The sequence below is a fragment of the Toxorhynchites rutilus genome, chromosome 3 (genome assembly GCF_029784135.1).
Source record: "Toxorhynchites rutilus septentrionalis strain SRP chromosome 3, ASM2978413v1, whole genome shotgun sequence".
Classification (NCBI taxonomy): domain Eukaryota; kingdom Metazoa; phylum Arthropoda; class Insecta; order Diptera; family Culicidae; genus Toxorhynchites; species Toxorhynchites rutilus.
Genome location: NC_073746.1, coordinates 251,068,914 through 251,141,002, shown reverse-complemented (window position 1 = coordinate 251,141,002; position 72,089 = coordinate 251,068,914). Strand labels below are relative to the sequence as shown.

Below are 72,089 nucleotides of genomic sequence, written 5' to 3'. Positions count from 1 at the left end.
ACACAAATTTCCGCATTACTCGAGAATTAATCAAGCAAATGAAACCCGATTTGGCATATGGAGGTTTTAAGATGGGATAAATGTTTCTATGGTGGTTAGACACTCATAGCTCTCTCTAAATGAACAAATGAAAGACAAATCCGAAAAATGGAACCAAATTTGCCATATGGAGGTTTTTGAGGTATGATGGTTTGACACAACTTTCCCCTCTCTGAAGAGGCGAGGTTGCTGAACAATTCGAGAACTAATCACACAAACGGAATCAAACTTAGCATATAGAGGTTTTAGGGATCGATAAACGTTTCTATGGTAGTTCGACACTCCTCCCCCCTTTTCTTTCATACACATTTTTTTTCCAAAATATATATTTTTATAAAGGCTCATATGGTGTTAGCCTCACGGGGCCGGGAGTTCAATACAATTTTTCTTATTATCTATGTTAGTAATATGTAACCGATTACTCGCGGTTGGCTCGAGGTTAGTATTACAAGTGTTTTCGTAATTGGGATGTTGCTGTCTCCAATGCTCTGTACGTGTGCCCGACACGGGATACTTCCTATTGGGATGCAGCTGACCATTAATCAGCAACGCCCCCCTAGTCTGTACCTCATATCTAGCGTGGTGCGTCTTTCTCGACTCGAGGAATCCAGGATAGAATGGTCACTAGCCGGCGCAATCATCAGTTCGTGTAGAGTTGTCATGAGCGGTTCAACCTTTGGCTCTTGTTGAATGATCAGTGGACTGCACAACCTTTGGCCCGTGTATCTGTAAAGAGTGTGTGTATGTATTGCCGCGACTAAGTAAAAGTTTATCGATCGGATAGGAGGGATATGAAACGGAGACACAACGAAGGAAACATCATTAAACGTTGACATCGGCGTTTTGTGAGGAACAGGTATAGATGAAGCAGAAGATCAGGATCACGGCTACCTAAGATATCCCGGACGGGGATATCCGATTGTCTGCCTTGTGCTCTTAGTGCTCTAGAGAGCTGAGAGCGAGCAACATGGAACTGGATACACGACCAGACAACATGCTCGATGTCGTGGTAGCCATCGCCACAATCACAAAGATTGTTTGCTGCGAGCCCAATGCGATAGAGATGCGCGTTTAGGTTGTAGTGATTGGACATAAGCCGAGATATCACGCGAATGAAATCACGACCTACATTCAATCCCTTGAACCATGCCCTCGTCGAGACTTTAGGGATAATCGTGTGTAACCAACGACCGAACTCATCTCCACTCCACATGCGCTGCCAACTTACGAGCGTATACTGACGAGGAATGTGGAAAAATTCATTATAAGCAATTTGCCTTTCAAAAAGAGTGCCTTCTAAAGCGCCCACCTTAGCTAGCGAGTCCGCTTTCTCATTCCCCGGAATCGAGCAATGAGAGGGAACCCATGCTAAGGTAATCTTGAATTATTTTTCGACCAAAACACTCAATAGTTGTCTTATTCTTGTTAGGAAATAAGAGGAGCGTTTATCAACCTTCATTGAACGGATTGCCTCTAATGAGCTGAGACTGTCTGAAAAAATAAAATAGTGGTCGATGGGCAATGTTTCAATGATCCCTAATGCGTAATATATCGCACCCAGTTCAGCGACATACACGGAACAAGGATATTTGAGTTTGAAAGAGGCACTGGAATTTTCATTGAAGATGCCGAAGCCAGTGGACCCGTTTATGAATGAACCGTCAGTAAAGAACATTTTCTCAGATCTAACTTTCCCATATTCTGCCGAAAATATCGGCGGAATAGAATCTGAGTGTAGATGATCTGGGATTCCATGGATTTTTTGTCGCATGGACAGATCAAAAATGACAGAGGAATTGCAAAAGTATGGGAAGCAAACTTGGTTGGAGATGCCTGGTGAAGGGTGCACGTCGTGGGTAAGGTACTCATGGTATAAAGACATAAAACTTGACTGAGGAATCAGTTGGAGTAGATTTTCGAAGTTATCAATCACCAATGGATTCATGATCTTGCAACGGATGAGAAATCTGTAGGATAATTCTGTGAATCGAAGAGTAAGCGGGGGTACTCCTGCCAAAACTTCGAGACTCATCGTATGTGTCGAATGCAAACACCCCATGGCTATACGCAAGCAACGATATTGTATTCTCTCCAGCTTGAGAATATGAATCCTGGCAGCTGATCGGAAGCAAAAACTGCCATATTCTAACACTGATAATATCGTTGTTTTGTACAACTGAATGAGGTCTCCTGGATGGGCGCCCCACCATGTTCCGGTTATTGTTTGGAGGAAATTGATTCTTTGCTGGCATTTCTGTTTCAAATACGTAATGTGTCTCCCCCAGGTACACTTAGAATCAAAATATACACCCAGGTATTTGAAAAACATAGAGTGTTGGATCGTTTTGCCGGATAGGTGAAGCTGGAATTGGGCGGGTTCGTGCTTCCTAGAAAAAACGACCATTTCAGTTTTCTCCGTAGAGAATTCGATACCCAGCTTTAGGGTCCACGTGATCAGATTGTTCAGGGTATCTTGCAACGACTTTTGCAGAACGACGGGATTAGTACCCGTGATGGAAATAACTCCATCGTCTGCAAGTTGTCTCAGCGTGCAGTCTCTAGTTAGACAATCATCTATATCATTGACGTAAAAACTGTACAAGAGGGGGCTTAGGCAGGAGCCTTGTGGTAGGCCCATAAAACTGTATCGAGAAGATTTCAAGCTGCCATGATTGAAAAACATGTGCTTTTCTGAGAGTAAATTGTACAGGAAATTATTCAGAATTGGCGATAGTCCACGATTATGAAGTTTCTCTGAGAGAATTTCCATGGAAACTGAATCAAATGCCCCTTTGATATCGAGAAAAACGGAAGCCATTTGTTCTTTACGAGCAAATGCGATTTGGATTTCAGAAGATAGCAGCGCGAGACAATCGTTCGTCCTTTACCTCGGCGGAAGCCAAACTGCGTATTTGACAGCAAATTGTTCGCTTCAACCCACTTGTCCAAACGAAGTAGAATCATTTTCTCTAACAATTTACGAATACAGGATAACATTGCAATCGGCCTATACGAGTTGTGATCGCAAGCCGGCTTGTTGGGTTTCCGTATGGCTATCACTCTCACTTGTCTCCAGTCATGCGGGACAATATTCAGCTCCAGAAACTTGTTGAACAAGTTCAGCAAACGCTGTTTGGCAAGTCGGGAAGATTCTTCAACAAGTTGAATTTAATCTTGTCCGACCCCGGAGTTGAATTGTTACATGAGAGGAGGGCAATTGAGAATTCCACCATCGAAAAATTCTCATAGTCGCATTGGAGCGGAATGTCGCGTACGACGCTTTGTGCAGGAACGGAATCGGGACAAACCTTTCTTGCAAATTTGAAAATCCAACGGTCAGAGTATTCCTCACTTTCATTTGTATGGTTCTAGCCACGCATTCTCCTAGCCGTATTCCAAAGAGTGCTCATAGCGGTCTCCCTTGACAAACCATTGACGAACTTTCGCCAATATCCACGCTTTTTTGCTTTAATCAGACCTTTTAGTTTGGCTTCTAGAGCTTGGTGCTTTCGAAACCATTCCACTAGTCCAGTTTTCCGGAATTTTTTGAAAGCGGATGATTTTTCAAGGTAGACCTTTGAACACTCCTTGTCCCACCAAAGTGATGGAGGACGACGTCGTAAAGTGGTAGCAGGAACACGTTTCTTTTGAGCTTGAAGTGCGCTTTCGTAAATCAAACTCGATATAAAATTATACTCTTCAATTGGAGGAAGTTCATGCATTGAAACAAGTGCTTCAGATATTATTTCTGCAAATTTTCTCCAGTCAATATTTTTCGTGAGGTCACGCAATATCGACTGACTCACGAGAACCTGATTCATTGGAGATCGATAAAATTATTGGCAGGTGGTCACTACCGTGGGGATCTTGGATTACCTTCCACGTGCAATCCAGGGATAACGAAGAAGAGCAAAGTGATATGTCTAGCATGCTTGCCCGTGCAGGAGGGTTGGCTATTCTAGTTGCTTCCCCAGTATTCAAAACTGTCAATTTGAAGTTGTCACACAGATCATAAATCAAAGTGGCACGGTTGTCATCGTAGAGTGAACCCCATGCTGTTCCATGGGAGTTGAGGTCACCTAAGATTAGCCGCGGCTCCGGCAGTGCCTCGATGATATCAAAAAACTGATGGCGGCCAACCATAGTTCTTGGAGGAATATATATCGAGGCAATGCAGAGGTCTTTGCCATTGATTTGTGTCTGGCAAGCGACAACTTCAATGCCTGTCATCGATGGGAGAGTGACTCTATAGAAGGAGTGGCATTTTTTGATCCCCAATAGTACGCCACCAAACGAGTCATTTCTATGAATTAAAAATTTAAATTGATCTAGTTTAGGGATGATGCTTCTGCAATTCCACTGTATTACAGTGGTCAAAACCTTGACCTCTTGCACTGAATCAGGCATCGAGGGAAATGAACGCTGCTAAAAAACCACATTTTTCTTTCAAAAATGTTCTCACAATCGGAAGCAAACATAATACTATGCTTTTAAGAGGGTCATTTATATTTAAAGCATTTAAAATATTGTCCACCAGGTCAGAAAGCGCAAGCAAGCCAGATTGTGGCTGTTGTCTCGACCGCGAAAAAGGAACAGACGTGTTGGGCTCTGCTCCGGGAAGTGCTGAGGACCCCTGGTGCGTAGAAGAACCGCTTAAACCAGGAGGTACTTGCTTCGGTCTATTCTCAGCACGTTCGATACGAGGTTTCATTCCAACTTGGGAAGTTTCGATCTTCTTTCTGGGGAGTGATGGAAAAGAAGTAATTTTTCTTTTCCTAATGGCACCCTGCGATGTACCGGAACTTCCTGCATTGGGAGCGTCTGCAACAGGCTCGTCGTTCTGCAGAATGGAGTAGGGATTGTTCTGAGTCGTTGAGACGGAACTCTTAAGCATTTCTGCATAAGTCCGCTTGGAACGTTCCTTTAAGGAACGCTTGAGTTTTTCCCCTCGTTGTATGTACACCGGGCATTGAGAAAGATCATGGGGGGCCCCGTCGCAATGAAGACACTTGCGCTCTTTTGCGCAAGAAGTCCCATCATGACTCTCTCCACAATCTACAATAGGCGGCCGTGTGACCGAGCTGCATACATTTGTTGCATTTCATTACACGGGGTACAAACAACCGAACAGGTAAACGAAGAGCACCTATTGCAACGTAGTTTGGAAGAGCGGAATCCTCAAAAGTCACTCGAAAAGAGTTTGTCCGATTGAGAACTCGTTTGTCATTTTTAAGTGACACAGACTTCAGTCGATCGCATTCAAGAATCTTCACACTTTTGAGTGAGGAATTCTTGAAGCGACCGACACCATCGAGTATCTCTTTTCGAGTCAAACCCTTTTCGTTTATTACACCATCTATTTCAACGTTGCAACAGGGTACGTATACGCGATACTCAATCGCAAAGAGATCACAGCGCGTTATTGCATTCGCTTGGGTCCTGCAAGAGACGACAACTCGTAATTTGTCTGGCCCCATCCGAGTAATTTCAGTAACTTTGGAAAATTTCTGCGTTAGTTCTTTTGAGATGCGAATGACATTAAGAGGTTTTGATTTTCGTCTAAAGTATACAATGAATGGACCTTTGAATCCCTCCGGGTATTCCTTTAGACGAAAATCATGTTTTTCATCAATTTCCTCATCTTCAGAACTTTCTACTTCATACACAGAATTTTCCTCCTCAACGTCTGCTTCATCCTCCTGCTCTTCAGGAGGTGGGTCAGCATCAGAAACATTCAATGACGTGGATGGGGGATCCTCCCCACCTTCAGCCATAATAATGAATTAGTCACCTGTTCGATGTGAACAGTGTAGAATAATAATAAAAAATAGAAAAAAATAAATGAGTAAATAAATTATATTTGTATTCAAGGTATATATAAATTATATTTATTGACGTAGGACTACGTCTAACCGGAAGATATAGGGGGTGAAATGGAAATCTAGGCACTGAACAAGTAGGAAAAAATGCAAGATTTGGAACGCTTATAACTCGAGCATTTCTCAATAGATCGCAAAGGTTTTTGCATCAATTGATAGGAAATATATTTACGCATCTATCATAATGAATAACATTTCATTTTTCTTGAGATAAATAATTGAATAATTGTGAAATATCAAGCATTGTCCAAATGCACTATGTGCCCATTTTTGATTGGTCCATTTTGTGCTCCTCAAATCGAACCGACCAAAACGGGCAACCAGAGCAGCAGCGAAATAGATTGAAGCACGATTGGAAAGGAACAAGAAAAAATATGAACGAAAAATTGGTCGCAGTCTCACACATGCGTAATTCTCGAGCCAGCCAGTCAGCTTAAAAATCCCCGCTCCGCTGCCGTAACGATCACTCTTTGTGTGGACACCGACTGGACAACATCGTTGCTGGACGGGCTGGACGGCGAGGGATCGAGTGCGTTTCTCAAGGCAAGAGGGCGGAGGTAGTAGCGCTGGAGTAGAATAGAGTAGAGTTTTCAAAGGGCCTTTCTCAAGGCTAGAGACGAATGAACTGCAAAAGTTTAAAGTCTCTATAATACAATACCTACCTTCCTTCCTTCCGTAACGATCATTCTCATTCAAACCGTACACCACATCAGTTCGCATCACAACACATCAACAAACCAACCCAAGCAGCCATGTCTGGACATGGCAAAGGAGGAAAAGTGAAGGGAAAGGCAAAATCCCGCTCGAACCGTGTTGGTCTGGAGTTTCCCGCAAGGGTAGCTAGGCCGAGCGCGGCATCGAGGGCGTTCGAAATGGGTTTTTTCAAGATCACGAGTACTAAGTTTTCTAAATTGGAACCATTCCATAAAACAAGGCGCTTTTCAGGGCCATTAAACCTTCCAAAAAAGAGTTTAGGAAATACAGTTCAATGCTTTCTAAAACATTATCCAAAATAATAATAAAACACAAATTGATGTTTTCATTATTTGTTTGCCAGGATCTGATGAGTTTGTGAATTTGGCAGTTGTTCTGAGCTTATTGATAGTTGGGGACTTTCCTGATTATTCAATTTTCACCAATTCTTAAATTGTTTCCAGATTGAAAGTACATTAATTTACAATTAGTTCGACATTTAGCTAATTGGACGGACATGTAATGCGACTTATTTAGTTGGACATTTTTGTAAACATAGAGATCCAAATTATGACCCCACATTGAAAGTCGACATTGTACCACTGTCATCGCAAATGTTCAATTACAGGTTAAAATCGCCTCCAATGCGACACTGAGTGGTGGTAATGCGACGTGCCATTGAATGTAATTTACTGTACAACATGTCACAAAGCTGGATGGGAAGAAATTTTCCAACTGTGAAATCTGTGGCGAGTGGCAAACGCAATCGCTAAACAGAAAGGTTCAGCCGAACAAGATGGGGATATCGAGAGATAACAAAACAATAAACTCTTTAGATTGAAGATAATTTTGTGATCCTGAAAAGGACCCTTTTTAGTCTGCATGTGAATCCAACGACCGAACAAATCGTGAAGAATGTATTTTTTTGCCATCGCTCCCTTTTAACGCTTATTCGTTCGTCTCGTTGGACTCGCCCCTCTGGCTGAGTCTGCCGATTTGTCTCTATCCTGTGAGTGTGTACCGCTAGAGTATAAAACACGCGGACCCCAAAAAAATATCTTATTTTCTTTCAAACCGTAAACCCGTGTGGTTGTACGGCATCGGCATCGTGGACGTAACAAAGGAGGACAAGTTAAGGGAAAGGCAAAGTCCCACTCGAACCGTGCAGGTGTGCAGTTCCTCGTAGGTGTATCCGCCAGTTGCTCAGCAAGGGTAGCTAGGCCGAGCGCGTTAGTACCAGTGCACCAGTCCACCTAGTCGGCGTTATATAGTTTCGGCCGCCGAAGTGATCGAGTTTGCTGGTAAAGCTGCTCGCGACGATAATAAAACCCGCATTCAGAACACAACACATCAAGACAACAACAGGCAGGTGCAGCGAGTGGTGAGTGGCAAACACATTCGCAAAACGGCATCAGGTAGCAGAAGCAAAAAGTTTGTTCTTTATACAAACTGCTTTGGTGGCAAATCCAGAACAAGGCGGCATCGAGGGCGTTCGAAAATGGTTTTTTGACGTGGGACTACGTCTAACCGGAATATATGGAGGGTAAAATGAAAACCTAAACACAGAACATGCAGGAAAAAATGAAAGATTTCGAATGCTTATAGCTCGAACATTTCGTACTGGATAGGAGAGATGTTTGCATCACTTGATAGGGAATATTTCTACGCATCTATCGCAACTAACAAAATGTTGTTTTTCATTAGATAAACAATTGAATAACTGTAAAATATTAGGCGTTATCTAAACGCCCTAACTGCATCGTTTTGATTGGCCCGATTTACAGTTTCCCTAACACAGCCATCAAAACCAAGCAGCCTTGGGGAAATCGGCATTGCAAATACATGAAAGTAGGGGGACTTTTGTTCTCATCGAAAAATGTTCCCTAACACAGACTTTAAAACCAAGCAGCGAAATCGGCATTGCAAACACATGAAAGAGCCTAGAGGCGAGTGAACTGAAAAGTTTAAACCCTCTTAAAGCCAAAAAGAAGAAAAAGAACACACGAAAGTAGGGGGAGCTTTTGTTCCCACCGAAATGTGTTCCCTAATAGAGATTTCTAAACCAAGGTGCCTGGAGAAATCGGTATTTCAAATCCATGCAAGTCGGGGGTATTTTTGTTCCGACTGGAATGTGTTTCCCTAACACAGACTTCAAATCCATGAAGCGTGGGGAAATCGGCATTGCGAATTCATACAAATCGGGGGTATTTTTGTTCCGATTGAAATGTGTTTCCCTAACACAGACTTCAAAACCGAGGTTTCTGGGGAAATCGGCTCTGCAAATAAATGCAAACTGCGAGTACTTTTGTCCTCACTTGCCTTTGTGCAGAGTGGAATATGTCTGTCCTAACATGATCTTCTAAACTTAGGAACCTGGGAAAATCGTGCAGCCACTAGAAGCGAATGAATTTCCCAGTTTCAAGCAAATTCGAGATTCGAGAAGTATGTACACTTTTGGGATGTAAACTTCAGAGGGAAATGTAAAATAAAATAATCGTTTGATAATTTTTTTTTGTCTTTATTGGAAAGATTTTCAGCCTTAGGCTGGTTCATCAAACGTTTGATAATTCTTCCGTACATATATTTTGTTCTAGTCATCATACCAAACGTAAAAGGTCCGTCATTAAATTTACTTGTAACGAAGAACAATCAATCACAATAAATGAATTGACTTTACACGGCATTTGTTCATTTTTTTCACTCACAGAGCAAATATATTGAACTCAATTGAATTTGGAAACTGTTTCATTCAATCAAGAATTTAATCAATACAAACGAATGATTGCTAAGCTAAGGTAGTTCCACGTGAACCTTGCGGTTATATCATAGATATAACCCACTAATTTTTTTTTCAAAACCACGAGTACTAAGTTTTCTAAATTGGAACCATTCCATAAAACAAGGCGCTTTTCAGGGCCATTAAACCTTCCAAAAAAGAGTTTAAGAAATACAGTTCAATGCTTTCTAAAATAAATGGTCGTGATGGACGTACATGGGGATCAAAGACAATGTAAAGATGTATTCCATGTACGGAGCTAGGTGGTGAGCTTTCATAAAAAAACGCAAAAACACAACGCCAAAGGTTCTTTTCAGAACCACCAACATGTTCATAAAGAGTAAACAATAAACTAATCCATTTTTCAGGTAGATAGCACAATATAGATCTGCGTGAAAAAAAAACACCGTTATCGGATCGATTCTCAAACTTGTCCGATCAGCTCGCGAGTTCTCGAACGAATGGGTAACTTGATTTTGTTTTTTGATATACTGATATATTATGAAGAAATGAGCAGACTGCATGGTTGCCGACAAACAGCCATACACATGAAACACAAATTTCTGCATAACTTGATAACTAATTAAGCAAATTTAGCCATATTTGGCATGTGGAGGTTTTAGGGAGCACGAAACGTTTCTATGGTGGTTCGACACACCTACTCCCTCTCTAAGGGCATGGGGGCTGCCATACAAATGAAACACAAACTTCTACATAACTCGAGAACTAATTCAGCAAATGTAGCCAAATTTGGGATGTGAGGGTTTTTGGGTACGAGAAATATTTCTATGACAACCATTCCTCCTCTGGAAAGGAGAGGGGATGATATAAAGAAATCGAGAAAGGAATTATCTTATTTCTTTATATCATCATATTTTCTGTATCAAGCATTCATTCCATGTAACGGAGGGAGAAACATGTTATTTGCAAGTGGATGAAAAATCTTGCACGAGAATTGTGAATTGTGAAAATAATCTGATATTATAATGTCGAGTTTTTGTAGAAGTCCTGAAATTTTATATAAAAAAAAATTAAAGGGTAGATTCGAGATCAACCAATGAACAGTTCTGCGATTGGACCCGTGAACCTGCGCTTAGTAAGTAAACTTGGATGTGATAAAGAAAAATAAATTTCGGGCGGGACGAAGTTTGCCGGGTTAGCTATTCTACCCTATATATAAGACAAGATAACAATAATCAAGACACATTTTTTTTAAGTTTGTTTAATTTCATTTTTATTTTAACCATTCTACCAAATAATACGCTGCGGTTCCGCATAATTGGCCCAATGGAACGTTTTCGTGGCAAAAATGAAGAACGTAGCAACATTAATAATCACATTGATTATAAACTCTAGCACCAGCAATTTCGTCGAGACTCGAACGCTTGTTTGGATCAGTCTCAATACCAGGAACGGCAGTATGAAGTACCGAACTTCAACTAGCTGTTGAAGTGCAACTGAGACGAAAGTGGCCGCAATCCAGAACAAACTCAGAGCGATATTCTGCTGACCGCTGTTACCAAGTAACATCCAACCGAGAATGACGATAACTCCGAAGTAGATTGGAATTGGTAGATAGCGAGCGAACCACCATTTGCCGTAAAATCGATTCCAGATGTAGAATGTGTAATGGCGGTTATCGGCAAGCAAGTATGGGTGGACAATGGTATTTTTCGAAACGATAACAACAAACAGAGCGCAGCACAGCACAGTGATATACCACTTTTTGCGTACGAATCTGAGCATCCGTCGTAGGCAGGAAAAAATGTGAGAGCCACTGAAAATGGCAAAAAATATCGTGAAGTAGAATATCTGGAATGAAACGAAGCATCATTTAGTGACATAAATAGGCAAAAATAGATCCCTTCGAACGTACTTGGGGAACATGGATTGCTGCCACATGCGCCGTTTTGTCTCCAACCACAATCGATCCGTTGTATAGCAAAAATATGACAAATCCGATCATATTTAGAATGTAACCAAGGTACAATGAGCAGCACCGTCTCAGTATAGTAATCACGATGCTCGGCGAGCGAATTATGGTTTCCACCGAAGTTATGAGGCTCTGAAATGTACGACAAGCATTACACCATTCTACTCCAATCAATCTAAAATCCTTTTATATCTAAAATACCTTCATTCCGTATCTTTGAACTTCTTTGCCGGAACTCTTTTTGTTCGCTAGACATATCGTCATAGCACAGTTGAGAATATTACTGCCCAGAACGAACACAACCCATACGATGTTGGTTTGACGCATCAGAATGGCCACAAATGCTGCCAACGCGCCAATGTTATGCATTCCTTTGAAACTAGCGAAAATCATCATCAGTACCGTTGTGACCGAAAGCACGTCCGTATAGTATAAGTGGGAGAAAAAATAGAGCGGCGGAAGGATGGAGAGGGACATACATTCCAGGTGTACTTTGCGTTCACTCCGGATTCCGGTAACCATCCTTCGAATTGAAAAGATGAAGCAAACATTCGCTATTGATGCCACCAGCGAAATTAGTCGAAGCGCATATGTTGAACAGGCGCCGAATGGACCCAAAATGAATGCCGATATCAAGTACAGGCCAGGCAGAGTGGTGATCTTTCCATCCCACTGAAAATATCATTGACGTTCATTGCGGCACACATTAGCGATTGGTTGAGAGTACAATATCAAACTGGCCATGGCAATAGTATTTGCCTTGCTTTAGGTGGAACTCCTCGTCGATTACTTGCTGGGAGGTGTGATACACCTGATGAAATATCCATAGTGTGATACCAGTATAAATTCCGAGGAATAAGAACTGTCCGTAGTATGAACGTAACATGTTATATACCGAAAATTTCCATCAAACTCAGTTAAATGCTATATTTCATTTTTATACAACTGTATATGCAAACGCTGTAATGATTTGTTTACGTTTACATCGAACGTCAACAATTCCACCGCTACAGAAAACTTCAGCTCGAAAACAGTAGGGCTGTGCAAAGTTAAGCGATCTGCATGAATGATACGGGGGGCTCAAATGTTTATGTTTCGATGAAATCGAGTTGATACAGGAATATCATGCAATATTTTAAGCGGAGCTTAGGCAAGGCGCAAATTGAGACGCATATAGCGCGAGTAACTTGGCGCGATATAGCGCCTGTTTTTGTGGCTAATGAAAACAGATAGAACGGCGCAAATTGGCCAGATGACGCGAGATGGTGGAGCGCTCGTGAGACACGACTCGCGCGACGCTGTGGCTGAACCACAGTTTCTCGTGCTGGTCATGCCGGTTGTGGTAGTTGTGTTGGTGAACAATCATATAGCGCCGTGGGTTTGACACTGTATGGCTGTACTGGTCGGGTGATTGTGTTGGTAAATAAATATATCGCGCAACTCAGTCATTGTATGCGAGTGGCATGTTATTTACACCAAACTGCGACTCAATATGCGCTCCACCACGCTACGTTTGTGGCACGTATAAGTCGTGTTGGTAGTCTCGCGTTCGCTTACGAACGCTATACGCTTCTCAATTTGCGCCTAGCCTTACACTATCATGGCTATTGATTGATTGATTGTATTGATTGTGTAAAGCATAAACATTTTTATTGACGCTCGATATCAAAAAAAAAAAGATATTGTTGGAAATTCGGGAATTCTGATTTCATAGCATACCGTATGTATTCACGTGACCAACAAACATTGGTGTCACCTGCAATAGCGGCTAAGATTTTGAACAATCCTATACTCGCGCATTGGTCTGTCAGACCGAGAAATCAATAATTTATAAATTTCTCAGAAAATATCAACACTACGACTTGGCGATTCTCTCTAGCTTCGTTATTCGGCGTTCGTCATCGTTTAGCGTATCGCATGTGTTGGTACAAAGAGGACGTGTGCCACTTTTTCAACACTTTCGGTCTGACACACAGACGCGAGTATAGGAGTAACTTTTTTGGACAAGTGCCTTTTTTCATATTTTAGAATATTGTTGAATGAAATGTATAAATTAATGTTAGTGGCGTGGAATATTTATTGAATATAATGCATAAGATCATTACCGGACTATTCATATTTGATTTCATTCCCTTTTGTAACTGGATTGAACGGATCCATATATTAACCATTCGTCGTTAGATTCATACGTTCAAAAGCAAAATATAATTGTTTGACTTTCGTATAGTTTTTCGCTAAATATAATGGTCATACATATACACACTTGTGAAAGAATTTCACTTGTGGAATAGTTGTAAACAGTAAACTATAAACTAATCAGTGGTTTATTGTAATTTTTAACAGTTACAGTTTCGGGGATATTTAATTTATAATGGACAATATCGACAAGAAAACAAGAAAAAGAAAAGGAAGTTCCTAGAAATCCTTTTATATCATCTTTTTATGCCTTATCTAAAAAAAGTTTACCTAGTTTACCAAGAATACAGATACAAAGAATATTAGAAATATGCAAACTTTATATTCCAGAACCTTTATCATCTGGTAATTGTCTAGAAGGTCGTTATACATTCTTTTCTTTGATAAAAGACCCGAAAAATACACAACAACTGCATGAAATGTAAAAAATATGTTTGTTTCGGGCATGCAGTTAAGCTATGTTCTGATTCTTACTCCAATGAAACTTCCAAGAATTATATTCAGTTGCTTACTTTTAATTAATAACAGTGAAGCATTCGAATTTCGTAATTTGTGTTGGAGTATCTAAAATTACTCTGTTTTGAGGAGGCTGACTATTAAAACATAATAAAGATGAAGGAAACTAATTTTTTGGAGTTTTTTTCATTCAATCATATCCTCTTCATCAAATAAATGCCAATAAAGCCTGAAAAATACACAATGACAACATTACAGAAACGTTCAATTTTCGGTCTGTGACACCGTGCGCGAGAATACGTGTTATGATTTTGCACGCGAGTACAGTAGGGTTAAAAACAAATATGCTCGAAATGACCGGAATAACAAAGGAATCAAAACAACACAAAATTGTACTTCGGTCATTCGGGTGTTCTTATCACTTTGAGCGCAAGTCAAGGAATGTTAACAATAATACACTGCCTTTAGCACGAAGTGCAGGTATTTGGATGTTTGTTCAGTAGTTTCTTTTTTAAGTTCTTATCATGCAAAGTATTTTGTCCAATGTACAAACTCAGTCAAAACAACCATTCAATCAACCAGTACCAGTATCAACTTTAAACTTAAATCATAGAACAACACTTACGATTGGTTTTCCAGAGTTCTTATTGACGATTATTATATATCGATTCCTTTGAAAACAATTCACGGAACAATGTTCCGATCTTCAGATTCGCTTTTCTCTTTTTGAAAGTCACGAAAGATTTCATTGCTTAGACACTGCAATTGCAGATTTTGAAAATTGAAATGGGAAACAGAAATGAAAGTACGAGGGCGATCCGATAAGTACTTAGCCTCATCGCCCGATGGTGTCAGTATCGCAAGAGAGATTACTTTTCGTGTAGTACATTCTCGTAAACGGCTACCATCAAAATTTCAGCCGAATCGGACTCGTAGTTTCATTTTGACTGTGTGTAGAAGTGGACGGATTTCAGGAAAGTGGAAAAAATGGAAATTCCGCCGTCACCTAGGTGGTCGAATTGCATTACGAACTGCTGTCCTATCCATCGTATTCTCCAGATTTGACTCCGTGCGACTTTTTTGACTTGGGACTACGTCTAACCGGAATATATGGGGGGTAAAATGAAAACCTAAACACAGAACATGCAGGAAAAAATGAAAGATTCCGAATGCTTATAACTCGAACATTTCTCACTGGATCGGAAAGTTGTTTGCATCAATTGATAGGGAATATTTCTACGCATTTATCGCATTAATGAAATGTAAATTTTCATTAGATAAATAATTAAATGACTGTAAAATGTTAGGCGTTATCTAAACGCCGTAACTGCCTCGTTTTGATTGGCCAGATTTACGATTTCCCCAACACAGCCATCAAAACCAAGCAGCCTTGGGGAAATCGGCATTGCAAATACATGAAAATAGGGGGACTTTTGTCCTCACCGAAATGCGTTCCCTAACACAGACTTCAAAACCAAGGTGTTTGGGGAAAATCGGCATTGCAAATACATGTAAGTTGGGGGTATTTTTGTTCCAACTGAAATGTGTTTCCCTAACACAGACTTTAAATCCATTGAGCGTGGAGATATTGGCATTGCAAATTCATGCAAGTCGGAGGTATTTTTGTTCCGACTGAAATGTATTTCCCTAACACAGATTTCAAATTCATAAAGGCTGGGGAAAATTGGCATTGTAAATACATGCAAGTCGGGGGCATTTTTGTTCCGACTGAAAAGTGTTCGCCTAACACAGACTGCATGTTTTCCTAACATGGTCTTCTAAACTTAGGAACCTGGGAAAATCGTGTAGACACTGAAGGCGAATGAACTTTCAAGTTTAAAGCCTCTATAGTATTGAAAGTAGAAGTTGAAGTTGTTGATTCTTGCAAGCCGGAGGTACTCCTGCATGTTTTTTGCACTCCGAAAAGTGTTATCCTAACACGGATTACAAAAGCGGGTACGAATACAACGCTTTGGCTCGGTTATTCAAGATTGCATTGAAAGATATGCCTTCGTATCTTCTGCTCACTGATTTTTTACGCATACCATTTGATGATTAGGCAAAATGTTGATAACCATTTGCTGGCATCACACCAAACGTAAAAGGACTATCATTAAAGTTACTGGCATTTCTTCAATCTTTTTACTCACAAAGCAAATATATTGAATTCAATTGAATCCGGAAATTGTTTCATTTAATCAAAAAATTAATCAGTACAAACAAATGATTGCTAAGCTAAGATAGTCCCACGTCAACTTTGCGGTTATATCATAGATATAACCCACCCATTTTTTTTGTTTCCAAACTTGAAAAAGTCACTCACTGGGCGGAAATTTGAGTCGAATGAGTAGGTCTTCGCCGCCACGGAGGCCTTCTTTGTAGACCTCGAGAAAATGTATTTTTCAGATGGATTAAAGAAGTTGGAGCATCGCTGGGTCAAGTGAATCGAGCTAAAAGGAGACTATGTTGAGAAATAAATCGCCACTTTTCCATGTTTTTTGTTTTTTGTGTAGACTTATCGGACTGCCCTCATATTTGGATTAAACACTTGAAATGAAAAATGGTACAATGCACCTTGAGCTCCGCACCGTTGTTGTGGCACTTTCCTATCAGCTCGATATAGGAGGACGAGAGAGCAATTTCATGAAAAGCGCTTGCACAATATCAGTGTCAGTCCCAGCTCCTTTAGATATTCATTGAAATGAAAATGACAGGAATTCGACTAAAACACGTAACCTCTTATGACACATCCGAAAGAAAAGCATATTTCAATTATTTTCTCACTCACTCGGTCCCAGCAACCAACGTTGAGAGTTTATTTGGGAATGCTGTTGCTATGCCTACTCTCGCACCGCTCAGAGAATCACGTTGCATCGAAGCGCTATACATATATAAGAGAAGGGTACTTATATAAGAACATCGTTTGATATTTGCTGAGGAGCGTCGAATCACAATGAAGTGTCTTTTTCAAGGCAGGCGAAGAAGTTCGGAGTAGAGTTTCATTCCACAAGGACTCAAAATTCAGCCACACTTCGGTCAGTATGATGTGTTGACCTTGAGAGTTTATTTGGGAATGTTGTTGCTGTGTCTATTGCTCGCCCCGCTTGCGTTCTGTACTATGAAGGATGCGTTGATTAAATAGAATTATTTGTATACATTGTCCGTTTTGTGGTTTAATAAAGTGAGGAGGTGTAGTCCCACGTCTCTCCGGTTATATTCAAGACATTATCCTCCCGTATTCTATGTTTCCATAAACTGCCTATTATTTCCGTTACAAATTATTAGGTGTACCGGTAAGTTCCTTCGGTTTTACAACAGATGACGTAACTTGATTATTATTACAGTGAATCAAATTTTCAGACATTCGTTGGAAAGCTACTGCGTGTCTTCTTCAGTTTGACGATGTTTGAAGATGAAGAATTGGAGGCTTTACTCGATCAAGATCCGTCACAAACGCAACAAGAACTTGCAGATACACTTGAATTAGCTCAACAAACCATATCCGATCGTTTAAAAGCAATGGGAATGATCCGAAAGATAGGACATTGAGTACCGTATGAATTGAAGCCACGAGACGTCGAACGCCATTTTCTCACATGCGAACGGTAGGGGAAGTGGGGGCATAGTGGTCACCCTAAGGAATATGCCCATTTCCAGCGCCCACATACCGATTTAAATCCCGTTTTTCGAAGAATATTATAGTTCAACTCATTGTTCTTCATGATAGCAAACGGCTTTTACTATAAAAATTAAAAAAAGTACACTTTCATCATTAGAAAAAAAAGGTGAAAAATCGAACTTTTTTTTTGCTTGGAGGTAAAGCGGTCACCTAGTGAGGACAAAGTGGCCACCCACACATATCAAGGCAAATGGGATAGATTTATGCGTTTTTTTCGTCCAAATTTTTTTAAAATCATATTTGTTACAGTAGGAACATGTATGAAATAAGCTTGGCCTATACACCTAGAGTCTCAATTTAAATTTACTCTTGCAAACAAAAACGTAGTAAGAAACACATAACGTTCCGCATAATGAGGCTTGGTTTAGTTGGAGTGGCATATTTATCCAGGTATTATATATCAGCTTTAGTAAACAGAACATTGTAAGTTGTTAGTAACCTATGACCACTTTGCCCCCAAACATGAAAATAATTTCTATGCTAATTAATCGCTGAGATTAAACGAAATATCTGTTCACCTCTTATAGAATATGTGAACAGTCGTCCAAACTGATGATTTGTCCAACATATCAGATTGAATAAACTAAATTTCATGAGAAATTCCTTAGATACCATGCGCACAGAACTACGGCCGAATGGCTATCGAGAGAGTAATTTCTGTTTTTATTTGTATTTTGACATGCGAGAGCTCTACTGAAGTACAGGGTGGCTCAAAAGTCATTAAATTCTTCAAACATAAGGTGACTATCAATACGGCATCTATAGTCAATAGTTATACTACCAAACAAGCAGGTGACCACTTTGCCCCCCATGACCAATTTGCCCCCACTACCCCTACAAAAGAAAGGATTTTTTGCATCGAATCGTTACTGGCGATGAAAAGTGGGTCCATTACGACAATACTAAACCGGTAACGTATCAACGTACCCCGGCCATGCATCAACACCGCGCGGAATATTCACGGCCAGAAGGTTATGCTGTCTATTTGGTGGGACCAGCTGGGTGTGGTGTACAATGAGCTGCTTAAACCGAATGAAACCATTACAGGGGTGCTCTACCAACGACAATTGATGCGTTTTAGTCGTGCACTGAAGGAAAAACAGGCACCATACGAGCAAAGACAAGGTCACACGGTCAAATCGGTCGCATGTCGCGAAACCGGTCAAAACATACTTGGAAACGCTGACATGGGAGGTCCTATTCCACCCGCCCTATTCCCCAGACATTGCTCCGTTCGATTATTATCTTTTTCGATCGATGCAACATGGCCTGGTTGACTAGCACTTCTCCAATTTTGATGAAGTCAGAAATTGGATCGATACGTGGTTAGCCGACAAACCGGCCGAATATTTCCGCAAAGGGATCCGTGAATTGCCAGAAATAGGGGAAAAAGTTGTGACTAGCGATGGGCAATACTTTGAATATTAAATTTGAAACCATTTGTGCAGAATAAAGCATTAATTTCTGATAAAAAACGAAGAAACTTATCGGTACTTTCTTTATACTATGAAATCATCACAATAATTATATTTTGATATAAAATTAGATTCAATTTTCGTTAAAGACTTTTTCACCATTCGCAGAAAATTTGCTACTTATTTATTTTAATTCTCGGTTAATTAGTCAAATAACAAGTATGCTTATTCTGTTCGTACAAATCCAATTGATTGGTGGAAATATTTCTGAAAATATTGATCGTGTAAAGTGTAATGTGATGCCCATGCACGGTCGTAATTCGTGACTCGGTCGAGGTCGAATCCTGCATTCTGCAATTCATTCGATCTAAATTTGATCGACATGTTCAAATGTGGTAACCGTATCTTGAAGCAAAACAAACGTCAAAATAACTCATCTGTGTTTGTAAATCATACCTGATTACTAGGCCCAAATTCAGTTTGAAATTGTCGAAATTTGAATGGATTATTACTCGATGTTATTTGAATTCTTTGAACACGATCTCACCGTTACTTAATTGGTTTCTAGAAATTTTCTAGAATTTTCGCTAAGACTGTATCAATAAAAAAAAACATTATCAGACACAGATTACGTTCGAGATTTTCTCACCACTTGTAGAACACATATTCGATACGAATAAGGTCATTTTCATTTATGATTTTGACGTAGGATTACGTCTTACATTAAGGGTACCAAATCAGAAAACAGGTCACGTTTTTATGAAATAAAGTTAACGTTAATAACTACTTTTGCTTTGAACGGATTTTAACGGTTTGCATACCAATCGAATCGGATTTTTTTTAAGATTTGCTTGATATGTTATACATTACAATCCCATAGTCTGTATTTGGTTACAATTGATAGAAATTGGAAGCGTTCCCATTTCCCCATACATTTGTTCTGTCCATTAGTGTGCTTCCCCGAACAGAGCTGTCAATAACGGACAACTTATGCTGCCGCTAGAATAGAAACAATGAATGCTAGCGTATAAGTATTACATCTGCTCTGAGGAAAATTCTCTCTGTGCCCGAAACAACAAAGGTCGCTTATTCTGCTCGTTTTGTGTTTTATGTTTCCCCTCGAGCTGTGAACGCTGGCGAATAGTTCACCATTCGTATTTGCTCTCGTACGCATCGGTTCTGTTCTCATGCAACAAGCTCCTAGCTCCTAGAGCCGAGAAACGATTTTTCATAAACGGTCATTGTCGCGACGTTTCATTTTTATCGCTGCAACTGTGTGCATCTGTTAGACGCGTGTTTGATGCACGGAAAATACCTCTCTGTAAATACTCAGTGCAATGCGTGCATTGATATAAAAAAACAAATGGCGACATAAGACCAATTAGTGTATTGTTCTCTCAAAGGCAAGAAAGAATCGTTGCTTCTCGAAAAGATTCTACAAAACCACGCAAGCCATCAAACCTTTTCAGGGTCCTCGGAACATTTCACTAAAGAGTTATTTATGAGATTTCAACGTATTCGCAAATAAAATCCGAAATGTTAAACCAACAAATTAAAAAAAAAAAAGATTGCGTAGTTCTACGTCCTAAGCGGTCATGTCTAGGATACAACTCCTCGATTTTTTTTGACGTGGGACTACGTCTAACTGGAGTATATGAGGGGTAAAATGAAAACCTAGACACAGAACATGCAGAAAAAAATGAAAAATTCCGAATGTTTATAACTCGAACATTTCTTACTGGATCGGAAAGATGTTTCCATCAATTGATAGGGAATATTTCTACGCTTCTATCGCAATTAATAAAATATAATTTTTCATTAGATAAACAATTGAAAAACTATAAAATGTTAAGCGTTATCTAAACGCCCTAACTGTCTCATTTTGATTGGCCCCTTGGGGAAATCGGTATTGCAAATACATGAAAGTATGGGGGCTTTTGTTCTCACCAAAATGTGTTCCCTAACACAGACTTCAAAACCAAGGAGCGTTGGAGAGATCGGCATTGCAAATACATGAAAGTCGGGGGTATTTTTGTTTCGACTGAAATGTGTTTCCCTAACATTGACTTTTTAATCCAAGAAGCGTGGGGAAATTGGCATTCCAAATACATGTAAGTCGGGGCACTTTTGTTCCGACTGAAATGTGTTTCCCTAACATAGACTTCAAATCCATGGAGCGTGGGGAAATCGGCATTGCAAATACATGAAGTCAGGGGTATTTTTGTTCCGACTGAAATGTGTTTCCCAACACAGACTTCAGAACCAAGGTGTCAGAGGAAATTGGCCATAATGTCATAATCGAAACTGAGTGCCTGAAGCTCATCAAATCAAGCAATTTCGCGGTTCGAGTAGTACGTATACTTGAGAGATGCAAACTTCAGAAGGAAACGTAAAATAGAATAATCGTTTGATAATTCTTCCGTTCACATATTTTGCCCTATAAAAAAAATGATGATGATGGTCCCGCCACCTTCCCCTACAGAGGTTTGAGCAAGACGAGTTATCTAGAAGATATTAACTTTTTTCTTAGCTTTGAAATCAGTTTACCAAAAAAAAAACGAACTGATTTTACCTACAGATATAAATTCAAAAAATGTTATTTTATTACATTATCAAAAGAGAAGCCAATACTCAGTCTCATCCTCCACTGAGCCGATACGGTCCCGACGAGGCCCTTGCAGCCAATTGGTCCACCAGAGCACGAGTCCAACCGCCAGCCTAGTTTTGGACAGACAATGACTATCCCCATCCAGAGAAGTCGAGAAATTTTCCATTACGGAAAAATCCTAGACCGGCTCTCACAAAAACTTTTATTTTATATCCTTTATATCTGTGAGACGCGCGCGAGGCTCAAACTTATGTAGACTACTTTTATTTTTTTTTAAACTAATACATAAGAAAACAACAAAATGAAAAATAAAAATAGTCCATCATCACCAAGATCATGACAGACATAATTCTGATAAATACAAATTAAAAAAAACAAATAATATTGAAAAAAAAACAAATTCCACATATAATCCGTTAAAAAAACTTCGTCAGATAAAGTATTCATTAAAAAAATATATATAAATAAAATCTACAATAAACTGTCCACACAAAGTTATCCGTTCATATAAAACTTCGTCAGTTACTATAATTCGTCAAAAATAAGAAAAAACATTATTCGGCTGTTAAGAAAATACAGCTTTAATGTGTGAAATACAGTGCCTCTTGAATTCTGTTAGTGTTGTTGCGCATTTAATATGTCTTGGCATCGAGTTGAAAACATTTATTCCTTTGAAATACAACGAATTTTGTGAAGCACATGACAAGAAATGAGGTGTTCTTAATTCATTCGCGTTTCTAGTGTTATATCTATGAAAATCACTTCCTCTTTCAACTCGATCACTCAAATATCGAGGCAGCAAACCGTTTACTACTTTAAAAATGAACACCATAGTTAAATAAACAATTCTTTGCTTCACGGATAACCATTGCAGAGCGTTAAGCATCAAAGATGAGGAAGTGAACCTATTACATTTTAGAATCAATCGCATTATTTTATTCTGCAAGCGCTGTAACCTCGATATTTGTGTGTCATTGGCTAAAAATAGAATGGAAGTCTAAATGAGGAGAGATGATTGATTTGTACAGTAGTATTTTGCTGTATTTTGCCCTAGGCATCATACCAAACGTAAAAGGACTGTCATTAAATTTACTTGTAACGAAGAACATTACCTATCACAACGAATGAATTGACCTTACATGGTATTATACAATCTTTTTACTCACAAAGCAAATATATTGAATTTAATTGAATTCGGGAATTCTTTCATTCCATCAAAAAAATTTAATCAGTACAAACAAATGATTGCTAAGCTAAGGTAGTCTCACGTGAACCTTGCGGTTATATCATAGATATAACCCACCCATTTTTATTTAAAGGTATGTCTATTCCCCTGAAAATCCATTACCATTTCTGCTCCACAGAAAAGCAACATCAAGCTCAATGTCGTCAATGTCTGAATTGCGTGGTAAGGTTGCTAATCCACTCGATTGGATTAAAGAAAAAGTTCAAAAATAAATCATGTATATTTTACATCCGGGCTTTCCAGTACAGTTCTTTTTTTTCTTTATTACAGAGACCTTCAACCGTAGGCTGGTTCATCTCTTTTTGATGTGACAAAACGAAGGAAGGTCCTGATGGGGCCATCCCAAGCGTCAGGGACATTGGATCCCTTAGCTTGTTGTGTTATTTTTTTTTTCGTTCTTGTTGTCCTTGCCTGGTCCATTGCTGCCGGTTCCGCTGTCGTTTCCTTTTAAATATCTCGCTTCGTTGTATATCTCCTTTTATCCTAAGCTTCGCTTGGTCCTCTATTATGTCTGGTTATCCAGTATAGTTCTCACATGCAGGAACCATGCATATTTCAATTTGTTTTTTTGATTGTGCTTTCAAATTTCATTTTTTGATACTGTCATTATCAATATTTATACAGTTTTCACAACTGAACGAGGTATGAAAATAACATGTTATATATGAAATTGCGCAGAATTAAATTTTCAACTAACATTGATGTACAAACGAAACGAAGGTTACAAAAAGTTCATTCTGAGGGTATTCCTTTTTACTCCTGGTATAAGACGCGATGAAGTGCAGGCTAGAAATTCATCTGGTAACATTAGTGTTTACTTCAACATTTGCAAAACTAACAATTTAAATATTTTCTTTTCGCCAAAGCAATAAATTAACTTTGTGAAGAATGTATTGGGGTTCTCAAAAATGCCTTTCGTTTTGCGATGCGATAATTTTTATTGAAACATTTATCATCAAAGAAAAAGGTAACCTGGCTCTCTTCTCAAAATGATCTCTCTTTCCACGATTTTAATATAATACGCTTGGACCGCGATGACAGATACGGAGGGGTACTATTGGGGATTAATAAGTGCCACCCATTTTTTAGAATTGAACTTCCACCTATTGGAGGGATCGAAGCTGTTGCTTGTCATGCAAACATTAGAGGCAAAGACCTCTGTATTGTCAGTTTGTATTGGCCTCCGAGAGCTGCGGTTAGCCGCAAGCAACTTGTTGACATGTGCTCACTCCTTCCTGAGCCACGATTGATCTTGGGAGACTTCAACTCTCACGGAACTGCCTGGGGGGAACAGTACGACGACAATCGTTCATCGTTGATATATGACCTTTGTAACAGCTTCAATATGACCGTTTTGAATACTGGGGAAACAACACGTGTACCTAAACCTCCTGCTAACCCAAGTGCTCTTGACCTCTCGCTTTGCTCGAATTCACTATCGTTAGATTGCAAGTGGAATGTAATCCAGGACCCCAACGGTAGTGATCACTTGCCAATCAAAATTTCCATCACCATTGGGTCGAATTCTTCTGAATCTATAAACATGGCATATGACCTCACAAGACACATTGACTGGAAAAAATATGCGGACGCGATTGATCTAGCCATCAATTCCAGAGATGGTTTGCCTCCATTGGAGGAGTATAACTTCATTTCTCGTTTGATCTATGACAGCGCGGTTCGCGCTCAAACGAAACCCATCCCAGGCTCCACTATTCGTCGAAGGCCTCCCAATCCATGGTGGGATAGCCAATGTTCCAAGCTTTATCAGGATAAATCGAACGCATTTAAAGCTTTTCGAAAACGTGGAACCATTGAGAATTTTCAAACGTATTTGGACCTTGAAAATCAATTTAAAAACTTGATCAAAGGGAAAAAGCGTGCTTATTGGCGAACTTTCGTGGGAGGTTTGTCACGAGAAACGTCAATGAAAAAATTATGGAAAGTGGCTCGAAACATGAGAAATCGCTCTTCATCGAATGAAAGCGAAGAATATTCACATCGATGGATTTTTAAATTTGCACGGAAAGTTTGTCCCGATTCCGTTCCTGTGCAAAAAATTGTTCGAGATATACCACAAGATAGGTGCGATCTTGATTCCGAGTTTTCGATGGTAGAATTCTCTCTTGCTCTCCTTTCATGTAACAATTCTGCTCCGGGATCGGATCGAATTAAGTTCAACTTGTTGAAAAACCTCCCTGATGTGGCGAAACATCGCTTGTTGAATTTATTCAATCGGTTTCTGGAACTTAATATTGTTCCAGATGATTGGAGACAAGTACGAGTTATAGCTATTCAAAAACCCGGAAAACCCGCGTCCGACTTCAATTCGTACCGCCCAATAGCAATGCTGTCTTGTATACGGAAATTGTTGGAGAAAATGATCTTGTTTCGCCTTGATCATTGGGTTGAAACGAATGGCTTACTCTCAGATACACAATATGGGTTCCGCAGGGGCAAGGGGACGAATGATTGTCTTGCGTTGCTTTCTTCAGAAATTCAAATGGCTTACGCCGAAAAAAAACAAATGGCTTCAGTATTCTTGGACATAAAGGGGGCCTTTGATTCTATTTCAATAGAGGTTTTGTCAGACAAATTACACTCTCGGGGTCTACCGCCTCTATTGAATAATATGTTATATAACTTGCTTTGTGAGAAACATTTGAATTTTTCTCATGGAGATTCGGCAGTAAGTCGGGTCTCTTACATGGGCCTCCCTCAGGGCTCATGTTTAAGCCCCCTTTTGTACAACTTCTATGTAAGCGACATTGACAATTGCCTTACACAAAATTGCAGCCTAAGACAACTTGCAGATGATGGAGTGGTGTCTGTCGTAGGATCAAACGAATCCGACCTGCAAGGACCCTTACAAGATACTTTGAACAATTTTTCAGCCTGGGCCATTGGGCTAGGGATCGAATTCTCCACGGAGAAAACAGAGATGGTGGTTTTTTCTAGGAAGCATAGACCAGCAAAACCAAAGCTTCAACTTTTGGGTAAACCAAACACTCATGCTATGTCATTCAAGTATCTTGGGGTCTGGTTCGACTCCAAATGTACTTGGGGGGCCCATATTAGGTATCTGAGTAAAAAATGCCAACAAAGAATAAACTTTCTCCGTACAATTACCGGCACCTGGTGGGGAGCCCATCCAGAAGATCTTATAATGTTGTATCGAACAACTATTCTCTCAGTGATGGAGTATGGCAGTTTCTGTTTTCAATCAGCTGCCAAAACACACCTCATTAAACTCGAGCGAATTCAGTATCTTTGTCTCCGTATCGCGTTGGGATGTATGCCCTCAACGCATACCATGAGTCTCGAGGTTTTGGCAGGCCTACTCCCACTAAAAGATCGCTTCAATTTATTATCTCTTCGGTTCTTCATCCGGTGTAAGGTTATGAACCCATTGGTGATCGGAAATTTTGAGCAGCTGATCGGGCTAAATTTTCATTCTGGATTCATGACTTCATATCATGAATTCATCTCCATGCAGGTTGATCCTTCTTCGTATATTCCCAACCGTGTTTGTTTTCCTGACTACATCAATTCCTCTGTACATTTTGATCTGTTCATGAAGGAGAAAATCCATGAAATTCCAGATTATCATCGATCGGGGATCGTTCCTACGATCTTCAATGCAAAATATGGGCGTATCAATTGTGATAATATGTACTTTACTGATGGGTCCTCTATGAATGAGTCCACAGGATTTGGAGTGTTCAACGAATTTTTTAGCACCTCACACAGTCTTCAGAATCCTTGCTCAGTGTATATTGCTGAATTGGCAGCGATACACTGGGCGCTGGACAGCGTCGCCTCACGACCTGTTGAACACTATTACATTGTAACGGATAGTCTTAGCTCTGTCGAAGCTATCCGTTCAGTGAGGCCGGAAAAGCACTCGCCGTACTTCCTTGAGAGAATACGAGAAATTTTGAGTACTTTAACCAGACGCTGTTATGTCATTACCTTTGTCTGGGTCCCCTCACATTGCTCAATTCCGGGTAATGAGAGGGCTGACTCATTGGCAAAGGTAGGTGCAATTGAAGGCGATATTTATCAGCGTCAAATCGCCTTCAATGAATTTTATTCTTTAGTCCGTAAAAATACCATCGTTAAATGGCAACGTAAGTGGAACGAAGATGAATTGGGTCGGTGGCTTCACTCGATTATCCCTAAGGTTAGCCTCAAACCATGGTTCAAAAGTCTGGACTTGAGTCGGGACTTTATTCGCACCTTCTCTCGACTCATGTCCAATCACTGTTCGTTAGACGCGCTACTCTTTCGTTTTAATCTTGCCGATGGCAATATCTGTGCTTGTGGCCAAGGTTACCACGACATCGAACACGTTGTTTGGTCGTGCGAGGTGTATCTTGTTGCCAGATCGAATTTAGAAAACTCTCTTCGGGCCAGAGGAAGACAGCCCAATGTGCCGGTGAGAGATGTGTTGGCTCGGTTAGACCTTGATTACATGTCCCAAATATACGTCTTCTTAAAAGTTATCGATCTTCGTGTGTGATTGTCCTTATATCCTTATATTTTCCTTTTCCTTTTCCTTCGCGAGAAATTAAATCCCTTCTTACTAACAATAGAATAAGGTGAAATGTAAATACATGTTAGATATAAGATAGGCTTAAGAATTGAGTATGATGAATGTGAGTGCGAATGTGAGTGTGAACATTGTCAACATATCCTTATATCCCTTCCTTTTCCTGAAAAAAATGTCACCCTTCTAAACTCGAGCAAACCGCGAGTAATCGGTTCTCTACTTCATTAACACTAGAATTAATGAAAAATGATTATATATACTTGTAACAATACAGATAGGAGTTCGGCTCCTTTAAACTTATGTAACTGAGCCTGTAAAAATAAACGATTTAATAAAAAAAAAAAAAAAAAAAAGAAAAAGGTGTGATTTTTTATTCGATCAAAAATAAAAATTATTCTTCTGGGGGTCTTCGTAGCCTAATTGGTTGCGTGTCCGCTACTAAGCGAACGATCATTAGCTAATAACTCAGGGCCCCTCAACTGACCATCTTTGTGTGTTATTCTAGCTACTACGTCCACGCAACAATCATCATGTGTCGGTAATCCCAGTCCCTTACGGCTCACATTACGATCTGCTGCATCGGTAATTGGTGCTAATTCTAACACAGCAATGGAAGCCTCATATCAGCAGTTCCGTTGTGAACAGTCCAACTGTGAACATTCGAACAATAGGAATATTTTAACGCCGAAAAAGGCATGTGTTGTGTATCGATAGAAATGGAATACTCGGCATATGTTGTGTATCGATAGAATTGGAATATTCTTAGGCCTAAACAGCTACTGTGTTATACATAAAAAAAAAAACAAATGTTTATCGATGGATAGGAATCTTAAGCCTAAATGATATACAACAATAGTTATCTTAACATAAAAATGTATACGAATAAATTCGGCTCTGTGACAGCTGAATTGCTAAATGAGCCTAATAAACGGATGGGATAAAAAAAAAAAAATTCTGAATCGAAAAGTCTTGATTTTCCTCTAATTTTTTTGTCGAGTCGAGTAGTCCAAATGCATACTGCTGCTAAACATTATAACTGAGGTTACGGCTTCTTATAGAAATTTAAATGATTTTGAATACGCCCTTATAAAACAATAAGTGAGTTATATCTGTGACCGTAAGGTGGACGTAGGACTAACGTTGGAATGGTAACCATTTGTAACTCAATCAATTCTCAATTATGTTCTGTTATTGTTTTTGAGGAACTTTAACCCGAGAGTCATTCGTTCCATAAATCTTAATGAATGAATGAATGGATATTTTGAAAGAATGCTGGAAGTTTTTCTTGTTAGTATGTGAGTGGATGAGCATGAATATGGAATCATTTATACAGGGATACACTTGAAATTTAACTCTTTTGAACTTGTTGGTGGCACCTGAATAGAACCGAGGTACCTTGATTTAGTGTTCGGGAGCACATGTTATATTCACCAGAAATGCAATGTGCTCACAGCTCGCATGGGTCTACTGATGATTTCCCCAGGCACTTTGATTATACGTCCGTGTTCGTGAACACACATTCCTTTCACCAAAAATGCAAGCGAGTAAAAAGTACTCAGCTTGCATGTATCTGCTATGACGATTTCCTCGGGCGCTTTGATTTTATGTCCGTGTTCGGGAAAACATTCCACAAAAGCAAGCATCGTCAATGAGTTAGATTATTATGTTTTCAATAGCTTGCTTACAAAGCAATTTTTGAACTATTGATACAAGTTTTTGGGTCAATAAGTAACAAGAATATAATGCGTAGATATTTTATGATTACATCCCATTTCGTTCGGTTTGTTAGGAGGTATTGACGCTCAAAATTTGGTTGCTCCGGTGTAATGCTCTCGTTTTCGAAATTTTGAACTTACTCCCCAGTATTGAAATGAAAGACGTAGTTGTATGTCAAAAAATATCATTCGCATATTGAATTGGTGACATAAAATAGTAATTTTGGGTAGCTGTCTCCTTATGTACAAAAATCGAAAAAAAAATCAAATCGAATCGAAAAAGTTTTAAAACTAAAACGAATCACGGGTCGTGTCTCTATAGGATATTTTCTGATAGATTTGATGTGGAATTGCAACATATTGAATAATATTTCTCAGAGATGCACAATAGTTTCAACGAACAATCAGCCTTGATGAATTCATCTAAAAACATTCTGTATTTGAACATTGTGTATTTTATGAAGTAAGGTAACATAAGAAATATTGTTCAAGTTCAATTATCACTTCGTAGCTATGTACTAATTATTAATCATGTTACATCGGTGTCAAATAAAATAAGTTTTTGCGCTGAATTATGTATATAAACTAAATATACTTGGTTGATCTAACGTCTCTCAATACTATGACGGATCATTTAGAGGTTCAACGATGCAGGGAGTGGCCCGTGGTAGGAAATGTTCGCTTCCATCCATTTTGTGTGAATCAACCGTTCCAGTGGTGTCGATATCATGTCGTTCTGCTTTCGTTCGCCGTCCTGTTCGTCATCAGCTACGCCCTCGTCCTGTTGGCGATTATCGACGGTCATCGAGAGGTAACATCCGGCACAAGTGTAATAATGGAGCTCGAATCGCTTTTCGGCATGGTAATTTCTCAGTAGCTCCCGATTCGAGTTGAACAACACACCAAAATGTCCACAACAGGAACTGACCCAAATTGGTGTCGCTGGCGTTTTCAGACGTGAACCCGGCTGCCGAGAAGCCGATCGCATTGCTTCATTTTCTCCTTCCCACACCATCAGGCCGATGGAGCCACGGCCGAGGATTCCGAATTGGGGTAGTGCCTGAAAAGATGATTAGAATCACTCAGTTGGAGCAGTTTGTAAGTTCGCGGGAATATAAGTTCTCGAGATAGACGATGTTTATGGAAAAAGGTCAACTGACTCTGAATATTGAGGAACTTTGTTACTGGTTTTAATGTATGCTGAACGAAATAGGACTGAACGGAGAGAAGAGAATAACTTGGTTTCCGTAAATTACTGTGCTATTTCTTGAATCTTCAAAGTTGTGCTTTTAGGTACTGTGAGGCTGGTATCTCGCTCTCTGATCGTGATCTTGGATTTTAAGACCAATTTCAACGCCTGGAAGAAGAAATTATTAATATGTATAGCGATACATTTATTATCCAATACTCCATCGCATCCCATTGTGTCTACATTTAATGTTTCAAGAAGATATGGTCGTTGAATTATTTTTAAAATTCCTGAACTAACTTCTAAAGTAAGAAGACGTTACGGGAGTCATTGAAAAAATTGGTCAAAAACAAAATTCTCTAATGTTTTATTGGATGGACATTTGTTGTGGGTAAGACGGACAGATAATGTAATGAACATAAATATGTTTTTTTTCTATGGAATAATATTTTGAGTCATTCACGAATTTTCACGAATAAAGCAATTATTGATGTGTTCAACTAGACCAGGGACTTTTTAAAAATTTTATCTTTATCTTATCCATTCAAAATACTTATCAATTCAAAATCTTTGTGGTTGGCCAAGTGAATTAACTTGATATCGTTTTCTCATCAATAGACATAAAACTCAGAAAATATTAAGTGTAACTAATAATTATTAATACAAATATCAACAATAATACTGTCCACTTAAATATAAGTCATTCTTATACAACCATTCCATGCCAAACCGATATAGTTATTCTCAGATTTCCATGAAAAGTGGTAGTTTTGTTCTTTATTGCAAAATATTAGACCCGTACTTTTTATTTTTCTGTTAGGGTGACCATTTCCATTTTAGGGTGGTCCAAAAAAAATCAAATGTTACCACTTTTTTTCCGAAAAAACACTTTCATAACTTTTGAACCATTGAACCGATTAAGATGATCGATATATCAAATTAAAGCCAATGAGCCTTTCATTAAATATTGAACTTGCAAAAAAGATGGATTTTATTTTCGTAACTATTGATTGTAACTGTTTTTTATTGTTTTCGTGGCTTTGGATATTTTTTTATATTTTTTCTTGAAAGCTGAGGATTGTTTGCATAACTTATCTGCTGCTTTTTTTCGTTTTTGAGATATGATTTTTCAAAGTAAACCGAAATGTTCCGAAAAATCATTTTCCCCTTTTATCCAAAAATGAGGTTTTTCGAAAATTGATAATTTTTGAACTGTTTCAGACGAACGACATATCAAATTGAAGTCAACTTCTTCGAAAAAATAATCCGACTTGCGGGAAAATTGGATGCTAGTCGCATAGGTCTAGTCTAGTCACATAGGAATATTGAACGAAGACTTAAAACATGTTAAATTTGAAAAACCGTATCTCAAAAGCGAAAAAAATAGCATCTCTGATATCGACAGTCACTCGCACATATCATACTAAATGGGATAGATTTATGCGTTTTTTTGTTCAAACTTGATTAAATCATTATTGAAATAGTAGGTACATGTATGAAATATAAAGGGCCTATTCACCCAGAGTAGTAATTTAAATTTTCTCATGCATACAAAACTGTAGTATGAAACACATAACGTTTCGCATAATGAAGCTTGGTTTAGTTGGTATGGCATATATTTCCAGGGTAAGAGCCACAAAAGGGATTCGTTCAAGAGCATAAAATGATAAGGTATATCAACTTTAGTAAACAAAACAAAAAATTATCTTTATCTTATTCAAACAAAATACTGATCAATTCAAAAACATTGTGGTTGGTTAAGTGAGTAAACTTGATCTGATTTTCTCATCAATGAATACAGGTGAACCTGTTTTAGTGCGGGAGATAGGAACCGCACATTTCAAGTCATTATACACCACTGACCACTTTGCCCCCAAACTTCAAAATAATTTCTATGCGAATTAATCACTGAGATTAAACAAAATATCTGTTTATCCTGGAATATTAGAACAGTCGTCCAAACTGATTATTTGTCCAAGATACCATTTTTTTTCTCTATTATAGTGACTTTTAACACATTTCGGCTGGTTCGTCACTTTTACTTCCATTTTTGGAAGAATGTCGGGAGTGAGAATTGAACTCCAAGATATCAAGATATCAAGATAAATTCCCTAGATACGATGCGCACAGAACTACGGCCGAATGGTTTTCGAGAAAGCAAATTCTTTTTTTTTATTTATATATTGACATGCGACAGCCCTACTGGAAGACAGGGGGACTCAAAAGTCATGAAACTCATCGAACTTAAGGTGGCTTAAGGTCTATAAAGCAGCTACAGTCAATAGTTATACTACCAAACAATCAGGTGACCAATTTGCCCTCATTAAACCTACCGACCTCATCTCACCAAATACTCATCGTAACATTAACAGATAAATATTTGGCCGTGCCAACGACATACATTTTATTTTCATTGGGTTATTGTAATGAATCCATTTTTCATCACCCGTTTTGATGCAATGCAGAGATCCCTTCCTTTCTGCCGCTGAAGCAGTTGTTCACACACGAATAAACGACACTTGGCTCCAAAACATAAGAAACCTTGGTGTTCCTTGGCGGGTAAATTACGACGTTGAAGAAAGTTGCATCTTGCATTTGATACGAATTCCCATCGTGCAATGCCTCCTCCAATTCAATTTCAATTTGAATCTCAATTCATTTATTACTTATAGCGTAAGGACAATCCTTTGAAGTTGCTACAATTTGTTTATCTGAGCTTAAATTCAACGTTTCTGCGTTATTTAGAGACTTTTACAATTATAATTCAACGTAATGAAGTAATTATTTTATTGCTGATTCCTTGCGTTTAACCATGCCACACATTCAGCACCCTCGAAATCACTGTAGGGGAAGTGGGGGCATAGTGGTCACCCTAAGGAATATGTCCATTTCCAGCGTCTACATACCGTTTTAATCTTCGTTTTTCTAAGAATGTTGTATTCCATCCCCCAGATGAAAAAGTATCATTTACAACAAACGTCAAAGCCGAAATGCGAACTAACAATAACGATCACATTATCCTCAAACTTTGAAACATGAGGTTGAAAATCAGATAACAAAGCTTTTGGAAAATTGAATAATTCGTCCATGTAAATCACCCTATAATTCCCTAGTTTGGATAGTTCCAAAAAAAGAAGACGCATCGAACACAAAGAGGTACAGACTAGTAATAGATTAAAGAAAAATAAATTCCCAAATTCAACTTTTTGATGGCAAATATTCAACGTGTTAGCGATGAAAAACTTCAATACAGTATGCAAAAAAGTTCATCCACCCCCAGTGAAAAATTAGATCTCTTCCAAAACCCGCCAGAAAATTCAAACATGGTTAATTGTTGTTCAGTTTATTATTATTAATGTAAACATAAACCCAACTCATGTGAGTTCAAATTAAAAAAAATCTTTTACATTTGAGACATGATGTTAAAAAAAGTTAAAAAGTAATGCAAAAAAGCATATTCACCCATCTGGCTTACATAGTTTTAGTATTTCGTGTGACAACCTTTGCCTTCAATAACAGCTCGGCAGCGTCGTGGCATCGACTCAACAAGCTTAGCAGATGTTTCCGGTGTGATTTTGTCCCATTCCTTTGAGATTATCTGCCGCAATTTCTGGATGCTTGTTGATTTTTGCTCCTGGAGTATAATTTTCAAAATAACCAGATATACTCAATAAGATTAAGGTCGGGAGACAGTGCTGGCCACTCCATAACCTTGATACGCTTTTCCTTGAACCATTGCAAGCCCAGCTTTGAGTTGTGCTTTGGATCTCCGTCTTGTTGGAAGGTATTTTGATCCCAGCTTTAGCTTTTGTGCAGACGCTGGTAGTTTTCGCTTCAAAATGTCCAAATAAACCTCCTTAGTCATGATAGTTAGAACACACACACACACCTATAGATTACACATACATATGAATCCCTACACTGTATATCACACACATACATCTTTAGATTTGTATTTACAAATTATAATGTACCGAATATCAATATAACGCCACCCTACGGTAGCTTACATAAAAGCATTACAAACATCCGCAATAGAACGGTCAGACGGAGATCGAAATACGATCTGTAACAATAACAAATGCGGAATCCGCGTTAGCATGCTATCTTTTGTTTAGCTTACTAAGATAAGCAACGATCGCTAACCATGGGTGCGCGAAGAAATAAATTGAACAATAAAATCAGTTGAAAACGGTCACTCATGAAGTCTGGTTTGAATACTAGGTAATTGGCGCCCGAAAGTGAAAGTGTGAAAATTTAAGTGCAATCCAGATACAGTGCAATTAAAAAAATACTGCATTGTTCTAATCCCAATCGGAAGCCGGGTGAAGGTCTCGTTAGTAGTACGCCAGCGAAAGCGACAACGACATCACTCTGAGAGGAACAAGTAAGTTCAAAAATAAAAAAAAAATGTCGACACCACCATCCCTTGAAAGTTTGAACGCAGCAATCAGTGTTCTAGCACAACAAGTGACACAACTAAATAACCAAGTTAACCCAACGCCGGAAGCTAATTTCGCGCCATTCGAAATTAGAAACCCCACGACGGGGCACATTGCTCAGGTGTCGCACGAGGATCCGTTGGCTCTTCTAAAAACTATAAACGACTACGATGGAAACCCGAATCTCCTTAACCATTGGCTGAATAAAGCGAGGAGGATCAACCAAATTTTTTTTGCAACGGATTCGGATACTCAACAAAAACAGGGTCATTATTACACATTTCTGCTTGGACTAGAATCCAAAATTATTGGACCTGCATAGGAAGTGCTTGCAAAAAATAATTACGAAGCAAATTTCTCACTAATGGAGAAGTTACTTATTGAGGCGTTCGGTGAAAAAAAGAAAATTGAGCATTTATTATATGAGATTATTACAGCGGAGCAACATGGAAAAAGTAATCACGAATTTTATGAATACATTACGACTCGACTAAACCAACTTATATCTTCTACAATTCTGAAATACGGCAATCAAAATGCAAAGCCATTAATTGAACAATACAAAATGCAAGCTGTATCGGCATATCTTCGTGGATTAAATGGCATAAATGGATTAATTATTACTGGGTATGACCCAAAGACACTTGAAGAAGCATATCATCATGTAATTACAATGGAAGCTAACACAAGTTTGAAGAACGAAATTACGAACGTTCCACAAGTACCATAAAGAAGATCATCCAACCAACCGAATAACAATTTTCAACAACAAAGACAAGATCAAAGATTTCAGTATCAACAACAAGGTACTTTATACCAACAACGACAACACCAACGAGATTTCCAACCGTTTCAAAGACAACAACACAGTTTTGAGCTACGAGAATTTCAACCATTTCAAAGACAACAACGAAGTTTTGAGCAACGAGAATTTCAACCATTTCAAAGACAACGAGGTTTTGAACAACGAGAATTTCAACCATTTCAAAGACAACAACGAGGTTTTGAACAACGAGAATTTCAACCACATCAACTGCGAGATTTACAACAATTACAACAACAACGAGAAGTCCAACCATTCCAACAACACTAAGAAATAATCCGAGAGGGGAGCCGATGGAAATCGATCGTTCAACACGATCACGACATGTGAATTATGAAAACAGAAACCAGCTAATAAATAATATAGAAGAATGCGAGGAACACGGAAATGAGGCAAGTTCATGTCAACTATTTACCCTAAATAAAAAAGGCCTTCAATATTTGGAAATTCAAGGAAAAATAAAAACAAGAAAATTTCTAATTGATACAGGATCAAAATATAATTTTATCAAACCAGGAATTGTTGATAAAACATTTCTACTACGAAATAGATTTCATGTTGAATCCATAAATGGTGTAAATGTTATAAATGAATTTGCAAATTTAAATATTATACCTTCTGTTAACGAGAATCAAAAATATTATATACTTCCACTTTTAACTAAATATGACGGGATTATAGGAATTCAAACCTTACAAAGAATTGGTGCAATTATTAACACTGTTAATAACACTATTATACTCCCCAACACAAAATTATTCCTCAAATACGACGAAAATGACTCTGATGCAATACATATGATCCAAACTTCCCATTTAAATGAGGAAGAGAAGTATAAACTGCAAGAAGTAATTAGCGAAAATTTCAAATTATTTCAAGATAATAATGAACCTATGAAAACCATTCCAGCAAAAATTCGAACTAAGGACGATTTTCCTATCTATACGAGACCTTATAATCCACCACACAATATGAGAAACGAAGCTAAAGAACAAATTCAAGAACTATTAGACAAAGGAATCATTAGAAAATCTCAATCACCATATAATTCCCCGTTATGGATCGTTCCTAAGAAGATCGATACCAGTCAGATTCAAAAATATAGAATGGTCATCGACTATCGAAAGTTAAACGATAATACAATCGAATATAAATTTCCAATGCCAGATATAAATAGTATATTGTCTCAGTTGAAAGGACAAAAATATTTTACAGTTATTGATCTAAAAAATGGGTTTCATCAAATTAAACTAGATACAAGAGATATTGAAAAAACAGCATTTAGCACAGGAACTGAGAAATACGAATTTTTAAGATTGCCGTTCGGCTTGAAGAATGCGCCGGCGATCTTTCAACACGCAATCAACCAAATATTGGGCGAACATCTGAATAGAATATGCTTTGCATATATTGACGATATCATCATATATGGAAAAACATTGGAGGAACATATACAAAATATACGTAAAATATTCCAAACTTTGGTTGAGCACAAAGTTACTATTCAAATTGACAAATCTCAATTTTTACAGAAAGAAGTAAATTTCCTAGGACACATTATTTCTACTGACGGAATTAGACCGGACCCAAAGAAACTAAAAGCATTAAATGAGTATCCCGAACCAAAGACAATTAAGGAACTCAGAGCATTTTTAGGATTTAGTGGATATTACAGAAAATTCATCCACAGATATGCACATATTTGCAAACCACTAACCAATTACTTGAAAGGTATTGACAACAGAAGAGATAATAACACAAGAATAGATCTCACCCATGAAGCTAGACAAGCTATCGAAACAATTAAAAACGTTATCTCTAACGACGCTACATTAGAATATCCAGACTATACGAAAGAATTCTTATTAACGACAGACGCGAGCAACATTGCTATAGGCGCTGTACTTTCACAAAAAACAGAGCAAGGCGAAAAGCCCATAACATTTATCAGTAGAACCTTGAGCTCTAGTGAACAAAATTATTCCACAATAGAGAAGAAGTTATTAGCAATAAAATGGAGTTTGAAAAATTTAAGGAATTATATTTATGGTCAAAAAATAATTGTTTTCACTGACCATCAACCATTAACTTATACAATATCACAAAATAATGATAACAGTAAGTTAAGAAGATGGAAATCGACAATTGATACATATAAGATAGAAATAAAATACAAACCAGGCAATACTAACAAAGCCGCAGATGCATTGAGTAGAGTTTCTGTTAATACAATGACTGCTCATAGCGCAGAAGACTCAGACGAATATTTTTTTTCCAAGTTCTACTGCTCCTATTAATGTCTACAAATTACAAATCGTGTATATTGAGGGTGAAAAAGCTACGTATACAACACAAGATGACAGAACACTCATCTATGTGAATTTTGAAGGAAAAACAGATAAACAAATACAGGAAGAATTTTTAATAATCATACAAGACAGAATAAAAACTGGAATCAAAGCACCTACGAGAATTATTGGATTATTACAAGAAACTTACAAGGAACATCTCTCTAATAGCAAAACAAAAATATACTACGCACCAATGGAAGTAAAAGAAATATTTGATGAAGAAGACCAATTGAAAAAAATTAAAGAAATCCACGATTACGCTCATCGCAATGCAAGAGAAAATGTTCAACAGGCACTCGAGCACTATTACTTCCCAAAAATGAGGACACTATTTGAAAAATATGTAAAAACATGTAAAATATGTGTACTACAAAAATATGATCGTAATCCAATACAGGAGAAACTTACAAATACACCAGTACCAATGAAAGGAACACATTTACATGCTGATTTAGTCTTCATTGACAACAACATTATAATGAATGTAATTGATAAATTGACAAAATATGTTACATTCAGATTTCTAAACACACGTAACACACAGGATGTAGAAGAAGCTTTCATAGAAATGTTAAATGAGTTTCCTCAAGCTGAACATATCAACAGACAACGAATCATCATTCTTAACACAAAAAGTTCAACTTCTATTCAGAGAGCTTGGAATTAATCATACAATAACACCAGTGCATAGAAGTGAAACCAACGGCCAAATAGAGAGAGTTCACTCTACAGTAAGGGAGATTCTACGCTGTACAAAGAAAGAAAATAAACCAAGTAAAATGGAAATTGCACAAGCTTATCGAAAATACAATCACACGATTCATAAAGTCACCGGACATAAACCGATCGAGTTATGGTTCAATAACATGACAAAAGAGTACTTAGAAAAACTACAAGAGCAGTACAAGAAAGTTTTAGAAGAATATCCAAATTTAGATCAAGGACAAGAAATATGGGAAAAAACAAACGATATAGACAAAAATAAACCCAGAGACATGATTAATTATGTAAAGGAAAATCACCCCTCATATATAGTTGATACGAATAACCGTAAAATCCATAAACGACTAATAAATTCAAAATCTTTTCAGTGAAACTCACGTGGATATTCCTAATAACCGCCATCCTAGGAATAGAAATAATCGACGTCAAGGATAAGGCGTATCTACTTTATGAAGAAAAGGAATGTATCGTCTCAAATGGTGAAGTTATTCTAATCCATCAAATCAACATTACACAAATAAAACATGTAATCGGGGAATACGAATACGTAACAATGACACGAGGTATTAATTCAACATTTAGTTATGAACTACAGGATAAACTTTCAAAATTAAAAGATTTATTTTTCAAAATATACACCCCAAGATTCAAAAGATGGGAAATTTTAGGACAAGTTTGGAAATGGCTATCAGGTTCACCTGATGCCAATGACCTAAGAATCATCAATAATACAATGAACAACATAATAACAGAAGAAAATAAACAAGTTATAATCAACGATCAATTGACGATAAGAATAAATGGCTTACAGACACAAATAGATGAAGTTATACAAGAAAAAAACATGATATATTTTTATCTCAAGCTGAGCCACAATCTGGAATATTTGATACAGGAATTAGTTTATATAACACAAGCAATTTCATTCGCAAAACAAGAAATAATATATCCAGACATATTTACAAAAAATGAATTATTGAAAATAGAAAATAAGAGTAATTTATCAATCTCAGAGATAATTCACTTTGGAACAGTCAAAATTACTTCTAACAACAGAAATATGCTCTTTATATACAAAGTTCCAAGGGAAATAAATAAAATTCAACTTTATAGAATTTTACCTATCGAAAATATGAAAAGAGAGTACAGATTGATTGACAAAAATGGTACACTATGGAATAGTTGTACACCACAGGAAAAATATGAATGTAACCAATATTTACTAGCCCCTAAATGTACTGAGGACGAAGAAATCAATGAAAATATTTATACTGACACATTGATTATTATAAGAAAACCTACAAACATTACAACCATTCAAAGTCAAATTACAATTTTTCCACCTAAAATACTGAAAATAACAGAAGAAATGTGTATTGAAAACAAGACATTTATCGTACACGAGGCACAATATCAATTTAAAATAATACAATCGAACAAAAACACAACCTATAACAAAATAATCAATGAAAAAGAAATTGAAAGAGAGAAACTAAATTATATTAAACTTAGCCTTCATTTTAAATTTCACATCGTATCACTTAGTTTGACAACCATAATAGTGTGTCTAATCGTCACAATTATTATAATTAAAATAAAATTTGGACGCACAAAAAAAAATAGAGACTACTATAAAACTGAAAGATCTAAATACAAAAATTAGACGAATAAGGGACTGTCCACATACCACGTGGACAACTTTAGGGGGGGTAGGGGGTAACACAATGTCCACGCTTGGCCACGGAGAGGGGGGAGGGGGTATAGATCGAGTCCACGTGGACAGGAAGAATATTTTTTTAAATACAACCACCTATACATTCAAAATTGAATTAAATAACACATATTCAAGAATTTCAAAACTGTTCGTATTTATAAATAAACGATTGAGCCGCCTGAGAGCGCTGTTCAGTCAAACGTTCATAATTGTTCTCATATAATTGATCTTCTTCAGTGTAATCTGTATTATAAAAATATCTCACGTAAACTGTCAATGATCAAACTATTTCCTATGATCGAACTTTTATAGTTACGGGGTATGTATAGACACTCATAGTTCAAAACTATAAAAATTAATCGATTCCAAAATGGTTGAGATTTCATGATAAGCGTAAATAATTTTTCATCAAACATAATTTTACATACACTTTGTTATATCTCGAGAACAGTTAGTCTTAGGATAATAATGTCTGTATAGTTTTTCAGTTTTGTTTTCGATTTTTTTCAGAATTGCGTGTAAAATCATTTTTCCAAAGTATTTTAATCTCATCAATTTCTACTAGTCGTCAAAAAATTGAGCCAGCGTTCTGATAAAAATATACGTGGAATTAGGTAGCTGATTCGGAATATTGCATGAGGTGATAGAGGATCATATTTGACGAAAAAATTCTACGTATTTGGTCAATTCTCAACTAGAGTTGTTGAACTTTTCTTGAGTCAAACTTTATGTCTTGAACTGACTCTAATTTAGAAAGTACGTCACTTAGAATAATTATGCTACTCATTTGAAAAATAAGAAAATTTTGCGTAGAATGCAGTTGTAAAACATTTAAATTAATGGAACCAAGTAACTTTTAGAGGTAAAGATGAAACTTAAATTTTTGTGCTTTTATAGGTTTTTATAAATTTTCCTAACATGGATAATAAACTGGATTGTTTTATCCACCAAATTGAAGCTGTCCAACCATTCTACAATTCTTTCCTTGACACTACACTGTTATCCTTCTTGTTACTTTGCAAAAATTTAAATGATTCACAACATAATTTATGCACAATTTTCTCAAATGAAAACAATTGAATCGTGCTAAGCAGTGTAATTTTTGAATTAAAGTCAGTTCAAGGCAAAAAAACGGTCTCAAGGGAAAGTTTAATAATTGTTTCGATGAGATTTGACCATAAGCGTAGAAGATTTTTTCATCAAATACGATCCTCTATCACCTGAAATTTTTCGGATCAACTACCTAACATCTTGTATACAACAATATTTCAAACAGATATAATAGTTTTCGATACTTAATTCAATTTATGAGAAAGTTTTCTCAGCAGTTTAAACATTTCTTCATGTTTTTGAGGAATCAATTAACTTTCTATAAAATATTTGATTTCACAAAAACTTATTTCAATCGGGCAGCAGATTTCAAACCAAAAATGTACAAATTTTAAAAAATGGGGAGGATCGGGGCAGCGACTGATTAATTTGGCGTTAAATTGTTCTTTAGTAAACTGTTCGAATTTGATAAGTGATGTTTTGATAAGGATTTAGGTGGAGGGAAACCAAAAAGCAATACAAATAACTTTTCGGGCAAGGTTAGTAAACAATCAATGAGTCGTGAGTTTCCTGATGTATACCCCGACTGTGCATTCCGTCCGAAACCATTGTTTTGTTCGAGATATAATTTTGCATTCCCTATTTTTTTGCCCATTTAATGTTCGAAGAGATGCAGATTGAACGAAATGCAAAAACAACATTAACGGAATACAGAATGGAATTTTGTCAAGTCGATCAAAATATTTCGAATCGATCGAAATACAGAATAGGAGTGGTAGTTTTTCCCCGCGAGCATTTTGAAAGCCATCTAGACACTCAATGAAGAATGGTCAATAAGCAGTTGAAAAATTAAAAAAATATACATTGAAAACATTTCTAATACGCTATTAGTGCCCTTTGAAAATTCCTGGAACTATTGCGGAAAAGGTTTCTCATTGCGCCGATGACTTGAAGTGAAGCGAATGTGTAAATGAATCGAAATTTCCTGTGACCAATCGTACTCCGGAGTGGGCAAAAAACTACACTCGACAAAAAAAAATAGAGGAGCAAAATGCGACATCGAAAATTTTGAGTGATTTTTGAAACGCTATAACTCTGTTATAAAATAATGCATTCGTCAAAACAACAACTGGACCTTGTATAGAATATTTTCAAGTTTGCAGTTGGCAGATTTGACCATCGATTTGCGGTGCGTTTATTATTTCAGGAAATATTTTTGATTCAAAATTAAAGGATAAACGGATCATACAATAGAGAATAGCTCTGTAGGAAATAGTTCTACTGAAACTTTCTATGAAACAAATGAAAGCGCAATAATCAGGTTGATTGGATTGTTATTGTGAATATATTTTCAAAATTTATAGAAACTTTGAAAGCAATCTAAAAACGTTTTATCTTTTCTTGCAATGACTTTTGTCTACAACGCATATACACATTAAACTAAAATATGTACGTACGATATCCATAAACCAGAAATTTGTAGCTTGAAAATGTTGAATTTTTTGTCTTCATGTCATGATTTATATCGAAAGTACAGGCGTTTTGAAATCGCTTATAAATTTCGACCCTTTACTCCTTAATCCTTTATCAAATGAAGATCTTCAGATATCAGTGCATGCTCTCTATTCCATATTTACTTATCTTGAATTTTTTTTAATTGATAAAAAAAATCAATGCATAAAAATTGTTCTGTTTGTTTTTGTACGCTTCATAAACTCGAAAAGTTCGCCACTGATGGAGCTCATATTATGACACAATATAAAATCCACTTCAAGGATTGTTGTTGCTATTGTCAACCGCTCAGGAAGCTTTAAGATTTTCAGATGGAATAAGCACACTTCAGAAGTAAAGTTGTGAGCGTAAATCAACTTTCTAGTATTGAATGCGTTTTTCTATGTGGTAGCAACACATTTTTCTGCAAGTGTTTAAAAAATCGTGAACTAAAATTGTATCCGGTAATGATTTTAAATCCATTTTATTTCATTCGATTGGCGTTGTTCAAGATCAATCTTAGGAATTGTGTGATGTAGATTCGGGTGCGGATTGTTCAACCGTATATTGCGCATTTCTGTGTTGGCATTCTAGATAACCAAAGCGTGGCGTACAGCTAGTAAAATTAGAAGAAAAAAAAACTTAAATGGAATTAAAATTTAATGTAAGCGCAATTCAGTTATTTCCTCAATTATTCTAATCAAATAAGCAAAAATGTCCACGTGGACAATAGGGGGAGGGGTATGAAAATGTCCACGCTTGTCCACGGAAGGGGAAGGGGGGAGTGTAAAATCGTGCTTTTTCTGTCCACGTGGTATGTGGACAGCCCCTAAGAGGAATAGACGAATGCCAGGAGGATTCGCCAATCTAAATGGGGAGGAGTTAGAACACACATACACACACACACCTATAGATTACACATACATATGAATCCCTACACTGTATATCACACACATACATCTTTAGATTTGTATTTACTAATTATAATGTACCGAATATCAATATAACGCCACCCTACGGTAGCTAACATAAAAGCATTACAAACATCCGCAATAGAACGGTCAGACCGAGATCGAAATACGATCTGTAACAATAACAAATGTCGAAACTCAGGGCCCTCATTGACCATCTTTGTGTTGTTACAGAATAACTACGTCCACGCAACAATCATCAGCGATGGAGATCGATCCACGGTCGAAATATGATCGATTCATCCATACAACTGCTCTGCTTTGCAAGACACATCGGGCTGCTGTTCTATAAATAACTCAACAATGATCAATCAACTGTCTCCGCTGTCCGGTCTAACTGGATAATGGAAGAACAGATAGAAAACTCTTACGCCTAAATGGCTGCTACTGTGTAAATGTGTACTATATGGAATGGTATAGAAGGGAATACTCTAACGCCGAAAAATGGCAACTGTGTAATGTGCTAAGGGGCTGTCCACATACCACGTGGACAGAAATAGCACGGTTTTAGACTCCCCCCTCCCCCTCCGTGGACAAGCGTGGACATTTTCATACCCCTACCCCCCTTTGTCCACGTGGACATTTTTCCTTTTTAAATTATAATAATTAAGGAAAGAACTGATTTGCGTCTAAATTCCATTTAATTTTTCATTCCATTTAAGGGAGACCCCTGTCTCCCTTGATTAATTTCTTCCATTTGATTCATATGGAATTCCAGTAGGATATTTTACTACAGAGATGCATTGTTTTGCATTGTTTTATGGCAGAGTAACAGTGTTACTCAAAATTTTAGATGAATAATGCTTTGCCCACTCCGGGATATGATCGATCACTGCTAATGGCGATTCATCTTCACTCTGGAATTCCGATTCACCTTTAGTCGGCAGCGCAATTCAAAACCTTTTCCGCCATAGTTCAGAGAATTTTCAGAGGGTATTCAAAGCGTATTGAGATATTTTATTATTTTTCAAATGCTTATAGACCATTCGACATTGATTGTCTAGATGACTTCCAAAGTGCTCGCGGGGAAGAATTACATCAGACAACTCACGTATCTTTGATTCCCAACTATGAAATCGAGCTCAAATCTCAAATATGAAAGTTGAACAGTTCTTGAGACCCATTTTTTGCCTTAGATTGATCCTAATTCAAAAGTACGCTACATAGAACAATTTAATTGAATTCATTTGAAAAATGAGAAAATTTTCCGTAATATTCTGTTGTAGAACATTTTAAATAGTGAAAGATAACAATAGGAATAACATTGTAGTGTCGAGGAAGGAATTTTAGAAGAGTTGGAGAGCTTTAATTTTGTTGATATAAACAATCAAATTCATCATCTATTTTTGGGGGGGAAATATTTTTTTTTCTGTATTATAGTGACTTTCAACGCTTCTAGCTGGTTCGTCACTTTTACCTTCCATTTTGGAAGAATGTCGGGAGTGAGAATTGAACTCGTGATCTTGAGCGTGAGAAGTATGGATGTTACCTCCACGCCAGATCGGCTCCACGGGGGGGAAATAATAAAACCCTTAAAAAACGAAAAATTTTAAGTATTTTTTCACTTCTAAAAGGCACCTTAATCAATCAATTCAAATGTTTTACAACTGCAATCTATGCGAAATTTTCTGAAAAAAATTGAATACTGGGTTAATTGATTCATGTTTGACGGCTAGTAGTGCATGGATCATTTCACGCAAATGAAATATTAATCCCTAGAAATTGACGGGATTCCAGTACTTTGAAAAATTCTAACTTTTCGAGAAAAGTAATGCGAAAAAATGATTATACATGAAATTCTGCATGAAAAACTATACAGACATTATTATCCTAAGACTAATTGTTCTCGAGAGCTCTATACAAGCTCTATAGAAAATTGTTTTTGACAAAAAAACCATATGTGTAATATCAAGGAAACTTAACCATTATGGAATCGCTTTTTTTTATCTGTATTATAATGATTTTCAACTCATTTGGCTGGTTCGTCACTTTTTACTTCCATTTTTGGAAGAATGTCGGGAGTGAGAATTGAACTCATGACCTTTAGCGTGAGAGGCATGGATGTTACCACTACGCCAGATCGCCTCCCATTATGGAATCGCTTATTTTTTATAGGTTTGAGCTAGGAACGTCTATGCATAGCCCGCAACCATAAAAGTTATAGGGTCATACAAAATATCTCGGTCGCTCACAGTTTACGTGAGTTATTTTTAGAATATGGATTTCAGTGAAGAAGTTCAATGATATATGAAGCACTCTCAGGCAGCTCAATTCGTTTATTGATAAGTACGGAATACTCAAGTTGGGCGGAAAGTTTTAAAATTCTTAAATATGGAACAGTTTTTATTTAATTTAGAATGTATCGGTGATTATATTTGAAAAAATATTCATTTTTCGTGTCCACGTGGACATAGTCTATACCCCCTACCCCCTCTCCGTGGACAAGCGTGGACATTTTCATACCCCTACCCCCCCTAAAATTGTCCACGTGGTATGTGGACAGCCCCTAATTATAGATATGATAAATATGTGACATGTACACGATTAAAATTCGGCTCTGTTACAGCTAAAATGCCAATGAGCCTAAAATAAATAAAAGGGACAAAAAAAAAACAATAACAAATGCGGAATCCGCGTTAGCATGCTATCTTTTGTTTAGCTTACTAAGATAAGCAACGATCGCTAACCATGGGTGCGCGAAGAAATAAATTGAACAATAAAATCAGTTGAAAACGGTCACTCATGAAGTCTGGTTTGAATACTAGATAATTTGATTCCATCGATGAACTCAAGTTCTGTAGCCATTGATCTCCACATCATGACTCTGTGAAGATGGACAATATCGGTAATATCACAGTAGCTTTTGGTAGTTTTGTGATATCCAATAATCAAATTTCGGATGCTGATCTAAATTTGTGCTTTTTTGGGCATTTTGCAACAAATAACTTCCAATCTTGAATACGAAACTGAAATTTTGGGTGCGAAAACTTCAAGAGCACTGAATGACAGTTAGACACAATGTTCAGACTCGAGAAAGTTACAGAACACACACTATAGCTCTGTAAATCACACTTAAATCGTAGTATCCGTTTCTGGGGTGGATAACCTTTTTTGCGTAAATGGCCCGGCCGGGTATGGAAGTAAAAAGTGCCTCGAAACCAAATCACCCGCTCTATGGAAAATATTGTATAGGGTACTAAATAAGAAATATTGACATTTTTTTTAAACCCCTATGAGGTTCAACAAAGGATCTATGGTAGAAAACGTACTTTTCTTTGTTTTTAACGCCATTCTCGATAGCTTCGTGATGAAAATTTAGAAGAAATACTGAAAGTGCATCTTACTATGGTATATCGAAAAATATTATTAAAAAAAATTTCACCAAAAATTTGAATACTAAAAAAATCTTGAAATATTGAATTTTTTTTTGAAAATTCAGAGATTCACTACTAATCTTTGTCGTATTTAAATTTGTTTCTATATTTTTCTAGATAGGTGTGATTTTTTTTCAAAATTTTAGCAGTGTTGCGCGATGCAAACAAAATATGTATTTCTAAAATTTAGATATTCTTTTTTTTAGAATTTTGAGACTTAGTATTGGTTTAATTTATATTTAAATATGTTCGCATGTAATTTTTGATATTTGTGATTATTTTCAGAAAATTTCGAGAACTGCGCGGGGGAAAATATCCAATAATGAAAAAAAACATTTTGCTCATTTTCTAATATTTTGTTATCCTAAAATCTATAATTGTATTGTATTCATGTGTTCGTGAAAAGTGCCTCCAAATCTTATCACCAGCGCTATGGAAAATGTTGTATAAGGAATCATATTAGAAAACTTAAGTAATTTTTTTGAATCCCTGTATGGTTCACTAGAAGAGCTGTAGTCAAAAACGTAGTTTTTCTTTTATTCACGCCAAACTCAATAGCCTTGGAAATGAAAATTCGAGAAAATACTCAAAGTACGTCTATTATGGTGTACCACGACATGGGTTTGCGGGTCGGCGAGCAGAACGGAGCTCGTCAACATAAACAACATACATAAATCATCAATGCAGCAGATAAGAGCCAGCCACGGATCTGCATAATCTCAAAGAAAGATATCAGGATAAACCGAAAGATAAACACAGCGCGCGGGCGAATAGTAATATTTAATTTGTAATTTAGTCTTCAAGCCATCGTGAATAAATTAGCATCAGCTCCAGAATTTTTTTTTTAAGTTAACCGGAGAGAAAAACTTTAACTGGACCATTATCATCCAACACATATACGATTTCGTTATAGCTTATAATGTCTTTTGCGCATTTGATGCAAAGAATTTCATCAAAGGACAATTTTCTTTCTTTTTTCTTTCAGAAAAAAAACCTACCTCGTTTACTTTCAATAGTTTAAAAACAAAGGCTGACATGACATATCGTGATTAAATTGTGTGTGCGTTCATACGAAAGATGAATACGTTTAATACAATTATAAATTTGTTTCAACTAGTGGAGCATAGGTGTCGTTCTGTTAAATGCATTAGGGCTCACTAGATGGCAAAAAAACCTTATTGACGCAGTAACCTACTTATGGCAAGCGAAAACGGTGGCCAAGCGAATATAGACGGTCAGGAATGTTTTGCTGTATGTTTGGCGGGATTGGTTGGGACCCATCTACTATTAGCTGCTTACCTACCGTCAAGCTACTAATTCGGACCTGTACTGTATACTATTGAACCGAGTGAGGGTAGCAATTCCCCAAAAGCGGGGTTCCTTCAGGACATCACAAGGCCACACACATCGATAGTGACTCGCAGAAATTTCGTAGAGCTTGGTTGGCTAGTTTTTATGGATCCATCTTATAGTCCGGACCTGACAACGAGTGTTTACCAAGAGTTAATGTCTTCGGTGAATGATATCGCTAGTAAGGTATAAGCCTCAGAAGAAATTTGGGGAAACTGATTGTCTCAATTTTTCCCTGCCAGAAGGGACGAGGCATAATGAAATTACCTTCAAAATGGTATATTGTTGATCGATACCAGCATGGTGTATATTTGATTTTATTCGAAACATTCTAACTGTGTCAATTAAAACCATAAGCTAGTATCAAGAAATCGAAACAAACGTTGTGTTGTATTTATTCTATTGACATACATATTGCTGACACTGTCTCAACTGAATCCGGGACCAGAAAAACACGAGCATCTTTTTTTTTGAGAAGATCTACAATTACGGGAAGGATTGTTGCTCAAATCTCTTGAAGTATGTAACTATAAAACGATGGTATAGATATGCCAAGACTGGAAAATTTCGAAGAATATTTTTCTATATTTCATATACTTGTCATCATTTTTGCTTTGTGTTTCCAAAGCATTAAATTCATTCATCTACAGTTTTAATATATTTCATATGGGGCTAGGTCTATCTATCCTCGCGCTTTCCCCAATCCTCGCTAGGTCCAGCTCCACCTGATCCAACCGCCTCGTTCGCATGTTCCATATTTGCTCTCTTTCCACTGGATATCATGCTAACTTCATTTCCTCGGGGCTATCCACCAGCTATCAGGCCACTTATTATGATCACCACATTCGTCCAGTCTCAAGAGTCTTCTGGATACAGAGTTTTCCGTAGAGCACTAGTTCCTGACTCACACTAATTCTCTATTTCTCATTCAGAGCATTCAGCGTTTGAAAAAAATCCTCGAATATGTTCATGCCCGCGAAACACTATCTCTTTAATCAGTCATTCAATAGATAATGCGGTAGCCGCATTCGATACGGTGATCGGCAGGTGCTGTTGGTCGATCGGTGATTTTTGTGACACTTCTGGTCTTCCGTAGAATGAACATATAGAACGTTGTCGAAAAAACTGGGTGTTAAGACGTCCTGATAACTTCTCGTCTGTATGCTAATAGTTGGCGTTAAATGTTCGTAGGGGATCGGGGACGGGATACGGTAGGTGTCAATTAGAATCATGATTGCTCGTAAAGCCTAAATATTGAAATGAACGATAACACTACGGTACTATATGAATTCAATTGAAAACATTTGCAACGTGTATTTGAACATTTCATATTTTATATTGTGAAGCAACACGAGAGATACATTGTTTAAGTTCCAATTTCACATTGTAGCAGGGCGCTAAAAAATATTCTTTCGATATGTTCATTCAGCACCCATTCTAATAACATTACTTCTCGTACGGAATTATGAAAATGTGTCAAAATGTTAGGTTGAACTAACGACAATCAAATGTATGGTTGGAATGTTTAAAAGTTCAACGATGCAGGTAGTGGCCCGTGGTAGGTGAGATTCGCTTCCATCCATTTGGTGTGAATCAATCGTTCCAGTGGTGTCGATATCATGTCGTCTCGCTTCCGTTCGCCGTCCTGCTCGCCGTCGTCTACGCCCTCATCTTGTTGGCGGTTATCGACGGTCATCGACAGGTAACATCCGGCACAAGTGTAATAATGGAGTTCGAATCGCTTTTCAGCGTGGTAGTTTCGCAGTAGCTCCCGGTTCGAGTTGAACAACACCCCATAGTGACCACAACAGCAGCTGACCCAAACGGGCGTAGCTGGCGTTTTGAGGCGTGACCCAGGCTGCCGGGAAGCCGACCGCATTGCTTCATTTTCACCTTCCCATATCAGAAGGCCGATGGAGCCGCGACCGAGAATTCCAAACTGGGGCAGCGCCTGAAGTGATAAGATAAATAAGCATTTTTCGATGAATAATTTTGATTGGTGAATTAACAAAACCATTCGAATGTCACCTTCAAGAGCTTTCGGATCGTTATTTGATATGATACGATGTTGTCTAGGATACACGGTCTACTCAGGACGAACATAATTTTAAGTCATTTTTTTTAATAGCCTCAAATGGTTTAAAAATTCCGTAACTACATTCTGTCCAATTTCATTAAAACTTGTTGATCATTATGGCTGCCGTATGTGAGACGACGATGATTTCAATTTTATACTAGTGTCGATGGAAACAGGATCAGCTTTGAGTATATCGATCCAACTGTTGAACCATTATCTCTTGTGGGAAAATCTATACCCGAACCTGCTTGGGAAAACGAGCTCTCGGATGAACTTCTTGAGACAGGAAGCTGGCGCCAGCATTTTGTTTCCCTTTGAGTTTTTAGTTAGCGCCGAAATGGGCGAACTAATAATTTGAACATGGTACAAAAAAGGTCCGGAACATAAATATGCTAACCAATCTCTCGAGGCGACCATCTCGTCGGTCCATTGATTTTACGTTTACACTGAACAAAGTTTACAGTGCAGTTTCAAAATAATTTAATTCGTCTGATTCGTACTCGTAGTAGGATTGGGTGATCTTTAGGAAAAGATCGATCTTGATGGATCGATTTTTCTAATTGGCGCAGGGATCGATTCACTGATTAAATCGGTACCAAAGAATCGATCTTTGCTTAATCGATGTTTGAAAAATCGAATGCCTTTTTCCAATTTATTTACGTGGTCTATATAAGTATTTGTGTGGAGGGTGAATGTGATCCTCCTATTACATCCAATTTATTTCGCTTGCAATGTGTTGTCTTCCCAATTACGTAGCACGAGCTCTCTACCCCTTCCGGCATTCTGGCAGCGGAGAAGGTAAGACGTGTGCTCTGCGGTCGAACCATAAAGCATCTCCGAAATGGCTGGTCTTTTGTTGGCTAAAATCACACATTGGCGATCCTGCTAGGAGCTGGAATTTTCTACAGTACGGCTACTCGTGTTCGTCGCAGCTGATTAACCGCTTGACCGATTATTTTAGCGTGGTGTGGAGCAAAAACGCAAAAAAAAATCTAAAAAACAAATACCTGAAAGTGAGAAAAATATGGCTGTTGTCCCGTCATTGTGATATTTGTGTTATCGCCGGTAGCTGGAAAGATGGTTGAACACAAGATTTTTTTTCTCACATTTCGTTTGTTTGTTGAATGAGGGAAAAATGTGTAGTGATTAACATTGTTGATGGAGCGGATCGTAATCGTGATCATCAAAAGCGAATCGCGACGACCGCGCTAGGTGTTATTAAAAGAGGATCGTAATGACCGCGTTAGATTCAATTAAAAGCGGATCGCGACGACCGCACTTTGTGTTATTAAAAGCAGATTGGAATGATCGCGCTTGGTGTTATTAAAAGCGGATCGAGACGACCACAGTATTCGTAGCGGATCGAGACGACCGCAGAGTTTGTAACGGATCGAGACGACCGTGCTTTGAATATTTGTAGCGGTAGAAATATGGGCGGCAGGGCTGCGTTGCATAAACACGGTATGTATAAAAGGGAAGACAACACATTGCAAGCGAAATACATTGGATGTAATAGGAGGATCACATTCACCCTCCACACAGTATTGTCTTTTCTTCAAGCATGAAATAAACATTTCACATTACTATTCAAACTTCAAAGGCTTTCAGTTTGATTCTCAGAATTAAGGTCACGAAAACAACCATCATGGAATTATCTAATTAAATAAATTATTTGAAAATTATTATTGGAAATTCAACAACTGACTCCGCTGACAATAATCCCGTTGAATCTTATCGTATAATACACCTGGTATTTAGGGACTTGATGTCGCCATCCCATCTCGTGCCAATTTTCACTGTCAGCCTAGTGTATATGATGGTGTAAATATAACTCGTGACTACGTGATGACGTCGTGATGACCAAACTTACGAAACTGCTTCTCTTAAATTTACGACCACTAATTCTACAACTTGTAAATGATCCCATGTTTATTGAAAAACAAATTTTCAATTTTTTTCTACGATCAAAAAGATCGGAAATATAGCAAAGAAAAGATCGTGATTTTTTTGGAGTAGGAAGAATCGATCCGAAAAAGCAGAAATCGGAGAGAAAAAGATCGATCTTCTAAATCCTAATCACTATCACTAATATCACATCCTCGAAAATCTAAATCTTAACATCATGTTTATAAACTTTGTCAGGTGGTGAGATTAAAATCGATGTACATAAAAAAAACTCTTAGATCGAAAAAATCGAAGGGAAAAGATCGATCTTCACGATTTTTTCAAGTACAATGAATCGATCCAGAAAATCGTAAATCGAAATGGAAAAAATCGATCTTTTGAAAATCGATCCAAGTTCACCCAATCCTAACTCGTAGAACAATTTCGGATTGCTTCCTAGTTGATGATAAACCGTAGAAGGGCGATAAGCTCCCGAAGAAGAAGTTGTTCGAAATTATAATAAATGGAGAAATTACGAAATGAGGGCTGTAAATAGTCAATAAAGTTTTATATAGAAATCATATGATATTTCGCCATGCTCAGAATATTAATATTAATTTTGTAGGAGTCATGAGCTATGTTGAGCATAAATTATTCCAAAACAAATTATACGGTAGCGGGTAGAGATCATTGCGATTCAATTTTTTTTGTAAATAAATGGATTATCCAGATTGTGGCAGACAGGTTTTGACTAGCGCTGCTGGTCAGATGGGGCTAGGGCTGTCATCTTGGTGTTAAAAGATTGCTGTGCTAAGTAAGCATCTAACTGTGTTAGCGAGTCCATATCTCTCTCAGTTTTCTCAATGTGACTAATTTAAATGAGCACTGCAATAGAAAATCTCACCATTTGTGGTGTGCGTTCAGTGATTAGGCCTTCGTCGTGAAATTGGTGCAGTCATTTTTAAAACCAAGACACCAAGCACCAACAAAAGCTAAACTAAACGCACTTGATGATAATGATGATGATGATGGTCCCGTCTCCTTCCACTACAGAGGTTTGAGCAAGACGAGTTATCTAAAAGATAATTTATTTTTCTCAGCATTGAAACCAGTTTAGCAAAAGAAAACGAACTGATTTTCTTTACAGATATAAATTCGTATATAGTATTGCAATGTCAAATACAACCCAAGCCGATACCCGGTCGTGTCCACCACAGAGGCGATACGGTCCCGACCGGACTCTTGCAGCCAATTGGTCCACCAAAGCAAAGTCCAACCGCCAGCCTTGTTTTGGATTCACAATGAATATCCTCATCCAGAGAAGTCGAGAAATTTTCATTCACGGAAAATTCCTAGACCGGCTCTTAAAAAAACTTTTACTTTATATCCTTTATATCTGTGAAAGGCGCGCGGCGCTCAAACATTTGTAGACTACTTTTATTTTTTTTAACTAATACAAAACAAAAATATCAAGAAATAAAAAATAGTCCATCATCACCAAGATCATGATAGACATAATAGAGACGAATACAAATTGAAAACAAAAAATATAACATAAATCAAAAATTGTTCAAAATTGTATAAACAATATAATCCGTTTAAAAAAACTTCGTCGGGTCGAAAATATTAAAAACAAATAAAAATCAAGAAAGCAGTTCACATTAAGATATCCGTTCGTATAAAACGTTGTCAGTCAAAAATATTTGTCAATAAAAAAAAATGAAAAAAAAAACTTTCGACTGTTAGGAAAACACAGCCTTAACGTGTGAAATACAGTTTCTCTTGAATTCCGCTAGTGTTGTTGCACGTTTAATATGTGTTGGCATCGAGTTGAAAACATTTACTCCTTTAAAATATAGAGAATTTTGTGAAACACATGCTAAGAAAAGTGGTGTTCTTATTTCATTCGCGTTTCTAGTATTATATCTATAAAAGTCACTTTGTCTTTCAGCTCGATCACACAAATATCGAGGCAGCAAACCGTTAACTACTTGAACATCATAGTTAAATAAACAATTCTTTGCTTCACAGATAACCATTGCATAGCGTCCAGCATCAAATATGAGGAAGTGAACCTATTGCATTGTAAAATCAAACGCATTATTTTATTCTGCAAGCGCTGTAATCTCGATATTTGTGTTTCATTGGCCAAAAACAAAATGGAAGAGCAAAAGTCCAGATGAGGAGAGATGATTGTTTTGTATAGCTGTATTTTACTGCAAACAGTTAAATCGTTTCTTAGTCGACGCAAGATTCCATACTTCTTGGCAATTTTCTTGATGATATTGTCAATGCGAGTATTGAACTTAAGTTTAACATCAATAATCACGCCAAGATATTTAATCTCCCGAACGCGATCAATGGTCTCATCATCAATTACAATAGACGCGTTTTCATTTATTCGGTTTCGCGTGATTATCATATATTTAGTTTATATAACTTTACCAGTGGCGAAATTTCCTATGGCAATCCACATATTAACTAACAGCAATAGTGAAAAAAGTAGCTAAGATAAGCTGCCACAGTTTGATGCGTATTGCGCATAGGTATTTTTTGACATCAAGATTGTGGCTCTAGCCCACCCCATTGCCACGCAAGTCAAACACGTATGCTAATTTTAGAATAACGCTCATGTTCCAGATGAATCTCACCTCACCAGCTGTAAAATTGTAAGGATGTAGTACCCTGCTCTACTTTTAATTGAATAACTTTTTCTGAAATTTTCTGAAACCTTATTTTTGTGGATATATTTATATATATACATGTTCCAAATAACATTCTGTCCATCGACTGATTGAAGCAAATGGAGAGTAGAGAAAAAACAGTGAGGTGACTTCTCAAATATAAATATTATAATTGTTTGTATATTTCTTCTTAATATTTACTTTGTTGTTCGTACTAAGGCAGCATTCTAGTCTAGAAATTTGACAATAATCAAGATTTTTTTCTCTTCATATTTCTGAAGTTTAGGCATTCAACAATATACCCTAGGAAGGACTTTTCGAAAATTCCATTTTTTACCGAGTAATAGCCATTTTAGTGATGCGGAATCAAATCTAGTACGACCATAACAATTAAGTTCAAAACGCGTTTTTCTCCAAAATAGTTTTTTTTTCAAACTGGCGTATACGATATCTTAATTGCCGTAATTTCGCAAGGTGACGCAAGCGTCAGAGGGAAGATTTTTCAATACGAGACTTTCTGCATGTATAATCAGCATACGCGTACATTACGAAAATCTGATCTGTACAAAATGTGTACTGCTGATGCAAAAACATTGCCATCGGCTTGATTTTTGAAAAATGCAGTTTTATCTAAGCTATGCTACCAACGCCAGTTTATTGTGGAAACAGCAATCTTTAATCGCTGTTTCCACAATCGATTGGCGTTCATCCATCAAAGTGTGCGAGAATCTGATTCCAATTATTTTCTCCAAAATGCCGCCGTTGAGCGGAGCATGAGAAAGCATCAGGGAAAAAAGTTCTGCATATTTTTCGACTTTGTAGTACGCGTCGAGCCGGCTAACGTAGTTGAGAACCCGATTGTAACTATTATGGACAATACCAATTTTTTTCCAATCCAGAATGCAATTGAAAACATTGAAAACATAAGATAATGCCGTCTGAATTCATTCGATGTAAAGCTGATACAGTTTATGCGAGGGTGTTTTGAGTTTTGTTACAAGATGCGTTTAAATGGAGTATTTGGAAGAGTGCAGCTGTTTACCAAATCCGACATTTAGCCTTCAATCAACACTCAGCTTCAATCCATCCGAAAGAGAAATTGAAAGCAAATTACTCTCATTATGCTAAACGTCCATTACGGAAGATGTGAAATTTGCCGTCCCTGCTCACTCATTGTGTGCTATCAGAACTGAACAAAAAATCACTTCGCATCACAATCAAATTACCTCACATCCTAGGGGAAATGGCGCTTACGCCGCATTACAGTGGAAATGGCGCTTGCGCCAATCCGTTTTCCAGCTTTTACCGGGTAATTTTTTCACATTTCGGTAAAATTTAGCAGTTGTTTGAAAGGATTTGGTATTCTTTATCAATCTATAACAAAACAAGTTAAATGTCAATTTTGACGTTTGCGTCACTTTGCGAGAATACGGCAATTAAGTTCTCTTCTTCAAACGACCGTCATTTTGTCAAAAAACATGCTTTTGACTTTTCCGAGATTCATGCGATAGCGGCAGCGGTAGGAAGCGATGTGTGATAAATATTGTTTACCGTTGCTGTACTATCAGGCTTCGAAAAGAATAGACGTAAAATTAGGATTGTGTTAAGAGGGTATTCTAGTGTAGAGACACGATTTTCGGACGTTATTTCAAGCTCCGTAAAAATAAAACAAAGAATATTTTTTTCTTTTCATTGTATCATTTTTTGTTCATCTATCTTTTAACAATAAAACAAAAAATTAACGGAGAAAAAATAATTAAAATATAGTTGCGCCATAGCATACACGATTCCAGCCCTTCTGGTTATCTGAAACAAAAAAAAACAAAAAATCGGACAGATTCTGAATCAGCAGAGATACCGCTATCGCATGAACCTCGAACAAGTCAAGAACATTTTTTTTGACAAAATGGCGGCTAGGGTGCCAATGAATGTATGGGAAAAAATCGACCCTAAAATTTCAAAAAGTTATCCTAAACAAAATGTTCACCACCTCGAAAAACACCCTATGCCAAATTTTAGCTCAATCGGACTTAAGGGAAAGTGGCGCAAAGCGGTCAAAGTTTGAGTTTTTTGAAAATCGAAAAATCAATCGGAGTTTTCGAAAAAAAATTTTTTTGATGCCAAATGTCTTAAAACTGCATGAAACGTCGAGATCTAGTGTCATCTCGAAATAAAATTTTTTGTCAAAAATCGGTACTCTGGGACTTATTTTTCTTCGGCATGCGAAACTAAAAGTATGGTTTACGGTGCCAATAAAAATAGTTATCTCGGTTTTTCATTCGGAACTTGCTACGAAATGTTGATTTGCACGATAACATACCCTATGCAAAATATTAGCTCATCGGACTTCATTTACTGGTATCGCAGACGTTAAAATTTGGGTTTTTGAAAACCGCAAAATTACCTGAAATCGGGGTTTATAAAAAAAAATTTAGTGCCAAATGTCTTAAAATTGCATGACATGTTGAGATTTACAGTTATCTCAAAAAAAAAATTTTTTCAAAAATTGTTTTTTCAGAAGGAAAATTGACCTAGTGCCAAAAAAAAACATTTTTTTTGACAAAAACTTTTTTTCGAGATAACTGTAAATCTCGACAAGTAATGTAATTTTAAGACATTTGCCATCAAAAAAAAAAAAAATTTAAACCTCGATTTTCGGTGATTTTTCGTTTTTCAAATTTTAACGTCTGTGACACTAATAAACGAAGTTCGAATGAGCTAATATTTTGCATATGGTGTATTATCGTGCAAATCAACATTTCGTAGCAAGTTCCGAATGATAAATCGAGATAACTATTTTTATTGGCACCTAAAACCATACTTTTCGTTTCGGATTCCGAAAAAAAAACTTAGTCCCAGAGTGTCGATTTTCGACAAAAAAAATTTTCGAGATGACACTAGATCGCGACGTTTCATGCAATTTTATGACGTTTTGCATCAAAATTTTTTTTTCGAAAACCCAGATTTCTTTTACTTGATTTTCCTTTTTCGATTTTCAAAAAAACTCTAACTTTGACAGCTTTGTGCCACTCTCCCTAAGTCCGATTGAGCTGATATTTGGCATAGGGTATTTTTTCGAGGTGGTGAACATTTTTTATGAGGTAACTTTTTGAAATTAGAGATGATCATTTTTATTGACACCCTAATGGCGGCCTTTGGAAAAACAAAATGCGGTTCAAAACGGTTTTTCTTACGTTTCCCGATTTTTTAAAAATAGGTAAATTAAAAAAAAATCTTTCAGGTTCATTCGATAGAATGCATGCAGATTGAATTCATATACATTCGACATAAATCGGTTCTGTAGAACATGAGACATCGTGTACGCCAGTTTAATAAAACTAGTTTGGAGAAAAACGCGTTTGATGCTCTTTGTTTTGGTCGTACCAGGTTAGATACCGCTTCACTAAAATGGCTCTAACTCGGTAAATAATAGGATTTTTGATAAGTACTTTCAAGAGTATATTATTGAATGCCTAAAATACATAATAATGAAGGATTTTTTTTTTATTTCATCCAAATTGCTAGACTAGAATACTGCCTTAAGTTAGAATAAAAAAGAGTTCAGTTATACTCTAAATTTCTGTAGACATCATGTGTTCAAGACGTTAAAGATCCTGCACATACGGGTTGGTGGTAGACCCAGAGTTGCCAACTATAATTTTCAAAAATCAGGAAGAATGAAAATAAAAATCAGGAAGAAATCAAGATAACTCATATTGGGTTGTCCGGAAAGTTCGTGCCGATTTTTGGGAAAAACAAAAGCATAATTTTCATAGGCAGACTTACATCTGAGGGGCTGAGAATGCAAGGGGTGTAAGTGACTTGATCGATTTCTCTTCATTAACTTTTTCTTTAGTAAATAACTCAATTGCAAAAACGTTCCAATTTAAGATTGCTATAGAATCCGAGAGATGAGGCTCTGACCTATCTTCCACATTGTCAAATACAGCTGGGAATGTATTTGCAGCTAAGTTATGACCAAAAGAGAGAGTCGATGTAGAGAAATCGATCAAATCACTTACACCCCATTTCATTCTAAGCCCCTCGTATATTCAATTTTACTCTGCATCCTACAATTTCATTATTTTATTCTACAATCTCTTGCTATCTTTCGCCATGAGTTCTCTTTCTGTCCTCCCAGAATATGTTGGTTGTCCCATATTTTTTGATGTAGGACTACATCTTACATTAAGGTTGCCAAATCAGAAAACATGCCACGTTTTTATGAAATAAAGTTAACGTTAATAACTATTTTTGCTGCGAAAGGATTTTAACGATTTACATACCAATCGAATCGGAAATTTTCTAAGATTTGTTGGATGTGCTATACATTACAATCCCATAGTTTCCAGAACAGAGCTGTCAGTAACGGACAACTTATGTAACCGCTAGAATAGAAACAACGAAGGGGGGCGAAGAGAAAAGAGAAAATTTGCGAAATAAACTCTACCCTTGCATAGTAAGTAAGCTGTCGCTAGCGTATAAGGATTGCATCTCCTCTGACGAAAATTCTCAGAATCATTCTGTGCCCGGAATAAAAAAGGTCGCTTATTCTGCTCGTTTTGTGTTTTATGTTTCCCCTCGAGCTGTGAACGCTAGCGAATATTTCACTTGAAGTGCATCTGGCATTGCAATTGACACAACCATGGCAAAGCAGGCGAAAAAAGAGAAGAGTTCAAATGAATGTAGGTCGCTTCTTGTCATCAGTGTTTGGCTTTGTGTATGTTGCTTGTTTTCGTTGCACGAAACTTAGAAATTGTTCATTCCCTGTACATGTGAATAGCACACTTTCGATACTTTTAGTAGCCATTCGTGTTTGCTCTCGTACGAATCGGCTCTGTTATGATGCAACAAGCTCCTAGCTTTGTTGACGGTTTTGACCGAGAGTCGAGAAAAGATTTTTCATAAACGGTCATTCTCGCGATGTTCCATTTTTATCGCTGCAACTGTGTGCATCTGTTAGATGCGTGTTTGATGCTTGTTGAATGGCGATGCACGGAATATATCTCTCATTAAATACTCAGTGCAATGCGTGCATTGATATAATGAAACAAATCGCGACATATGGCTAATTAGTGTATTGTTCACGCAAAGGCAAGAAAGAGTCGTTGCTTCTCGAAATGATTCTACAAAACCACGCAAGCCATTAAACCTTTTCAGAGTCCCCGGAACTTTTTACTAAGGAAATATTTATGAAATTTCGACGTATCAGTAAATAACATCCGAAATAATAAACCAACAATTTTTTTGAGCCACTAAACCGATTCAGATAATTGATATATCAAATTAAATCCAATTAGTTATTTTTGTTGGGAAAAATACTATACTCCCAAAAAATTGGATTTTGTGCTTCGATACTTGATTCAAATTCCGAATTTGCTTACGCAAACATTTTATCGCTGGTTTCGACAGTCAGTTTTTTGCAAATGCTTGGTATTAAAAGTTATAGGCAATATCGATACCTGTAAATGATGTTAAAATGAAGCCTATACCACAAAAAATGTTACGGTTTTTATTATTCAATTATTCATAACATTAAAGTTCAGTAAATTTACATTTAAAGTGTTCGGAATTTGAGACAAAACAGTATGTAGCTTAAAAAATTGCGATTGCAATTCATATGTTACCGTTTTGATGGACGTTTTGTGATAATTAATTGTAGTATTGGTAAACTTAAGATGCGTTTAAGAACAAATATCAAATATGTAACAAAAATTGAGATTTGTTCTAAACTCACAAGGCGCTTCAAAAAAAAATTATAATAAACTGCAGTATGGTGCTCCACTATTTGGAAAAAAATAATTATTTTTTGTTGAATTCATTGTTCCCTCTAATGCTGAATAAGTCTTCTTCACTATGAGACGCAGAGTATGATTTACAAATATTGAAACTATTGAAATTCCTACTATTACAGCTATGTTTCGTGAAATAAAGTTCCTTCGAATTCATAAAACCATACTCACATAGTGGTCCTCATCTCCGACATAGACCACACCGTTATGCAGATAGGGTGTAGCACGACCAGTTAACAGTAAAGTTACTATATTCAATGAACCTTCCTCGTACGGACCCATCAGCTGCGCCCCTTTCGGTGCATCTAAATCGGTACGTAGATTCTCCAAACCTCGCGTCATAACGGCGCTATACAACAGCAGCAGAGCTCCTGGACCCGGGTTTTCCGTGAACTGTGAACAAAATGGAATCAACGCATCATTGAACAAGTTTGTGATGGTCTCCATCTCTTACATATGGCAAATAGCGTTTCATAAAAATCTGCATCTCGTCAAGTCGGGTGAATTCAAAGAAGAACAGCTTCTCAGTCACGTTGTCCTGGAAGTACACGTGACTGTGTGGTATGTGCGAGGTCTCCCCGGGAAGAACAATCAGTGACTTGGTCTTCTCACCAATGTTCCATAGAATGTCCGAAATTGCTAGATACAGAGCCTGTGCCTGTTCTGCCTCCGTCGGCTTCAGCAGATCCTCTAGTGGAACAGACTTATCTCTAGGCTTGTTATCGAATATAAAATGTTTTATGATGAAAGCCTGCAGCACCGATTGCATTCCACGGGTGGCATTTCGCGGGGTTCTCAGCCCATACGGATACTCCTGCAAAGAAATTACATTTCATTATCGACATAGTTAAAGATTTATTCAGCACGGAGATTGTCTGCGTCTTGCGTACTCCATTGGCGGGTCCAAAATTGATTCCGGTGCGTGTCCATTCTCCTCTGGGCGGACTTGCCGCGGAACCGAATACTGTTTGACGTATCTCCTGGAAAGGAAACGAACGCGTTAGAGTATGTATTAGAGTTTCGATGCAGCGAGTCATATTCTCTCCCACCACATTATTGTTCGAAAGTGCGTTTAATTAAGTGTTTTAGATTGGAAAAGTTATAAATCGAATTCTTGGATAGGGAAACTTGTTGACGTTCAAGTGAACAACTTGTATTCCGGTGATTTTCCGAGTAGATAGCACGCGTGAAGTAAGTTGAAATCTTTCAAGGAGCCTATGCGTGCGTTGAGGATATCAATTTTTTTTTCTGATTTTGTTAAGCAACTTAGTAGCGGATCGTTGGGATACGCGTTTTTTATGATATATCATAAAAACAAATGTTGAATGCCGAGGAGATATGGGAATCGGCTTGAAAACATGTCAAGTATTAGAAAACTGCAATTTCTCGAACAACTTTGTAATACATTGCTGAACATTTCGAAATTCGGCGGTAAGTTTGTTCATGCGTTATTATCGGTTTACGTTTTTACGTGGCTTTTTTATTCTAGATTTCTTGAAGGATATAAAATAATTGCTTCGGAAGCACGAGGGATATAGGCATTGTATTGTTGAATGATTGGCTAAACTTTTTCAAAGAGGAAATTATAATATTAACCAAATTTCCAGCTTAAATATCTCGAACGAAACAAATAAACGTGAGATGTTTAAAGGGGTGTCCTAGTTTCCTCTGCACTAACTTCGGACATTTTTAGTTTTCACATAAAATTTTCTACTATCCATGATATTTCTATTATCCATTATTTCATTATTTGTTTACCAATCTTTTGAGAACACAAAAACATTCAATCGAAAAAAAAAATCAATTTTAACACCCCATTTAACAGCCCCAAAATGTTCTACACAATTCATTCAGCCCGCATCAAGAGCATTTGCACAGTTTCAGTGTCGGTCCCCGCTCCAAATAACATTTATTGTATAAAAAGATTGTAACTGCCAGTCCCAGCGAACGTCAGTCTCCAGGAACCGACACGGAGCTCAACGTATTAAAAAAGTTACAAGCTGGTAAAAAACAGTGCCATGGCGTACCCAATTCAGAACCACGGTTCATTTAAGAGCCGTTCATTTGACAGCCGTTCATAAAAGAACCGTGTTTCTTTTAAGAGCCGGCTTATTGGAAAAGAACCGTGGATCGTACGCGCGTTCTGACGAACCGTGACCTGCGGCAGTGCGGAAGAAAATTTCCATGCTGCTTTTTATGCGGTTTTATTTAGCTGTTTGTATGTTTGTGAATTTTGGCGGATTACATATTTTCTTGAAACCCCATAAATATGGGCATCTAATGAAAGGACTTGACTAGAAGGACACAGTTATTTATGTAAAATGGAAATCCAAGATGGCGACAGTTACAAAATGCCAGACTACATTTTTTCTGAAACCCCCATCATATGGGTATCAGATGAAAGGGCATGACTAGTAGAGCCCAGTTATTTATGATAAATCCAACTACGAGATGACCAATTACTTTTTTCATGCAACTCCCACATATGGGTATCGAATAAAATGATTTATCTAATATAATACAGTTAATCATGAAAACATTCCATGCGAAACATGTTAAAAATGTGTGGGATATAAAACGGGAAGAAAACTGCTATAGTCTCCCGACTGATAATTCGACATGATCAACATTATATGGATCAAGAGAAATCAGTTCTAGTGATTATAAAAAAGCTCTGTAATGAATTGATTTCGAAGCTGGTAAAGCGATTTACAAATCTTGAGTCAAACGAATTAGTAGAGTAACCAATACTGCTAGATCAGTGATTTTCAACCGGCGGGGAATTCCCCCCAAGTGGGGAATTTGGAGATAGTTAGTGGGCATCTGTCAAACAAAAGGAGAAGGAGTTAGTCAAATTGTTTTCAAAACAAAATGTTTGTCTTTTCCTTCGGTGGAGTTTCCGTCGTACCCAACTTGATAAGTATTCTTTTAACATCAATATATCTGGAGTTAAATCGAGAAAAAGTTTTGGTAAAACACTCACGGAACGAAAAATATCCAAAAAATTAGTTGTAAGCAATGAGAACTTTCTGCAGATGAAAATGAGCATCGAATTTCAATTCAATTTTCACATTTTTTCACAGTGTCCATCTTAACCACTCTGTCCGTTCTCCCCGACCTTTTTTTATTCGTTACGATACGATAGAGAGAAAATTATAGATTGTTAATTTGAAATAAATCGATTTGGTCGAACTTAAAATATCGTGTACACCAGTTTGAAAAAAAACGTGTTTCGAGAAAAACACGATTGAAATTTTCAGTCAAGACCGTACCTTCGATCAGATACCGCGTCAGCAAGATGGCTTTAATTTGGTAAGTAATGGAAACTTCTAAAAATGCTTCCAAGGGAATATTCTTGAATGGCACAACTCCAGAAATACGTAGCAAAAAAATCATTTTTACAAAATTTCTGGACTAAAATACCCCCTTATGTTTAAAGAAGGAAAAAAATCTATCAAATATTACACAATGTTTTTAAGTCAATCTTCTCGACATTCTAAATTTTTTTTCCAAAATTTTCCTTCTTCTCAATTCGGGTAAATGATACATTCGGGTTAGCTTTACACTCAGGTAAATGTTACATTCCAGTGAACGACTTTTGGGTACTTGTTACATTTAAAAGGTCGTTCCTGGTTTATTAGTTTAAACTAAAATCAAATCTAGGTCCATTTACAGATCCAAAACCGGCCCATCCATGTAAATGAAAATTACTTTTTTTCTGCCAGTGGCGAAAAAAATCTTATACAAAATTTATGTCTGAAGATTGTTTTTGTTACAAGTTGTTTGAAGATTATCATCTTCAGACACAATTTTAGTATAAGATTTTTTTCGTCAGATAAAAGTAATTTTCATTTACATTGAATACTAATTTGATTCGTAATAGTTAATTTTACCATACAGCAAACTCGGCGGTGGTTGGTCTGCTCTCTACCTCCACATTGAAGGTCATACTAATCTTATACGTTATTCAATTTTGTATCAGTTTACACTTTTTTAACGATTCTTTACCCTTCTTTGCATAATGGTGGAAATTTCTATCATAACATTGAATGCTCAAAATTTATATAAAATAACAAGTTCACTTTGAGTTGATCGTGTCTGGAACTTGATTTATTTCACCAATAAATAAAAAAATCATGCAAAGAAGGGTTATTGTTTAGTAAAACTGTTCACGAATTCATATGGAGCTTCTATGAGTAATAGATAACGGTACTCAGTATAAATAAATGATTATTAGCGTGGAAAGATAAAAGACACATTGTTCAGTAAATACCTTTCTAAAGTTCACAAGAAATTATCAGATCTTATTTACTTTACAATATCTTACTCTTCCAAGTGAAATTCATTCCAATCAGTACGAAAGCCATAAAAAAAAATTATTGCGACCGCAAAGGGTTAAATATAGATGACAGCTAATATTCATCTGCCAAAATGAAATTCAATTTTGACGAATCGAATATGACAATGGGTGACAATGTTTTTGGCGCACATCGTCCGCTCTCGTATCGACAAGTCTACTCTGAAACATTGTAAGAAGCGCCACAGGTTAACGTAGATTAACCAACACGAACAGCTCGTTGAGTTTCTGCTTCATTCTATTTTTTATATGTCCATGGGACCTGGAAGTGCGCTATGGATTCTCTCGGAGAATTTATCTTCGATGCTTACAACTGTCAAGAATCAAGATTCACCGTACCATCAATATAAAACTGAAACTGCCCATTTCTAAGAGTCCTTTTAGATCAGATTCTGAGAGTTTCTAAGAGTCCTTTTGGATCAGATCCATCGATCCAAAGTCAAACAACACTTCGTCATCTGCAAGTTGTCTCAAGTTGCAAATTTTTCTGAGGTAATTGTCTATGTCATTTATGTAAATGCTTTACAAAGGGGTTTGTCCAGGAGCCTTGGAGGGATATCATTTAGGGGACCTGGTATTCGGATCTCCGTGAGAAAATAATAATAATAGAGGTGGCAGTCTTCGAAAGTGTAATTTGTCTAATGCACGAGAAATTAACCCATTAGGTTTTAGGGTGCAATAAATGTTTCTATGGTGGTTAAACTCTCCACCCCCCTCTCTAAGGGGAGGCTGCCATACAAATGAAACTCAAATTTCTGCATTACTCGAGAATTAATCAAGCAAATCGAACCAAATTTAGCATGTGGAGGTTTTAGGGTACAATAAATTATTCTATGGTGGTTAGATACTCCTCCCCCTCTCTTAGGTGGGGCTGCCATACGAATGAAACACAAATTTCTGCATAACTCGAGAAATTTTCGCATTACTCGAGAAATTTTCGCATTACTCGAGAAATTTTCGCATTAGTCGAGAATTAATCAAGTAAATGGAACCAAATTTTGCATGTGGAGGTTTTAGGGTGCAATAAATGTTTTTACGGTGGTTAGACACTCCACCCCCTCTCTCTAAGGGGAAGCTGCCATACAAATTTCAACGGGGTCGATTAGAAGATCAATCAATGAACAGTTCTGCGATTGGACCCAAGGACTTTCTCAAAGTAAGAAAACGTGAATGTTTGAAGGTATTGATAACAAAAAACAAATTTTGGGCGGGACGAAGTTTGTCGGGACAGCTATCAAAAATTATTTTATTAGTAAAAATTATAAATTATTACTTGTTGGTAATTTTATGGTCTATTCATATAATCTTTTTGAGATTTTTAAAAAACACGTTTTTGACAAAAATGAATTTCAATTTTTAAAATAATCTTTTTTGGCGTATTTTTTTTAAAGTAGTTTTGTTTTGTATTTTTAATGAAAACTGAAAACAATTTTCTACATTTCATTTTTTGACCAAAATATTGTAGGTATTATAGCGTTTGAATTATAATTTTTTGTAAAAAATTAGGAAAAAACATTGGCCCTTTTCAAAAAATAAATCTAATTCTTCTTTGAATATATCAAGCATGCGGGGTCGCCCCTGGTCCGTTAATCTCAAAAAATGGTTTTTTTATTTTTGCATTTTTGGGAAGCTTATGTCCTCAGAAATGTTGTTCAAAAAGAATTTTTCGATAATTGTTGTAAAGTTACAGTCAAAATTATATTGTCACCTCAAGGGATATAGTATTGTTGTACGAATTTTTAAACGCGTTTTTCTCGAAACCATGTTTTTTTTCAGATGGTGATATCGATATCTCAGGATCTACTCGACCGATTTGGCTGATTTTTAATTTTGGAAATTTTTCGAAATTGCAAAACAGCCTTTTTTACCGCTCCAGGTATTATCCTAAAGTTTCAAAATATTCACTGTAATTCGTTCTGCGACACCCAGTTGCTTCATAACCGATACAACCAGCAAGGTACTAATTTTCAGACAGCATCTACGCATTCAGCTGTCAAAAGCGTAATAATCATTATCCATGCACTCAAAAAATGAAAAATACATTTTCAGATATACCTTAAACAATAACCAACATTCCCGAACAACATCCGAAAAAAAATATCGAAAATTCATTATCTCTCGACCTTCCAGACAGGGGTTCCCCTTTAAATGACCAATGTTTTTACACCCACAACGCTGCACTGCTATCTAAGGTGGAGCTGCCAAATCCTAAGACGAGTTGACGTGAAATTCGTCGTCTATAAAAAAACATTAGTTTAGAAATGACATAAATATGGCCGATACTTCTGAAAAACTCTCTTGAAATACCTTTATTTTCGTGATAAAAAAAAACTCGGAAACTCAGTTGCACACTAAGTTTTTATAACGTTCAAATGAAATATTGTTTTTAAAACATGGTTATAAATGGTGTTGCACTTTACACTTTATTACGTATATATTAAATATTTTTCACATTTTTTTCGTATTTGCAATCATTCTAAACGGAATAAAACACAATTCTTACACACTTTCAAGAGCATATTGGTTTAATATGATCGATACTGAGTTGGACGATTGATACAGTTAATTGTAAGAGGTGGGCTCCAAAGTATTCATAACATTCAACAAATATCACATGCTAGGAGCTCAACCAATATTGAAAATGTACATTCACTCGTGGGCTCTGATTTGCTTTGGACCAGTTCCAAACGGAATTTACTGTAGGCTTTCTGTTCGATATTTTTTTTGCACAGATCCAACGCATAAACTACTGTTTACAAAGCACTAACCCCAATTTTATCCCCTAAATTTCTTCATAAAAAGCGTAAAGTGGCATCAAGTCGTAGTGCCACTAGGGTGTCACGGTAAGGTAAGGTATTGTATTATAGAGACTTTAAACTATTTTAGTTCATTCGTCTCTAGCCTTGAGAAAGGCCCTTGGAAAAGTTTACTCTACTCCAGCACTACCCCTCTACCCTCTTGCCTTGAGAAAGACACTCGATCCCTCACCGTCCAGCTTGTCCAGCAACGATGTTGTCCAGTCGGTGTCCACGCAACGAATGAGGGTGTCACTATTAGGTATATCTAATATTATTAGACCAATCAATCGGACAATGATCTAGTTAAGTGAAGGCGTTTGAAGATGTCATTCTGGTACGGTAGATATAAATATTCTCATATTTTTCACTACTGCGCGCCCCAAAATGGAGCATCTAACAAGTGCCGAATTGGGATTGGTTTATTGGCGGTCGGAAAATGCAAGTCATTAACACTTGCTTGTGTAAACAAATAGCTGTGCGATAGAATCGATTCGGATTTATCTACCAAAATACCGAAGCAACGTGAGTAGCAACGCAGCGGCGTATATTTTTTAACATTTTCTGTTGGACTAAGTGACGGCTATGTCAAGACGAAGGACTCGCGCCCGTAGACTTCCCCAGTTTGCACTTACAACGGCCTCATCCATGGTGATTGGCCTTCCACCGACGAGTTTTAATTTCGACATTGTTATAGGTCTACGGTTGCACGTTCCGGATTGCTCTGCTTACTGTTACACAAAGTTTTTTTTTAACTCCGCCCTCCAGCCTTTTGGTGCACCAAACCAACAATACTTCTCTAAACGTGATTAACAATTTTGGACACCAATGCAGGGATACTTATTTCACTCATGTGGTACATTTTACCATACACTTATTATATAATCTATGTTTAACACAAACCAAACTCAATTTATAAAATAAACAACCAGTGAAGGTGTGCAAACAACCACGGCACTATGATCGATGATAACAGACTGGTGAAACTGATGTATTACTTAATCAATCAACTCTTATTCAGTCACACTAGATATGTAAGCTTCATTTTTGTAACTGGAACGAATAAGTTTTGCTGCGAACAAATAATCACCAACACGATCTGTCTAGCACGCGAAACTGCACATGATTGTCTATCTACGGCTCGCCCGTTTCGTGAAAACCGCAAAATTGGAAGCAATACGGCTAAACAATTTCAGAAGTGGAAGGAGTTCCTACTTAGGTACAATTCACACCCTTCGACACCGGCGATGGCTCTATAAGGACTTCTGAGTGGTTCGAGCTATTTCGACTGAATAGTGTGAAATCGGGCGTGAAGGGAACATTTTATGGATGTTACACGACTATGCAAAAGGAAAACGGTGACGGCGCCTTCAGTGTATGCAAATAAATAACACGAAACGCGAAGGTGTTACGAACGGTGTGCGATTCGGGTGCAGTGGAAAGAGCATTGAATTTGAAAAAAACAAATGATGCCAGAATGAAATGGTGGCAAACATTGTTGTACATTTGAAAATAATTCTTTATAAGGAACGGATGACGCGTTATAAAACGGAATCAAACGGAAAAGAATGTTTATATTAAAATTTCGGAAGAACGAGACATATTTGTCTGGCGACACTGCCATTCTTAGTTCGAATTTTTTGCCGAAAAGAGTAGGTCGCTGTGAGTTTCAGATGAAGCAATTTCACATTCGAAGGAATGTGAACGCAACGTGAAGGAAAGCCATCGAAACATCAACGGCGCGTCATACATCAACGAAGGACTTGAGTTTGTGGTTTGGCATTTTACGCCTACACAAGCAATGGATAATTCACTTCTAAAAATTTCGTTGGACATCATTGACAGCGACGTTTGGTTAGGTTCTATGACGTGGATACATGTGAATGTCGCATATAAGTGATGACTGGTACTACTCTTTAGTATGGTTTGTAGAAAATCGAAAGTTCACTAACTGATGAACGATATATTAATTTTTTTTTCTCATCTGTGAATTTTTCATACAGGCTGCTGGATACTTTCGAATGCCTTGTTAGAGTTACGAATTAGTACCTTATGAGCAACCAAAATAGGTTCGAGTTTGTTGCCAAGTGTCGGCATTGATTTTTTGGATGGCTTTCGTGTATTGAAATGCATTTTGCCGTTTCGCGCCCCGGTATGGAAGTATAGAAACGCATTCTGTTTTCATGTTTTGATACAGTGATAGACATTCGTTTAGCCGCACCTGAAAAAAAAACTTGAAACACTTACAAAACAACTAGGAATGTTCTTTTTATCGGAATACTTATTTGCTGTAGTGATAGTATATTTAAATCAATTTTATTGAAAGGACGTGCGTTACACACACACATACACAAGGCGACATCGGTGGACATAAACATTCAAACGTCGTTTTTTCCCGAGACATACGTTTAGCCGCAGGGTATAAAAATCGAGTTTTCACATTATCACCAAGCCTTTATCTGTGTCAGATTAGTGATTTACGTAGAATTTAAAGGAATGGCAAAAGGTATTCTATTGACGGAAGAGGGACGGAAAATAATAAAGATATTTGTAATGTTCTGGGATTATTGTGGGATTTCTTATCTATAATTATAGATAGAAAACTACACGTCTTGTAAACAACACTGTATATCTCTGCCAGCCATTCTACACACTGAAGTGAAACCTGCCTTGTCTTCCATCAGAATACCACATCCTCCCATTACATCAAAATTAGAATGAACAACCTTTATTATGTAAACCCCGTCATTGGTTGACTCTTTTCCGTAAACTCTGCTAGTTCTCTAATCGATATACCGTTTTGGTGGTTTAATCTGCCGCTGAACCCGACGTCGCAGTTGGTCTTCCTTGGGTCCTTCCTTGTGGTTCTGATTTGGTGACTCTACTTTTTGCTCTGGGCGACTCTGGCTTGATGACTTTGCTTCTGTCGTTTCCTGGATAAAATAGAATAAGAAATGGTTATTAAATTACTATAAAGTTAATCGTAAATAACGTCATCTATATGATTTTAAACTCGTTACCGCCTCTTTCTCCTCTGTCAAGCTGGAACTGTCTTCAATCTCCTCCTCTGTCCGCTGAACAAACTTTTTCAGGAACTTGACGCTACGATCAAAAGTTTTATTCGATAATGGAACCATAATTGTTGCACGTCCAGCCCCGACCAAAGCCACCACCTTATACAAAGCGTTTTTATACACCGTATCTGCTTTATCTCTTTTCTGCTGGGCAACCAGAACGGTATCTCCTACGGCAATCTCGGATTTCTGTGCACGACGGCGATTATCTTCTCGAGCGTTGCGATCAAACTTTGCAGTTTGATCGCGGTCACGAAGTTCTCCATCATCCTTATGTCTAATCTCTGTACGCACATCCAGTAGGAAACTCCTTACTACTCGCCCAAACATTAACTCTGCTGGCGGAACCTTCGTCACATGATGCGGCCATGTGTTGTATGCAGCAACGTAGTCAGCAAGAGCTTCCTTCCAATTGAGTTTCCCCAACTTTGCTATAGCGGTAATCTTGTTTATGCATTGCATACTTCGCTCAACCAAACCATTTTCCGTGGGGTTTAGAGGAGTGCTGTGTATTAACTTTATTCCCCAAGGTTTCTTGAGCCACACCTTGAGCTCCCCACTGTTGAACGGTGGGCCATTATCCGCCTTCAGCGTCTTGGGGATGAAATACGTGTTGAAGACTCGTTTAAGGACTCGCTTAACTGCTTCCGTGTCCATCTTCTCCATAGGGATAGCAACAAGAAAACGTGAGTAGTTATCCGTTAAAACCAATGCTTTCCAGTTGTGCAGGTCAGATGCCGATGATAAATCCATCGATACAT

The 72,089-nt window shown here is 37.3% G+C and overlaps 2 protein-coding genes across 3 annotated transcripts; both read right to left on the bottom strand.

Annotated features, from left to right (window-relative positions):
* Nucleotides 1-10,612: 10,612 nt before the first annotated feature.
* LOC129777584 (putative Dol-P-Glc:Glc(2)Man(9)GlcNAc(2)-PP-Dol alpha-1,2-glucosyltransferase) lies at nucleotides 10,613-12,311 on the bottom strand. The gene is made up of 4 exons (XM_055783951.1): nucleotides 12,048-12,311; nucleotides 11,522-11,992; nucleotides 11,264-11,452; nucleotides 10,613-11,199 (listed from the first exon to the last, which is right to left on the bottom strand). The coding sequence occupies exons 1-4, from the start codon at nucleotides 12,204-12,206 to the stop codon at nucleotides 10,636-10,638; spliced, it is 1,383 nt and encodes a 460-aa protein (XP_055639926.1). The 5' UTR covers nucleotides 12,207-12,311; the 3' UTR covers nucleotides 10,613-10,635.
* A 17,321-nt stretch (nucleotides 12,312-29,632) lies between these two features.
* On the bottom strand, nucleotides 29,633-69,640 carry LOC129778102 (inactive ubiquitin carboxyl-terminal hydrolase MINDY-4B). Of its 2 annotated transcripts, none has more exons than XM_055784779.1 (5): nucleotides 68,890-69,640; nucleotides 61,993-62,082; nucleotides 61,557-61,916; nucleotides 61,274-61,495; nucleotides 29,633-30,247 (listed from the first exon to the last, which is right to left on the bottom strand). In XM_055784779.1, the coding sequence occupies exons 1-5, from the start codon at nucleotides 68,941-68,943 to the stop codon at nucleotides 29,822-29,824; spliced, it is 1,152 nt and encodes a 383-aa protein (XP_055640754.1). In that variant the 5' UTR covers nucleotides 68,944-69,640; the 3' UTR covers nucleotides 29,633-29,821. The 2 variants fall into 2 exon arrangements, with proteins under 2 accessions (XP_055640754.1, XP_055640753.1); XM_055784778.1 differs by lacking the exon at nucleotides 29,633-30,247 and adding an exon at nucleotides 49,170-50,616 and having other exon boundaries at nucleotides 68,890-69,615.
* Between the last annotated feature and the right edge of the window lie 2,449 nt (nucleotides 69,641-72,089).

Excerpts from the sequence above, each read along its gene's own strand:
- LOC129777584 (XM_055783951.1), bottom strand. The coding sequence starts at position 12,206 with ATGTTACGTTCATACTACGGACAGTTCTTATTCCTCGGAATTTATACT. Across the intron at positions 11,993-12,047 it reads GCCATGGCCAGTTTGATATT|TGGGATGGAAAGATCACCAC; the intron begins GTACTCTCAACC and ends TGATATTTTCAG. Across the intron at positions 11,453-11,521 it reads TTCAAAGATACGGAATGAAG|AGCCTCATAACTTCGGTGGA; the intron begins GTATTTTAGATA and ends CGTACATTTCAG.
- LOC129778102 (XM_055784779.1), bottom strand. The coding sequence starts at position 68,943 with ATGTCGAAATTAAAACTCGTCGGTGGAAGGCCAATCACCATGGATGAG. Across the intron at positions 61,917-61,992 it reads ATTTTGGACCCGCCAATGGA|GAGTATCCGTATGGGCTGAG; the intron begins GTACGCAAGACG and ends ATTTCTTTGCAG. Across the intron at positions 30,248-61,273 it reads TCGGAGATGAGGACCACTAT|GCACTACCCCAATTCGGAAT; the intron begins GTGAGTATGGTT and ends TCATCTTTTCAG.